Here is a 72089-nt window from a genome sequence, read left to right on the forward strand (position 1 = left end):
GATAAGAGCTGGAAGTATTGTTCTTGAAGAATAGATAGTGAATCAACATGCTCAAGATACAAGGGAATTTATTCTTACAGCTTCCTGGTATGCGCCGCCAGCTTGTGCATGATGAGAAAGTAACTATAAGTTCAATTGCTACAATGTCCAGACAGTTGATACAGTATGATGCTAGCAAACAAATATATCCCAAACTCCCATTCATTAGACATTCTGCATTACTCTTAATAAAGAGGTGGTTTGTTCTAGGGCGCTATATTAATCTCTAAGGCATAGATAAAGCAAGCCAATGAGGTAAACTTCAGTCCCCATTCAACAATCCAAAATCTAAACACCGCAAACTAGACTAAACATCACAACATTAAATGTAGACAGTTGGAATATAGGTTAAAATCTGCAACAAATTCAACAAAGAACTACAACAACCTATATGCATACCACAATCTTCAAAACTAAGCTCAACCTACAAGTAAACTTTTGATGGATACTTGACTCATCCCACAACACAAACAATACATGAAGGAAAAGTATTTCAACATCCCATTATCACTAGACATTGAGGAGGTCTTGGAGAAATCTTAATAAAGAGGTAGATTGTTCTAGGGTGTTGTATTCATATCTAAATTCTAAAGGCACACCCAAAGCAAAGCCAATGTAAACTTCAGTTACCATTATACGAATTAAATTCTCGGTGATATAAACTTACAGTCACATAAAGGCAAACACCATAAAAAACTACCAACCTCAGAAGAAACATTAACTTACGAGCTTATCGAATAAGTCACCCGGCTTATTACTTGAGGCTTCGGAACTATTTATCCTATAACTAATTTATAAGCCTAGAATAAGTTGGGTGGCTTGTCGAATAAGCTAGGGAAGGGCAGGTTATTTTTTAAGCTGACAAAATAACTGGGCCACGACATGTTGTTGATGTTCTTCGTGCTCTTCTTCTGCAGCGCACATTGATCGAAACCCATGAGAAAACCACTGGTCAACCCAAACAAACCAATTCGAAATGGGAGAAGCAGTGCAAGGGGGATCATTCGAGTGGCTGCAGCCCACAACAAGCACTACAAAGGAAAACATTTTTTTTGACAAATCACTTTCGTCATGTTAAGGCCAATTTTCGTCAAGGATTACTTCGCGGTGACAAAATTTGATCGTCATGGGGTTCGTCAAGGAAGCTCCGTCATAAAATATCGGGGGTGACGGTATGCATTTTTTCGTCAACGTCAAATGTTTGATGGTGACGACCTGCAAATTCGTCAACATCAAAGGTTCATTGTTGACAGACAGGTTTATCACGAAAAATTGCAACTTTCGTCAATATCTAAATCTTGGGAAGCTTCTGATTGGTCCAAAAAAAGCATACGTGGCCTTACATGTGGGTCCATTTGGCTTCGACAACATGGGTCCGACGGCGCCGACATGGATATCCGGTGGGACCCACAAAATATTATGACAAGCTGGACCCACAATATTCGACCGGTGGGATCCACAAAATTCAGACAAGTGGGACCAGGTTGTTGCCGACATATGGGTCCCAATAATGTCGATCGGTGGGACCCACAAATTCTGACAAGTGGGACCAGAAATTGGTGCCACGTGGTTTCATTTAATAGTGACGTTGTGACATTTTCCGTCACCTTTTGAATTTGACAAAATTTGAGAGCATTTGAATTATTTGCGAAATTTGGGAAACAAAAAAACTGGCGAAATATCAAAAAGTAGACAATAAATATCATACTTAAATGGTGGCACAAGAAGTATATATGTCTCTCACAGACCGAAAGATTCATAAGAAAATTACAATTGGAACACAAAGAAATTAAAAGACCTATGATTAATAATGTTGTAGGACGGTGGTGCAATAGATTAGTTGCCCTGGGATTGAGACATGGATGGTGGCTGGGATGTCCTCAAGAGCAAATTAAGCACGGCATCCATTTCTCGCCACCTCTTTTCATAAGCCGTAGTCTTTTCTTCTTGGGCTTTCTTCACAGCCTTCAAGTTCTTCCTCCCGCTTCTTCCTGATCTCTTCAAATTTTTCATCTTGTCCTTGTAGTCTTGCTCGCATCTCACCGTGCTACGTTTCGGTCACCGCTCGTATGGAGTTCTCGCTCTTGATCCGCGCCTTTGTTGTAGCTCTCGGATGCGTGTAGCCGAGACGATAAGACTTCCCGGAACTTGTTGCGACGCCCAATCTTGGTAGGAATGTCTGCTGCAGGTGGTGGATGGGCTTTTCTCGCTCAGAACTAGCCGAACAATTTGCAAATCAGTCAAATCAGGTTCATCTTCATTGCGTGGCGCCGCTTTTTTTGCCACCATTTTATCCCGCATAAAGATTACAATCATTGCATGGACAACATACAAAATCGGATTATATTATATTGTGCTAATATGAAATATTTCTTACATATGCACTTTTTGCTTCAAAGACTCATAATGTTATCCTTGTTAGTGTGTGTGATTCTAAAAAATTCAATTGGAGAGGTTTCTTCTTCCCGCCGCTTAGCCTTCTCGCTTGAAAAATGTAGAATGCACATTACCATTGTACACTCGTGTATGACAGAAGTATGAACCGTATTGGGAAATTCGTAACACTTACTAGATGTTCCCGTGAGCAACATAGCTTCGAGATCCAAAGTGGTATGGAACTGCTTTCACGCCTTCTCTGTTCTTTCCATTTATTACACACAAATTCCTATGTTCAAGACATGCATTTTATTTATCCGCATCGTAGAAATGTAAGAATTCAAGAGTCGTTATTGAAAGGAATAACGTTTATGTACCTGGTACTTCTCATCAAACCATCTTTTCACCAGCTTCTTTCCAGCTTTTCTCTTCTACATGATCCGGCTTCTTGAGATATGCTTGCTCCAGTGTGAGATTTTTAATTTTCGGCCAATACTCCTTTTTAAGCCTATATCGGAACCGCCGAATACTAACTTGCAAAGCATATCAGTGCACACATCTTGAGCCACCTCATCATTTTTGTCCATATTAAACTTTCCCTTCAAAATAGTGATGCATTAATCGCAGAATATTAGATAGTTGATCATGTAGCATACTAATTAGGTTAAACCAAGATTGTACAGGACTCACCGCCATCGTACTTATAGCATGAGGAATGACATATTTGAGAGTGTCATCTTTCTTGTACCGTGTCCGTTGTGTTGCAAGCGGCATTTTTTCACGGATGTGAATACCAACCTCATTGCTCGGCTTTGTCGATCGGACATAATCCTTGGGTCTCCCGACACCAAAGCCAGTGAATTCAATTGGCATCTTATTGCCACCATGTCTTCTTGTGTACTCATGTAGTCCATGGCCCATGGTACGTTCCTCGCGTCCACCTCTCTTTCTCTTACTACCGCCGCATGTTGTCGGTGTCTCTCGAAAGAAGATATACGAAATGATTCTCTTTTATATGAAAATATGCGGTACGTTGTTTAGTTTTTACAAATTTTCATACCTTGCCGCTCAAAGTTTACAATTTGATTGTCCTCAGGAGATGAGGTGCTGCCTCCAGATGTCATGATCTCGGTTAGGTGAGGGTGCTCCTTCGGTGTTCGGACAAGAAAGGGCCGTCGGCTCATCGATGACCCACCTCGGTTCAGCTTGTTGCCATTGATCTTGTTGCAATGTTGGATGGTGCAACTTCGTGTATGGATCGCTTCTTCTCGTGCAACTATTGCAGAAGAAGCAACTATCTACAAGCAAAGTAGAGGCTACATTAGTACGAAACATTTAGCATGTACGTATTTCCTATCATAGTTCGTACATAGTTCCACAGCACTGAGCTGAAGTTTTGCCGACCGTGCGCCGATCCTCATCTGAATGAAGATCATCATCAGCAGTAGCTATCTCTTCTCGGATTCGGTTCATACGAAGGGTCCTCTTCGACCTCCATCTCTTCGCAATCTGTGTCCTTTAGATTGTTACTAGTTCCTATTTGTACCCCACCATACACTAATGTACGTGCAAAACCAGAGAAATCTTTCTGAAATTTGTGGGCAGGTCCATATCTTTCAAATAAAATTTTTTCCATGCGTACTACATTTTCTTGCATTTGTTTCTCCTTGGCAAGCTCATATGCCGGCTTGACGGTTTTGTGTCTCCGCTGAAATAATCGGAAGAGCGGAGCGTGAACAAAACATAAGAGGGGGCCAATTCCATAGAAAACAGCAAATAATTGTCTTTGCAAAATATTGTACAGCAGCAAATGATTGAAAACATAAGAGTCTACGTGCTGATTGAAAACATAAGATATGTGCTGATAGAAGTTCAGATATGTGCTGATAGAAGTTCAGATATGTGCTGATAGAAGTTCAGATTTGTGCCGACGAAGTTCAGATATGTGCTGAAATTTGATTTTTGACTTTTGAAAGACATAGATAAACAAAAATTGTGGAAATAAATAGACTGATGAAACAAAGTACATGATTAAAAAAACTTCATTACATTGTTAAGACGTGCATTGCAGGTGCAAACCGACTAGTTACATAGAAAACAAAGAAACAATTGTTCTAGATCAAACTCGCTTCCTCTCAAACCGAGGAATAAAAGTCCGAAGCAATGTCGTTGTTCACCGTAGCTCGTCAGCTGTTTTCGGCAACGGCTGGAATTAGTTCGATTAAGTGTTTCGGCAAACAATTGTCTATGCAAAAGATTGTACAAAGCCGGGATGGCAAAGATTGTATAGCACGGCATGATTGTCTCGCAATAAAAACGATAAACCCTATACGTATGATGTCGGGATTGGATCTATCAAATATGCAAGATCTAGATATAGGTCAAACGGGCGCGGTAGACATGTAAAACCGATCTCTCGATCTAACCATCCGAAAAACACGACAACAAGCCGATCACCGACAGATTTACCTTGGCGTTTCTTCGAGCGGGCGCCTTCTTCGGCGTGTGTGTGCGATTTTCCTTCCCCCGACGTTTCGACGATCGCCGGCCATGGCGACCACCGGCCGGGGAGATAGATGCGAGATGGATGAACGTCCGGCGAAGACACCGGATCGGGGTGAGCACGAGAGGATGAGGTCGGGGGTGGGTAGTTAAGATGCTCGTAAATCATGGGGTAGAGGCACGACGTATATAAGGGAGGGCGAAATATTTGATAGGTGGGGTGCGCGGGAGGAGTGGAGGGAACAAAAAATTTGGGCGTTTTGGCAGCCGGCGTACTACAATTTGGAGGGAACAAGTTTTTGCCGCGAAAGAAAAAATATTACTCGAAAATGGAACTGTACATGTATATTTTAATTAAAAAATGACAAAAACGAGTAAAACTCATAATAAATGCTAAATTCAATGTAAAATCATCGGTAACTAGTGGGACTGAGTAAATGTTGTGACATTCATGTGGAAAATTCAAATTTAAATTTTTCATGAGGTTTGGTGTAGTTTGATGTGTTGAAGTGATGCCTACTTTGGTATAATTGTGCGGTTCGTCCACAAATGAGCATTTGTTTTTTATGTATGTTCAAAAAATGACTAACATGCCATAATTGTTCGACCTAACCTATAGTCCGAACAAAGGCATGTAGTCAACATTTTGTTGTACATTTGAAGTTGTAAATCATATGGTTTTAAATAATTTTGAAGTGCAACGTTATGATTCAATGTATTTTTCAAGCAGTGCCGATGTTTTGCCATTGTGAACTTATTGACAGAGTTTACATAATAGCAGTGGGCTCCATTTTTGCATGACATACTTTGTGTTTGACTTTTGAACTCTTACAGGATAGCAACCACCATCTACCCCACACCTCATTAAATAGCGGTTGTAGGCGGTTAGTACTACTTATTGTATTTATAATGCCCCGGTTGGTTTTGCCTTCTGCCCTCACTTGTTCATGCGGTGAAGCAAGTCTCCTTCATCTTCTTTCTCTCTCTTTTGTGCTGAAAATCTCTTTTCTCTCTGAAGATTTTCGTTTGTTTTGAGAGGTAGGAAAATATGTTTTTACATGTCACTACTTCACCTCACCTCCTTTTTCTCTCGTTTGTTGAAAATCCTTTTTGTCCTCTCGAATAATCTTGTTTGTTCAGATCTATGGATATATGTGTGTATGGTTTCAGATCTATGGATAGATTTCTATGAATATGCCCTACCTACCCGTATTTTGTACTAGCTTTGGTAAAATTGCTAAATATACACAGGATGAACCGTGTTGTTTGTGGTTCGATGGGCAATCATTGTCGCAGAGGCGGGAGACTCTCGCTCATTTCGCCGTTATCTTGGAAGCAGATTTGATGACTTTATGGTATATATCCTTTTTTAGAATGTATCTTTTTTGTTGACAGATTCTAGACTATATCCTTATTTTCTCGCATTTTTGTTCTACTGCTTTTTTCAGATCGTGCCTTGTTTTGTGAGGAGGCAGTTCAACAACCTTGTTGGTAATATCTTTTTTGTCGTTACATCGGATGAAGTGAAGTACAAATTTCATGTTAAGAAAGGCAGTTCGAAGACACGTGTTTTTGGTACCGGATACCAAAAATTTCTTCATGACTACGACCTGAAAGTTGGTGATCGTATCATGTTTGGGTTTGATAGTGCTCCTGAACTGTTTGGGATTTTTGCAAAGAGGTCCCGATGGCACCGAAAGCATCGTGTCGATGGTAATTCTGTTTTTACCTTTTACCATGTGTTGCCTATTTTTTTAATATAACCGATGTTATATCTCCTCTTTTTTATTCTTTTATTAATTTTAAATTTGTATGCAGAAATTCCAACTCAGCTTGTCCACACTAAAGGTGTTATGCTTACTACTGCTCAAACATTGAAGAAGGAACAACTTCTCCGTGAGCGTGGTCTTGGTCTTGGTATTGTTTTTGTGCACACCTTGACGAATACCGATTTGAAGGGCAATGGACTGGTATAATTCTCCTTTTCTTTATGTAATCTTAGTTATCCTTTATATCCTTCCCATATATAATTTAATTTTTATTATTCAGCGTATACCGAAGGAAGTTGTTAGGTCCTTGAATATCTCTCGAAAGCGGGGAGGCATGTTTTTTTGTTGATGACTATGGCTACCACCCTCGTGGTGCATACTACACTACTACCGATGGAAGGATGAAGTTCGATTCCCGCTGGTCGGAGTTTACTAAGGAGTATAACTTTGAATCTCGGGAATGTTGTTCTCATTCTTTTCAACCAGGGCGGCCGTGGTGGTATTGAAGTTTCAGCTTGATATCCTATGATATAATCTTTATCATATGATATAATTGTTTTAGTCTACAATTTGTGTGTGCCCATTGTGTGTTTATGTCATATCGCTACCCGGCCGCTCTTGTGTGAAGGGATTGTATAGTGGGATTATGTAGGGGGTACACTTTACGATTGACTATTTGGTCCTCGCATTTTTTCTACCGCCGTTCAATTTTCACCGATTTTAATTGTTCATTTTTTGCAAATTAATATGTACTTCCCCGGGCCTTGGGAAAAACAGAACAAGCCCACTAGGCCGGTAGTTAAACAATCGGGTATGATTGCCTGTGTTCCAAATAACAAAAGTAGAACATAGTCTTTGAAACATGACATAGTTTAACCATGAACCTACTGTGGGAACAACTAAACAGAAACTAAATTTAGTGGAGAACATGAGGGCCAACACTGGACCGACGAGCGGGATGAGGCCAGTCCCGACGTAGTCCCCGAGGAACTTGCCAAAGGCAGCGTGCTTCGCCTTGCTAGCAGGATTGTGCTTCGCTTGCTACCTTTTCCAACTCCCGTCGCGTGCCGGATCGTACACACGAGATCGTTCGGGAAAACCCCGCCGCAGAATGGGCAATGTGGCTTTCCGTTACGACGGAAAGGGATCTGGCCGCCTTCGCCTTCTTCGTAACGAAGCGGCTCTTCCGGTCCCGGTCCTCCTTGTCGCCGTCAACGTCCTCGTAGTCTTCCTCGCGATTTTGAAAGTAAAGAAGAAGTGAGAGAAGGAAATTAACTGAAATACAATTGAAGCATTAAATATTTTTGTATGAACATTATTAAGAATTAATCATGTAGAATCAACATTTATGATCCAGATCCAACCATACATAATTACTTCACTAATATAAATAACCACCAATTTAAACTGTTGTCACAACCGGTTCATGGGTAGTCCAATCATTATTTCAGTATTATAAGTAAGCACCAATTTAAGAGAAAATGGTGATTATAAATTTCATGGATCAGGGATCAATCATTTGTTCCCTGAAGATGTACCGATTCATAAAACAATATGGATTCATGACGTCAATAAGCAGGAATTGAACAAAAATTATGGTCATAAATTACATGCAACCGATAATTCACTTGTTCCCCAAATTAAAATGATGTACACACTATGGTTTCATCGTATAAGTAAGCACCAGTTTAAAACAAATGGTGATTATAAAATCCATGTATCAGATCAATTAATACTACCTATAATATAATTCTTGTAATCATAATCACTCGGTATGATTCATATTCGGATGAATTTAAGTTTGAAATGCATTGAGCGTTACACTAAGCAGGTATCATTCATCACACAAAAGGAATCATTACAGCTTGAATCAAGATGTGCATCAAATATTACAGATCTAGTAACTACAAACCATAAATCCGATGAGCAAGAACCCTTAATCATCAATTTGTACAAGAAGTCGCAGCATGTGGCAAATCAATCTACCCTATGAGCAAACCCTATGGTGAACAAGAAGATCAAGAAAAACAGGGGATCGATCGGAATAGTAGAGTACCTCGCAGCTTGTCGGAGGCCTCCTATTCGAACTCGTCGCACTCTCTGGGGCCATATAGCTCGCGGTGCATCGCCTGGAGTGGCGGTAGAACGGGTCATTCGGATCGAAGCCCCGGTCATCCGCTTGTGCCGCGGGAGCGAGGACGTCTCCCCGGGCCTCATCGCCGACGGCGACCACGGCCGGTTGGGCGGAGCCCTCCACGGTCACGGCGCGGCGAAGAGCGGCTCCAGTGTCCGGAAGAAGATCCCGCCTCCGCGACGTCGACTACTACCGGACCCTCGCCGTCGCCTCTCGTCGACGTTGACGACCGCACTCGCTCCGGCTCGTCTCCGCGAACACGCTTCATCTTCGGGATCTTCGGTGGAAGGGGAGGTCGGTGTTGCGCCGGTGGAGGTGCAAGGTGGTTTTTCGCCGTAGATTGGGGAATAGAAGTTGCGGGTGGGAGAGACGATGGGGCCGATGGATATACACTAGGTGCCGCCGTTTGGGTTCCTCTCTCGTACGCGTGGGTGTGAAAACGTGGATTGCTGCATGTAGTCAGTCCACTTTCCCATTACTTTGACATGGGTCCCACGCATGACGGATCGGCTGGCACGTAATTTTCAAGATGGGTATTAAAAACTCTAAATTATTTGAAATACGAATTAGTGATCACACATAGCCTCTTCTTGAGTTTAGGGGATGAATTTTTGAAAATTTTCAAACCAAACTGCCAAGATAGCATGCTAGCGTCATTACCCACATGTTGATGCACCCTTATGCCAAATTTTTTTCTAGTTTGTTATTTTCCATGGAAAGTGTTAGCCACACATTGGCCAATACACAAGGTTTGGAAAGATTTCAACAAATTTTCAATTTTATATGAAAGTTTGAGTGTTTGGTGAAACCTAGGTTGACCTAATTGCACTAAGAGGTTGTCAAACCTTTTTCCAAGTGAAACTTCTGTTGTAGGGTAATGTGGTGACGTTAAATGCCCCAAATTCATGGTGGTTTGGTGAGTTTTTGGCGATTTCCCTCTTTTCGTCCGAAAACTCCTCGTTCGACACATGTCCACCATGGGGACACCAAGCCACCAACTCCCAAATATCAAAACCCATAGCAACCAAGGTGTCATATCATAATGTGCACAAGGGTGCCAAATCATGCCCCAAATCCATGGTGGTTTGGTCAGTTTTTGGCGATTTCCTCTTTTCGTCCGAAAACCCCTCGTTCGACACATGTCCACCATGGGGACACCAAGCCACCAACTCCCAAATATCAAAACCCATAGCAACCAAGGTGTCATATCACAATGTGCACAAGGGTGCCAAATCATGCCCCAGATCCATGGTGGTTTGGTGAGTTTTTGGCGATTTCCCCTCTTTTCGTCCGAAAACCCCTCGTTCGACACATGTCCACCATGGGGACACCAAGCCACCAACTCCCAAATATCAAAACCCATAGCAACCAAGGTGTCATATCACAATGTGCACAAGGGTGCCAAATCATGCCCCAGATCCATGGTGGTTTGGTCGCTTTTGGCGATTTCCCTCTTTTCGTCCGAAAACCCCTCGTTCGACACATGTCCACCATGGGGACACCAAGCCACCAACTCCCAAATATCAAAACCCATAGCAACCAAGGTTTCATATCACAATGTGCACAAGGGTGCCAAATCATGCCCCAGATCCATGGTGGTTTGGTGAGTTTTTGGCGATTTCCCCTCTTTTCGTCCGAAAACCCCTCGTTCGACACATGTCCACCATGGGGACACCAAGCCACCAACTCCCAAATATCAAAACCCATAGCAACCAAGGTGTCATATCACAATGTGCACAAGGGTGCCAAATCATGCCCCAGATCCATGGTGGTTTGGTCGCTTTTGGCGATTTCCCCCTCTTTTCGTCCGAAAACCCCTCGTTCGACACATGTCCACCATGGGGACACCAAGCCACCAACTCCCAAATATCAAAACCCATAGCAACCAAGGTTTCATATCACAATGTGCACAAGGGTGCCAAATCATGCCCCAGATCCATGGTGGTTTGGTGAGTTTTTGGCGATTTCCCTCTTTTCGTCCGAAAACCCCTCGTTCGACACATGTCCACCATGGGGACACCAAGCCACCAACTCCCAAATATCAAAACCCATAGCAACCAAGGTGTCATATCACAATGTGCACAAGGGTGCCAAATCATGCCCCAGATCCATGGTGGTTTGGTCGGTTTTGGCGATTTCCCCCTCTTTTCGTCCGAAAACCCCTCGTTCGACACATGTCCACCATGGGGACACCAAGCCACCAACTCCCAAATATCAAAACCCATAGCAACCAAGGTTTCATATCACAATGTGCACAAGGGTGCCAAATCATGCCCCAGATCCATGGTGGTTTGGTGAGTTTTTGGCGATTTCCCCTCTTTTCGTCCGAAACCCCTCGTTCGACACATGTCCACCATGGGGACACCAAGCCACCAACTCCCAAATATCAAAACCCATAGCAACCAAGGTGTCATATCACAATGTGCACAAGGGTGCCAAATCATGCCCCAGATCCATGGTGGTTTGGCCGCTTTGGCTATTTCCCCTCTTTTCGTCCAAAAACCCCTCGTTCGACACATGTCCACCATGGGGACACCAAGCCACCAACTCCCAAATATCAAAACCCATAGCAACCAAGGTGTCATATCACAATGTGCACAAGGGTGCCAAATCATGCCCCAGATCCATGGTGGTTTGGTCGCTTTTGGCGATTTCCTCTTTTCGTCCAAAAACCCCTCGTTCGACACATGTCCACCATGGGGACACCAAGCCACCAACTCCCAAATATCAAAACCCATAGCAACCAAGGTGTCATATCACAATGTGCACAAGGGTGCCAAATCATGCCCCAGATCCATGGTGGTTTGGTTGCTTTTTGGCGATTTCCCCCTCTTTTCGTCCGAAAACCCCTCGTTCGACACATGTCCACCATGGGGACACCATATTATGTTATTGTTCACCACTTTGAGATTTTTTCGATGAAAAATTTCAGATAAATGAGTAAAAGTCATAAAGAAAATTTGAATCACAATTTTTGGTGAAATTTACGTCTGGTATGTTTTGATTTTTGGTGATTTTTACGTTCGAACATTTATTTTACTAGCACTTTCAAGTACTAGGATGTACAAAACATAAAATTGAAACCTCCCAAGACAATTGTTAACATATCATGGCAAAATATTTACGCTTTCAAAAGAACGGACTACTAGCCAAAAGCACCTCACGCAGGAGGGAGACCAAACCAAAAGATCGTGGGGTCATGCAACAGAAGAGATGATCAATCCACCATCGCCAGGACTTTGTCCACCACGATCTTGCGGTAGAGCTCGTACGAGACCCAAGCATCAATGGCTGCATAATCGATGTTCATATTTGGAAGTGGGAAGTCCCCCCACGCCGTGCCGATGGTGGTGGAACTTCTTCTTCATATCACCGAACCATGAATCTATGAGTCTTGTCGCCATGGTAGCCATGCCAGCCCTCGCATGACGGTGTACTTGAAGTACTCGTCCCGGAGATCGACGTAGTACTCGTAAGGAATCTCCATGTGCCATGTCCTCCACAGAACTCTCTTGTCACCACGGATGTCAACACTCGCAAACGTAGCGCCTTCTCGAAAGAAATCGCAGATTGCCGGAGACTCCCACCAGCTTAGCACCGCAAAGAAACAAAATAATGTACTAGTCACGTATCAGTTACAAATATGCAAGAACCTACAGAGGAGACGAAGATGAAACAAATTAATAAATCGGGAACAATGTGTAGCAGATTTAGATCGGGAATGTACCGCTTTTCGGAACAATGTGTAGCAGATTTAGATCGGGAATGTACCGATTTTCGGGAACAATGTCTAACGAAAATCAAAGAGAGACAGAACGGCGGCAAGTAAAAAACCCCAATCGAAAGATTAAAAAAGGGGATTAGTTCTTACGCTGCGTAGTGGAACACCAAAGACATGTCGACGCATGCAGAGTTGAACCACGGCGATCTTCTTCTCGTCCTCGGCTCGATGGTTGGTGTACTCGAAGTCGAGGCCGACGAACTTGTGCGCGTCCTCCATGAGCCACTCCGTGGACATGTCGAGGACGCGGCGCACTTCCCTGGGGTCGTTGGTGTAGACCACCTCCAGGTCCGCCTCGTCGTGGATGTGGATCGCGCGCGTGCTAGTCCAGCTTGTACACTTGCTGCTCATCCATGTCCATGGCGACGCAGCGGCGGGAGACGAAGATAATGAGGGAGAGGAGACGACGAGAAGTGTGCAAAGTGGAAACCAGGATGCGGTGCGAATATTGAGACGGTACGGGAGGGGGAAGGGGATAAATATCATCCCCATTAATTACTCCGTCCCAATATTGACACGGCAGACGAAGAGAAAATCGACGCGGGTCTAGTCCAACCGACGCGTTAGCCGACCGTGTTGTCACGTCCAAACCCAGCACCGCCCATTTGCACTCCTATTGACCTACCGAAATTTACTCCACGATATAACTTGCCATCATATCACGACCTCCTTCAGCCGCCGCCAGATCTCGCCACGTCTCTCGCCGCAGATCTCGCCACGTCTCTCGCCGCCACAGCTCGCCACGTCTCTCGCCGGCGAGACTTGTAAGACTCGCGCTCCGCGTCGAGACCAACGATGGCGCCTACTAGTGGAGTACGTAAATAACATGTACGTCTCGCGATCGATCGTTGTTTCCGATTTGTAATCTTTCTTCATATTTTTTGCAGTGTCCAGTTTGCTTTGACAAGAAGGGGATGTGCGGCGGAGGGGAGTCGCGTTAGGTTTTTTCGTCCAAACACTACAAGAGGGTTTTGAGGAGAAGACGGTACATGCACTTACAAGTTTAAAATTCATTCGTATGTTTTATTAATTCGCCGCCACATCAAAGTTTAACACGTGATCCTAGTAGTTATTGCTAGTTTAGTACTATTATTCAGATGTGTGTAATAATTGTTGGTCACCATATGTATTAACCGCTTATTTATGGTTGAGTTTTACGATAGTTGTGATAACTTTTACGTTCATACCAGTTTTACGATAGTTGTAGCTGTTAGAGATAGAGGTATCGGTAGTTCAGTCCTATACCGATAGAAGTTCAGGATATGTGCTGATAGAAGTTCAGATATGTGCTGATAGAAGTTCAGATATGTGCCGATAGAAGTCCAAGATCCGAGACTCGGTGATTATCCGAGTAGACGCATATTTAACTTACTTTTGTATTAACTCTACTGAATTTAGGTCATCCCTTGCTACTATAGACCGTATTTCCTTAAGAAGTATGGTGTCCAGACCTCCCACAGGACAACTTTTGAAGCTGCACTCAAAACCAAAGATGGCCATGCATTTGTTGTTAATGTTACCAACAGAGCTGCGTAACCTATATCAACGGAAGATTTTGGAACGAATTTGCTAGAGTGTACAATTTTAAGGTTGGCATGGAGTTAATTTTCAGAGTTAACTCATCTCGCTCAGGATACTCTTGTAATAATCGGAACCGAACCACTAATCCATCCAGGTAATTTTCCACCTTTGCACACAATGATTGATCATATTAATTATTCCATCTTATGTCAGCTTATTTTAATTATGCAGCTTACTACCAGCTTGTCCCGCATTTAAGCGTGACATTGTTGACTCGCTCGCAGTACCGATGGAACAATGATAAATTGGAGGATGATGCATACCGTCATTCTTCGTGTGGACAACTTGGACTACCTTGTTGACTACCACAATGCTGGAGATTATGATCAAGGAGCACTAGTTGTCCCAATGCCGCATACTCGAATTGGACAAACAAATAAAATTACAACAAACACGTGGTAAGCAGTAGATCATATCATTTCATTAAGTTTGCGACCTACATTACGTACAAGTGTTAACTAAACTATGTCCCTACTGTTGGAACAGAAAATCCCTAGCCGTTTGGTTCCTAAAGATATGGAACAATATGGTGCAATCGCATTGTGTGCCATCCCAATTTTGGTGCATGCGTCCTACGCAATTTCTTCAGACGATGGTCGTCTGCGTCGCTGGGTGGAAGGAGTTCATGGACAAGGAAAAGCACCTTCAGATGGGTGACAAGATGCTGTTCTTGCTTTACCTCGGGAAATGCAGGGGTTTACTTGTTTGCTACCCATGTGCCCGAAATCGATCCGGAGTAGCTAGTCCGTGATTCATGGTGCCCGTGTGTCCAACTATGCAGCCCCTTTAGGTTTAAATTAAGTTGTAAGACTCTTTATGCGATTGTCGATTTTGCTTGTGTTAAAACAATAGTTAGTCATATCGTCTGCTGGTTGTAATCGTGTCAAGTGTCGATTAATTAAAACCATTGTCAAAGTTATGTTACCGAATCGTTGGCTTTCTTATATTTGTCCATATTTTTGCTTATATTAATTTGCTCTTAAACCCTTCGGATAATTCAATGACAAGTTCGAGATCGTAAACATCTAAATAAGAACATTTAAAATGTTTGGAACAAAACATATAGTTGTATGCATTACATGTTTCTATCAATCTAAATCACTATCTTCTTCTGAATTTTTTCCCTCGTCATCATGTATGTTCTCTTCCAAAATGACACTATCTTCCCGATTCTCTAGTTCATCTTCGCTCATATCCATGTCAACATTGGGACTATCTTCCTCATTCTCTAGTTCGCGGATTGTACGAGCATCATGAATACGTACAACTTCAGCAAAGACGATGATCATCCTCCTCTGCTTCCACCTGCTTTCCTCGTCTAGGTCGACAACATCATGAAATGTATGGTCGATCGAACCTTCATCCTCCTGGTATGCGTCTTCATTCCGTACAAATGCATCATCGTTACCATCTTCTAATTCTGGAACGTCGTACACATGTCTATGGCTGAACTTCGCACCACTTTCCACGGATCACCAAACTTTGTATCCTCCAAATAGAAGCATGTTTCAGCTTGACTGGCCAATATGAATGGTGAATTCTTGAACCATAGGATAGAAGTGTTAACGCTTTTAAAAAAACCATCATCTTTAATCTTGGAACCCTTGCTCGCAAGGTCGAACCGCCGCAACGAAACAAGTACACGGACCGTCACCGTGTTTGTTAGTCCCGCATCGCAGCTTCAAGAACTTCTTGCGTAACACCATAGTAGTCGGTCTCATCTCGCATCACCAAAAGATCCCTTAGTCGCTACGCCCGAATTTTGAGTCTTCGTGTCTTTATCCCGACTAAGCGTGCGAAACCTCGCACCCTTTACGTTGCAACCAGCGTATACTACTACACGCCGGTCCGGCCCAAGAGCCGAGACTTCAAATCTTCGATGCATTGTCCAACTGTCTCACATGGTTTGCAAACCAACTCCGCAAACTCTCTCTCGAACCGTCTCCTCGATGTCACGCACACCCCTACCTCCCAATTCTTGTCGGAATTCACCGAAACATAGAAAAAACACATATGAAATACGGGACAATTATGTCTGCAACATTGAGAAGTAGTTATTAAAGTGAAGCTAACTACTTACTTGATATAACGTTCTACATCGTCACGCTTGTTCAAGACATACCAAACCATGTTGTCAAATTCCTTGTCAAAATGTTTCAAAATGGATTTCCCAAGACCTTTAGCTCCAACTGAAAATACTTCCATCTCGTCAGATCAGGTTTTCTCCGAATGTCTTGGTTCCTATCATCTTTGTTAAATCTTGTTTCGTGCCATCCTTGAAAAATCTAGAGCAAAAAATCAAACACTCATCAACAATGTAGCTCTCTGCGATAGAACCTTCTCGGCCTTGCTTTGTTACGGACCGTAGACTTTAGATAACCTAATCTTCTCTCAACCGGATACATCCAACCATAATGAACAGGACCCCTCGAAAGAGCCTCCTCGTGAAGATGAATAGCTAAGTGCACCATTACATCAAAAAGCTGGGGGAAGAGCTTCTCAAGTTTGCATAGGATCACAACAATTTCAACCTTCAATCGATTCAAAGACATCAACTTTCGTGGTTTTGGCACACAGCTCCCTAAAAATCTTCCTAGCTCTGCAATAGCCACATACATTTCCTTAGATGCAATTCCCTTGAGCCCACTGCAACACTCGCCGCAGAAGTATGTGGCAATCATGCGTCTTCATACCGGTAACCTTACAACCATCAATATTCACACATCTTCCCCGCTTTGCGCAATAACCATCTCTGGGAACCTAGTGTTTGCCAAATACCTACACAAATGTCTCTTCGTTCCTTCGAAAGCGTCCACGGTGCAGGGGCTTCGCATAAGTTACCGCCGCATCATCATCATCCTTCACAATTTTCTTCAACCAATACTTCTTCCACATTTTGAATTTCTTCAAATCAATTCTAGCACTAACGGTGTCCTTATTCCTGCCCTCAAGTTCAAGTAGTGTACCAACAATATTGTCACATATGTTCTTCTCAATATGCATCACATCTAAGTTGTGAGCTATCTTAAGTTCTCGCCAAGCACGGTAGATGATGTAAGCTGACTTTCGTGTGCCATGTTGGTTCACCGGCATGCTTGCACGCTTCCGCTTTCTACATATTGGATTTTTCCCATGTTCAAAATCCTTAACCATTTCTACCTTCGCAGCCTACCTCTTTGGGTGTGTACTTCCTTGGTGGATCTCTAGTCTCGGTTGTACCATTGAAAAGTCTCATTGTTCTCGTATGGGTGATTTTTATCAAGAAATCGCCGATGCCCAATATATCCAATTTTGTTTTTCAAAGGTTCAGCGCAAGGATTCTCATCGCAATGCACACACGCATGAAATCCTCTTGTGCTTCGGCTCGACATAGTGGCATATCCAGGATAATCATGAATAGACCAAAGAAACGCAAAGCATGCAATGGGAAATATTCCTCGTGCATGCATCAAATGTCTCCACACCACTCCATAGCCGCATCATATCTTTTATCGCTGGCTGCATAAATACATGAAAATCTTTCCCCGGGGAATACTTTCCGGGATTAGCAATGCCATCATGTAATTCGATTGATCCATGCACATCCATGGTGGGAAGTTGTAAGGAATCACAAAAACAGGCCACATACCGTAAGGATTACTCATACTTCCAAAAGGATCGAAGCCGTCCGTGGCAAAACCTAGTCTTATGTTACGAGGATCTTTAGCAAACCAATCAAACTTGCCATCAAAGTGCTTCCATGCCTCACCATCAGCAGGGTGCCTCAAGACATTGGGCTCAACAACCCTCTTCTCTTTGTGCCATCTAGTATGTGTCGACATTTCCTTTTTAACAAATAGTCTCTGCAACCTTTTAATTATAGGAAAGTACCTTAACACCTTGTGAGGGATTTTCTTTTTCCAAAGAGGGTCTCTATATCTTGATAATCCACAAACATGGCAGTTCGTATCGTCCTTGTGATCTCCCCAAAATAAAGAACAATCAAACTTGCATGCATGAATTGTCTCATAACCAAGCCCAACATCGTAAAGAACACTCTTAGCATCGCATATGATTTGGGAAAGTCCACATCCGGCAAAGCTGTACGTAAAAGCTGAAGTAAGAGATCAAATCCTCTCGTTTGTTATCCGGCTGTATGATTTGACATGAAGGAGCTTAATGATGAACGACAACCTAGTGAAAGAGGTGCATCCCTCATAAAGTTCTTTTTTCACGACTCAATTAGATTAGCATACTGATTTGGCAGGTCGGGACCTTTATTTCCAGACTCAGGTTCATAGATCATACTAGACGAATCATCAACATAACAATCACCATTGTCTTCCTCTTCATCGTTGTCACTATCATACGCACCATCATCGTTTCTATCCCGCCCTTCGTCATCACTAAAATCTTCCCCATGTCTAGTCCATCTTGTATACGTCATGGACATACCCGAACAATTGCGGTGATCCTCGATCGTTTTTATATCCCGACGTATCGTATTTAGGCAGTCCTTGCAAGGGCACAAGATTGGTTCTTCTGTCTTGGCCAAGTGTTCTCGCGCAAACTTGCTGAAATCCCTCTCACCTGCCCTGTACTGTGCGGTGACCTTCTTGGTGCCATCGGTTATCCAACTTCGATCCATTGCCTACAATTCAGCTTAAGAACATGCCAACGTTCTTCGTAACAGATCTTGACAACCGATTAAAAAATCTAGACCTAACGAACAATCAGAGAACTCACCGATGATGCGTCTCGCCGCCACCACAATGGAGCCTTCACGGAATTCTTCTCACCTCGACGAGAACCCTAGTCGATTCGACTGTTAGCAAGAGCACCTATATAGGCCGTGTCTGCTAGCGGCGCGACTTAAACGAGGCACCCTCGGCCGACATAAATATTAATAAGGGAATTATTATGTCGTAACATCTAGATCACACCATTGAAATAAATATGTAGAATAGACTACTTACGGATCCAGATCAAAATTCCATATCTACCTTAGCGGTAAGACTCCGCGTCGGTCACGCCGAAGCCCTTGTTCGATTCTTCCAAACCACAATTTTTACTTAATTAAATATGTTCCTGACAAGTGGGTCACGCATGATATATAAAACTAATAACATTTAATAAAGTAACTTAGTATTATTTCGTCACCTCGATCTTTGATTTCGTCACCTATTAACAGACACGATGGAAGCCCTTCCCGCTTGGGTAATGGGTGACGATTTTTTCTTGACGAGAAATCATACCGTCAAGCATTACCTTAAATGCTTGACGAAAGATGAATTCGTCACCTATAAGGACACATCCATGACGGTATGCATTTTTGTCACCAGGGTTTTCGTCAACAAATCCCCCATCTCTTGTAGTGAAGCTAGGGGATGCGGGTGGCCTCGGGGTAGGCGGCGGCGTCGTCAATGGAGGGTTCTCCTATTTAGCGATTGTTCCATCGTCGAGCGAGTCAACACACACACACACATCGCTCTCGCGGGCCACAAGCAGAAAACCAAACACCGACAGAACCTGCTGAAACATCGAGATGTCGCCTAGAGGGGGGGGGGTGAATAGGCAATTACAAACTCTTGCGGATTTTGTCTTGTAAGAATGCGGAATTAAACTATCGTTTAGTTTACAAGCACAAACCCTAAATATGCTAAGCTCAACTAAGTGTAACAATAGCAACTAGAGCTAAGCAAGATAGGCACAAGATATATGTAGCACAAGTGATAGCAAGATATATATATACTTCAAGCACGATGGCTATCACAAGGAAAGAGAGCTCGGGTATAGAAATAACCGAGGCACGCGGAGACGAGGATGTATTCCCGTGTTCCCTTGCTTTGCAACAAGGTACGTCACGTTTGGAGGAGTGGAGGTCCCACGAAGGATTCCCCGCGCCACGAAGGCTCACCCTATTCTCCGAACCACACCCACGAAGGATAATGGCCCTTTCCTTATGGTTAGCTTTTCCTCCGCTCCGGAGATGGCAAGCTCCACAACCACTTCACAAGCTCCACGAAGGAGAAGCCCGGGCCCCTTCACAATCTTCCACGAAGAGATCACCGGGACACCAACCAAGCCAACTAGGAGGTCACCCTCCAAGAGTAACAAGCTCACGGTCTCTCACTCGAACAAATCGTGGTGGAGAGCTCAACACTATGCAATGATGCAAAGCAAGAACACCGGAGGTGTTCAAGTCCTTCACACTCAAATCCCACCAAAGCAACGAATGCTAGGATGAGATTGGAGAGGAAGAATAAGGGGGAAAGTCAACCAAAGACTCCAAGATCTAGATCCCAAGAGATTCCCTCACTTAGAGAAGAAACGGTTTGGTGGAAGTGTAGATCTAGATCTCCTCTCTCAAATCCTCAAATATGAGCAAGAACGGTTGGAGGAATCAAGGGGGAGAGCAAGTTCTTCAAATAGCAACAATGGAGGTGAGAGAATGGAAGAACTACTTGGGCTCAAGGTGGAAGAAAGGTATTTATAGCCCAAGTGGAAAAATAACTGTTGGGGGAAAAAGACAGAAAAACGGGCAGCAAATTGGGCAGGAAAAACGGCCCAGCCGGCCACTGTGCCGGCCGATCGGAGCAGCAGCCGGCCAGGCCGGCCAGCCTTGGCCGGACTGCCCAAGAATCGGGCAGGCGGCGAGCGCGCTGAGCGGTGGATAGAGCCGTGGGCGCGCGGGCGAGCGGCCCGGTGGCGCGCCGGGCGGCGGGAAGGCCACAAGCCGCGCGGGAGAGCGGCCCAGCCGCGTGGCGGCGGCGGCCCAGCAGCGCCGGCGGCGCGGATCGCAGAGCCGCGCGGGGGCGCGACGGGGCGCGGGCCGGACGGAGTGGCGGCTGCTAGATTCCCGGTTGGACCGGAGGATGCGCCGGGCAGGCCGGTCACGGACCGGGCCTGCAGCCGGACTTGGGCCAAAAGGCCCCGGGAGGCGGCCCGGATGGCACCAGCGTCGGACCCGGTCGCGGACGGGGTGGGCCGGTTGCTGGGCCGGTCGACCGGCCGGCTCCCTCCCCTTTTTCCCTTTTTCTTTTTATTCTTTTCTCATCTTTCCTATTTCTTTAATAACTATTGCTCCCGAACTCCGATTGACATGAAACCAATTTTGTTTGGAAGATAACAACAAATGCTATCTTATAGAAAGTGAAAACCCAAGAATCTGTAGGAGGGGATTTTATCATGAATATAAAAGGTAGAACCTTATATCATGAATAACCGGTAAAATCACCCAACATCGAAAACGCAATAGAAGATGCATGTGAACTCCGTTTTCGATGAACTTGGGCTTGTTGTAAAGCTAGCAACAAGCTCAAGAACCTCACACCGAGAAATACCAAGAAGCAATAAGAATATGCAACGCATGCAAGGATTGAGCTCCCTAAGACGATGTGATCAAGTTACCCAACCGAAAGCCCCTCTTGATAGTGCGGCTATCTATCCTATAATCCGGTCTCCCAACATCCACCTTGAGACCGGTAAAAGGAAAACCTATCAAGGTTATACCTTTGCCTTGCGCATCCCATCACTTGATCATTGTCGCTTCGTGTATACTCACAAATGCTCCCCCATACACAATGATGGGAAAGCTTCATTGATGCACATCTTCACATGTCCACTATCACCAAATGGACGGCAAGCTTCAAGCATGTGATCCACTCAAGATGCTCATCTTGAACTTGCCCAACTCACCCTTGTATCTTCTCATACTTACTTAAGATAGAGCATGGCTAATATTGAGTTCCACATAAGAACTCCATCTTCATTTCTTCTTCTTGATCATTTCACATATATATATATTCATACCGATGATCTTGATGCCAATACACAAGGTATACCTTTATCTTCATGGCATCCATACTTGAATCCAACACATGGAGAGCAAGTAGTACCTATGGAATATTCCTTCATATAAACTCAATGAAAACATTAGTCCATAGGGGTTGTCATTAATTACCAAAACCACACATAGGGGCAATGTACCCTTACAATCTCCCCCATTTTGGTAATTGATGACAACCACAATAAGAGGGTTTATATAATGAATATTAGTGACAAGTACGCAACTTATCCGAGAATAAGTTGTATACAAGAGGTTGTATTTGATATGGTCAAGTAACACAAAGCAACTAGTCCATATCAAAACCGACTCTACTCACACAACTACAACAAATGCAATGGATGTGAGTAGAACCAATATATATAGAGAAAACTCCCCCACAATGTATGCACGTGTGATGAACATGAATTCATTGCATACATTGTCAAGATTAACCTTTGGGATAGTTTCCACTATATATATACAACCATGCAAGACATATAAATATGGAATGCATGAGAGGCAAAACACTTAAGCACAAACCAAGCTTAAGTATAAAACCATTCCCTTAAACCCTCTAAACTTCTCCCCCATTGGCATCGATTGTCAAAATGGGTGAAAAATTTAGAAGGCCAATATAATGTGAGTTCCTCCCCAAAGTGTGCACTTCTCATAATTTGAGTGGAATCAAGTGCACATATCCAATGATGAATACTTGAAGGAAATCAGACTATATTGAGGATCAAAGATTGCATAAAGATAACCTGGTGAAGTGAGCTTCAACAAATAAAGCAAGCAATCAAAGATCCAATTGGACAAACAAAGATATCATGATAAGAAAGATATAGTGCTCTAAAAATAAGAAAGCTCCCCAAGGTTCGTGCACAATTTATAATGTTTGCATTTGAATACAATATGCACAAACATGGAATCCTCACTCCCTATATATCATTTAGAACACAACTAAGATAAAGAGAGTATGCTTATCAAGAACAACTTGAGTCCAACAATTACGAGATATGAGTGCATGAAGAAAATAAATAAACCAAGCACTCATAAATTTTCTTTACCAACCCACTAAAAACAAAAGGGGTAAAAGATGGTCGGCAAAGAACAAGGATATCAAGATGATGGATTAACGCTCTTATGTATATGAGTTTCTAAAGTGGACAAAGTGATCCATAAAGAAACATGCACACACAAGAGGTTAACAAAATAGATAAGACGAGGTATCCAAGATGAAGTCATAAAATATACCAAAAGATGTTTGCTTAAGAAGCATATATAGCCTATGGCTTCAATTTTCACTTATGGTATATGAATGAACTTCAACCAAGTTAAACCTCAAAAACAACACAACTAACAATAAGGGAAGTAGAGCTAGTTGGAGTGTTTTGAGAAAGGCAACAAGTATCACAAATATGGATTTATTTCACAAATTCATCAATATTGCACACAAGAGCTCTTTGAGGAATTGATATGCAATAAATTGCTAGAGGGCATATTTGTGATAGGTGAATCATAAAATATGATATATATATAACCTATCATATGCATCTTCTCAAATTACTCAAATGTTCAATAAGAAGTTTTACTTTAAAAGGGTTTTTCAAGAACCGCAATATTTTCGAAATGAATAATTTCATGCCAAGATACAACCTACAAGAGGTTGGATGCTATATGAGAGTGCATGAATAAGATACTTGTTACCGAGATAGCAATGACTTGATGTAGTAGATAAGAGTTCATTGATCATCCTAGCTTGACTCCAATTCTCATATGGTGATAACACCTTCCTTATAGATGAGACAAGCCTCCATTGCATCTCCAATGTACCTAAAACATTATTCAAGTACATCTTGGTCCCCAAACTTATTGGGTCCAACATGGTTAGACTAACCACAATATATAGGACACACTCCATATAAACATGTGCATATTTAGATGAAGTTTGAATTTCATGCACATCTTAGCCATTTAGGATTTGATGGAGTATATCCTACATAATGGATCGAAAGAAAGCAAGCATGCTACAAGTATAAACAAATTACATATAAGCATGCACCAAAACTTTTAAAGATCCAAGAAAGATATACTTTGGACAAAACACCAAAGGAATTAAATAAGGCATAGAGGTGTCACAAAACAAATTTGTTGTCCAAATTATATCTAAGAAGCAAATCACAAAAGATTTGTTCAACAAAGTTCAACAAATGAACTAAGAAGAGACCATTGAGCATAAATGATGAAATAAAGCAAACACGCTCAAAGATCTTATCTCATTCAACATATAAATCATAGAAGAAGGAATGAGATAGAAAACTCCCAAAAAGAGCAAGGTTCAAACAAATAAACCAAACCCTCTACACCTTTCACAATGGCACAATGTACCGTAAGGAAAAGGTTTGTCTTCCAAAACAAACACTTGATGTGAATCAAGAGAATTTATCAAAAGATTTTTTCAAAGGGACAAGGAAGACACGTGGGAGAACAAAGATTTCTTGGAAATAATATAAGGAAATAAGAAACAATCCAAGGTGAAGATGATCCAAAAAAAAAAAATTAACCACATACAAGGTTATCAATTGTCAAAGACAATGAGTATATTGGAAATAATTTACGGTGGAGTATTGACAATGTTAGTAAGGATCAACTTCACAATAAAAGGCATAGGATAAGTATATAGAATTGAGCACTATGCATGGATGAAGATTCTTGATAGCTTCAACTAGTCACACAATCACGCACGGCAATGATTAGAATAACTTGAAGCAAACGGTGTCCCAAATAAGATATAGAGATATGTATTTGAGGAAAAACCGCACCAAGAATTTCATATTCAAACAAAAGCCCACAAGATGAGTAATAAAATATTTTTATTAGGAATGGAGCTTGTTTGAGCAAACATGCCACCTAGGAACAAGATAATTAAGAGCATCAACTCTAAGTGGCATAACCTCATATGTTCACATTTTCTATGCTTGTGATATGTACAAAACATATTACTCCCCCATAATGTGATAAAACATTTCTTCTAAATAAGAGGCAACTAAAATTCAACTAGAGATGATTAATGGATATTTAGAATTTGAATTTCTCATGAGTATGGCACACCACATAGTGACTAGATAATCTTGCAATATCAATACTAAGTGGTGGTACCCATGTACACACATTTTAAAGAAAGAGAGATGCACAAAGCATATCACTCCCCCAAAATGGGATGTTCCATTAATCACTTCAAAGAGAGCCAAGTAAGATATCATCAAGATGCATTAGGCTCAAAACAATACACAAGTATATGGTGAGTCAAACAAACATACTTGAACACACAAGATAAGCAAGTAAGACACAACACATACATACACATATTTGGTACAAAACCAAACATGCAAAGGGGCAAGTAACTTACAATAAACATGAAGAGTTGAAGTATAAGTTACCGCAAGGAGGAACATTGGATTATGAGATATAGATGATAATCCATACGACTTGGCTTGGTCAAAATATAATATATGAAGATCCCTTAATTCTTCATGAAGTAGCCAAGTCTCCAATGACCTCCATATACACCTATTGATCAAATTTGAGCTTGTTGGTCCCCAACCAAGTTGGGTCCTAAGAGGTTAGTCACAATAGGCTTGGCAACCCAAATGGTTCTTTTCTTGAAACCACTTTGAGTTCCAACAAACTTGGCAAACACATTGCCATTCTTATCCTTCCCTAGAGAATAATCATCATTAACAATTATAGGGTTAGATAAGGTACCATCTAAGCAAGAAGAAGCAAAGTGCCCCTTCTCGCGGCATAAGTAGCAAGTGTTCCCCTTTCTCTTCTTTATTGATTTCTTCTCTTGGGGAACATTATCTTGATTCTTCTTGGGAAGTGGCCTATCTTCAACTTGAGGTCGAGCATGAGCTTGACCTTGACCTTGCGGCCGTTTCCCTTGTTGTTTCTCACTCAAGTGCTTCTTCTTCTTCAATGGGCATGATCTAACATGATGCCCTTCAACCTTGCACTTGAAGCAAACCAACTTGGCCGGATCATTGACTTTATCTTGGCCCTTCTTCTTGTTGCTCTTGCTCTTGGACTTGTTCTTGTTATTGGAGTTGAATCCAAGTCCACTCTTGTCATTGGGGAATTGTTGCACACTTAGCATCTTGTCAAGTGCGGATTTCCCTTCATGACGCTTTTCCAAGTCTTTCTTCAAAGAAAGGACTTGAGCCTCGAGCTCTTTTATTTCCTCTACATGGTTAGTAGAAATACAAGTACTAGAGGAAGTAGAAGCTTCATTGTTAGAGCAACAAGGCAAAGTGAGTAATCCAACACAAGGTGTATCACTAGTTTGACTAGATGGATTACAAGGACTAGCACATGGCAATATAACATTTGTAGTATAGATTGCGCTAACATCCATATGAGGCTCACAAGATGTTACCTTAGTGATACTTGCCTCATGAGCTAACTTTAGCCCATCATAGGAAATTAGAAGATCATCATGAGAGCTTGAGAGCTTTTTATGACTTTCTTCCAATTCCCTATAATTGCTAGTTAGCAACTCAAGTTGAGCCCTTAACTCAACATTCTCCTTTAAGATAGATGCTTCACAAGAAATAGAGTTAGTAGCACAAGCATCAACAATAGTTTTCTCATTTTCATGCATATAGGATTCAATTTTTTGTGTAAGCATGAAATTAGTATGCTTCTCATCTTTTAGCTCATGCTTGAGGAGAGTAAATCTCATTTCCCCATTTTCAACATGGGACTCCAACTCCACTATGGTTTCCCTATATTTATTCAAGGTATCCATAGAGTGTTCGAGATAAGCACGAGCTTCTTTATTACCACGAAGAGAAGCATATACCATTGCCATATCATGCACCAAGGTATTATGTTCTTCATCATTATCATCATCATCACTCTCATCATTAGAGGATGTGTTAGGAGTCAAAGTAGGAGATACCTTTGATCCATTTGCCATAAGGCACATGTGCATACCGGAGGATGAAGATGAAGGTATTCTTGAATCCTCATTTGAAATCATGTCTTGATCCATAGAGTGTTCGGTTTCCTCTACATTGTTAGTCAACAAGCAACTAGAGGAAATAGAAGCATTTTGATTATGGGAGCAAGACAAGGCAAGCATATCCTCATGAGATCTATGTAAGCAATTTACACATGATATGCAAGAACTATCAACACGAGCATGTAGATTATTTTCAATGCTAGATGTGTTTAAGTCCAAAGAGGAAACATTGCAATGAGATAGAGATGAAGAGTCATCACTATTGAGCACAGTATCAACATTGCAATTTCCCTCACCACTCACCATATCATTACCTTGTGTCTTGCAACACGTTGGTGAAGTGGAAGAAGATGATGACTCATCGCGGCCGGAGGTGGAAGTGTTGGATAACGTTGCATAGAAAACAAAAATTTTCCTACGGCGAACACGCAATCCAAGCCAAGATGCAATCTAGAAGACGGTAGCAACGAGGGGGTATCGAGTCTCACCCTTGAAGAGATTCCAAAGCCTACAAGATGAGGCTCTTGTTGCTGCGGTAGACGATCACTTGCCGCTTGCAAAAGCGCGTAGAAGATCTTGATCACGATCGGTTCCGGCGCCACGAACGGGCAACACCTCCGTACTCGGTCACACGTTCGGTTGTTGATGAAGACGACGTCCACCTCCCCGTTCCAGCGGGCAGCGGAAGTAGTAGCTCCTCTTGAATCCGACAGCACGACGGCGTGGTGTCGGTGGCGGTGTAGAAGTCCGGCGGAGCTTCGCTAAGCTACGCGGGCAATATGGAGTGGAGGAGCAAAGCTAGGGTTTGGGAGGGGGTAGCCGGCCACTCAAGGGGGGTGGCCAGCTTATGGTCTTGGGGTGGCCGGCCCCCTCCCTTGGCCCCTCATTATATAGGTGGATCCCAAGTGTTGGTGTCCAAGTCTTCGAATAAGACCCGAAACCAAAACCTTCCATAGGAGGGGGCAAACCTAGCCCAACTAGGACTCCCACCCAAAGGTGGGATTCCCACCTCCCATGTGGGGGGTGGCCGGCCCCCTATGGTGGAGTCCACTTGGGACTCCACCCCCACTAGGGCTGGCCGGCCATGGAGGTGGAGTCCCTTGTGGACTCCACCTTCCTTGGTGGTTTCTTCCGGACTTTTCTAGAACCTTCCATAGAACCTTCCGCGACATTTTATTTCACATAAAATGACATCCTATATATATGAATCTTATTCTCCGGACCATTCCGGAACTCCTCGTGATGTCCGGGATCTCATCCGGGACTCCGAACAAATATTCGAACTCCATTCCATAATTCAAGAACTACCATTTCAACATCCAACTTTAAGTGTGTCACCCTACGGTTCGAGAACTATGCGGACATGGTTGAGTACTCACTCCGACCAATAACCAATAGCGGGATCTGGAGATCCATAATGGCTCCCACATATTCAACGATGACTTTAGTGATCGAATGAACCATACACATATATTACCAATTCCCTTTGTCTCGCGATATTTTACTTGTCCGAGGTTTGATCTTCGGTATCACTCTATACCTTGTTCAACCTCGTCTCCTGACAAGTACTCTTTACTCGTACCGTGGTATGTGGTCTCTTATGAACTCATTCATATGCTTGCAAGACATTAGACGACATTCCACCGAGAGGGCCCAGAGTATATCTATCCGTCATCGGGATGGACAAATCCCACTGTTGATCCATATGCCTCAACTCATACTTTCCGGATACTTAATCCCACCTTTATAGCCACCCATTTACGCAGTGGTGTTTGGTGTAATCAAAGTACCTTTCCGGTATAAGTGATTTACATGATCTCATGGTCATAAGGACTAGGTAACTATGTATCGAAAGCTTATAGCAAATAACTTAATGACGAGATCTTTATGCTACGCTTAATTGGGTGTGTCCATTATATCATTCACACAATGACATAACCTTGTTATTAATAACATCCAATGTTCATGATTATGAAACTAATCATCCATTAATCAACAAGCTAGTTTAAGAGGCATACTAGGGACTTCTTGTTTGTCTACATATCACACATGTATTAATGTTTCGGTTAATACAATTCTAGCATGATATATAAACATTTATCATAAACATAAAGATATAAATAATAACCACTTTATTATTGCCTCTAGGGCATATCTCCTTCAGTCTCCCACTTGCACTAGAGTCAATAATCTAGATTACATTGTAATATACCTAACACCCATGGCATTCTGGTGTTGGTCATGCTTTGCCCTAGGGAGAGCTTTAGTCAACGGATCTGCTACATTCAGATCAGTGTGTACTTTGCAAATGTTTACTTCTCCATCTTCGATGTACTCGCGAATCGAGTGGTAACGCAGCTTGATATGCTTCAGCCTCTTGTGTGACCTTGGCTCTTGTGCATTGGCGATGGCACCCATGTTATCACAGTAAATGATTAATGGGTCCAATGCACTAGGAACCACACCGAGCTCTACAATGAACCTCTTCATCCATACCGCTTCGATGAAGCCTACGAAGCCGCTATGTACTCGATTCTCGTTGAAGACTTCGCCACCGTGCACCGCTTCGAGCTTGCCCGACTATGCAGCACCATTCAATATAAACACGTACCCAGATTGTGACTTAGAGTCATCAGGATCAGTGTTCCAACTTGCATCGGTGTAACCGTTTACAACGAGCTCTTGGTCACCTCCATAACAAAGAAACATATCCTTAGTTCTTTTCAAGTACTTCAGGATATTCTTGACCGCTGTCCAGTGTTCCATTCCTGGATCACTTTGATATCTGCTAGTCAAACTAACAGCATGTGCTATATCCGGTCTAGTACATAGCATGGCATACATGATAGATCCTATCGCCGAGGCATAGGGGATGTTACACATCCTTTCTCTTTCTTCTCGCGTAGCCGGTCCTTGAGTTTTACTCAATACCTTGCCCGGTAACATAGGTAAGAACCCTTTCTTACTTTCGTCCATTCTAAACTTCTTTAGAATCTTGTCCAGATATGTACTCAGTGATAGCCCTATTAGGCGTCTTGATCTATCTCTATAAATCTTGATGCCTAATATATACGATGCTTCACCAAGGTCTTTCATTGAAAAACTATTATTCAAATAACCCTTAACACTGCTTAATAGTTCTATATCATTCCCGATCAATAATATGTCATCTACATATAATATCAGGAATGCTACGTAGCTCCCACTCACTTTCTTGTAAATACAGCCCACTCCATGACACCGTATAAACCCGAAGTCTTTGATCACCTTATCAAAGCGTCGGTTCCAACTTCTTGATGCTTGCTTCAGTCCATAGATTGAACGCTGAAGTTTGCATACTTTGTCAGCATTTTTAGGATCGACAAAACCTTTGGGTTGTACCATATACAACTCTTCCTCAATGTCTCCATTAAGGAACGCCGTTTTGACATCCATCTGCCAAATCTCATAATCGAAAAATGCAGCTATTGCTAACAAAATCCTTACAGATTTTAGCTTCGCTACAGGTGAGAAAGTCTCATCGTAGTCAACTCCTTGAATTTGCTCGGAAACCCTTTGCGACAAGTCGAGCTTTATAGACGATAATATTACCATCAGCATCTGTTTTTCTCTTGAAGATCCATTTATTCTCAACAGCCTTTCGGCTATCAGGTAAGTCTACCAAAGTCCATACTTTGTTATCATACATGGATCCCATTTCGGATTTCATGGCTTCTTGCCATTTGTTGGAATCTTGGCTCATCATCGCTTCTTCATACGTCGCAGGGTCCTCATCATTGTTATCTACAATCATGACATTTAGACAAGGATCATACCAATCAGGAGTGGCACGTTCCCTTGTCGATCTGCGAGGTTCAGTAGTTTCCTCGTTCGAAGTTTCATGATCATTATCATTAGCTTCCTCTCGTTGCCGGTGTAGGCGGTACAGTACAACTTCCGCATCGCGCTACTCGATCAACGAGTATAGATTCATCAATCTCATTGAGTTCTACTTTTCTTCCAAATCACTTCTTTAGTGAGAAATTCTTTCTCAAGAAAGGTTCCGTTCTTAGCAACAAAGATTTTGCCTTCGGATTTGTGATAGAAAGTGTACCCTATAGTTTCCTTAGGGTATCCTATGAAGACGCATTTCTCCGCTTTGGGTTCTAGCTTGTCCTGGTTGTAACTTCTTTACATAGGCTTCGCAACCCCAAACTTTCAGAACGATACTTAGGTTTCTTATTAAACCATAATTCATACGGTGTCGTTTCTACGGAGTGTGCTGGTGCTCTATTTAAAGTGCATGCGGCTGGCTCTAATGCATCACGCCAAAATGATACCGGCAAATCAGTACGAGACATCATACTACGACCCATATCTAAGAGAGTGCGATTACGACGTTCGGACACACCGTTTCGTTGAGGTGTTCCGGCGGTGTCAATTGTGAAAGTATTCCGCATTTCTTTAAATGCATGCCAAACTCATAACTCAGATATTCACCTCCACGATCAGATCGTAGAAATTTGATCTTCTTGTTACGTTGATTTTCTACTTCACTTTGAAATTCCTTAAACTTCTCGAAAGTTTCGGATTTATGTTTCATGAAATAGATATACCCATATCTACTCAGATCATCTGTGAAGGTTAGAACATAATGATAACCACCGCGCGATGCTACGCTCATTGGTCCACATACATCTGTATGTATGATTTCCAATAAGTCAAGAGCTCGCTCCATCATACCGAAAATGGAGTCTTTGTCATTTTACCCATTAGACATGCTTCGCATCTATCAAGTGACTCAAAGTCAAGTGATTCAAGTAATCCATCAAGATGGAGTTTCTTCATGCGTTTCACTCCAATATGACCAAGACGACAAAGTGCCACATATAAGTAGAATTATCATTAAGTTTAATTCGCTTAGCATCAATGTTATGTATATGCGTATCACTACTATCGAGATCTAATAGAAATAAGCCATTCTTTTGTGGTGCTCGACCATAAAAGATATTATTCATAAAAATAGAACAACCATTATTCTCAGACTTGAATGAATAACCGTCTTGCATTAAACAAGATCCAGATATAATGTTCATGCTCAACGCAGTACATAATAGCAATTATTTAGGCTTAAAACTAATCCCGAAGGTAGATGTAGAGGAAGTGTGCTGATCGCGATCACATTGACCTTGGATCCGTTTCCAACGCGCATCGTCACTTCATCTTTCGGCGGTTGTCGTTTATTCTTTAGTTCCTGTTTCGAGTTACAAATATGAGCAACCGAACCATTATCAAATACCCGTGTACTAGAACGAGAACCAGTGAAATGAACATCTATAACATGTATATCAAATATACCTTCTTTCTTCTTCTTGACAAGGCCGCTTCTTCAGATCAGCCAGATACTTGGAGCAATTACGCTTCCAGTGTCCCTTCTCCTTGCGAATAGCACTCAAGCATCGGGCTTAGGGCCGTTCTTAGGTTTCATAGGAGGCGTGGCAGCTTTCTTGCCACCCTTCTTGAATTTTCCCTTAGACTTGCCCTGTTTCTTGAAATCGGTGGTCTTGTTGACCATCAACACTTGGTGCTCTTTCTTGATCTCAATCTCAGCGACTTTTAGCATGCCAAAAAGTTCGTGTAACTCCTTGTTCATGTTCGCATATTGTAGTTCATCACAAAGTTCTTGTAACTTGGTGGCAGTGATTGAAGGACACGATTAATCCCAGTCTGTTAGGAATCACTATTCCCAAGTCACCGAGTTTCTTCGCATGCCCGGTCATGGCGAGCATGTGCTCACTAACGGAGCTGCCTTCTTCCATCATACACCAAGAAATGTTTCGATGCTTCATAGCATTCCATCGCCGCATGAGTCTCGAATATAGCTTTCAGCTCATTCATCAACTCATGAGGATCATGGTGCTCAAAACGTTTTTGAAGATCGGATTCCAGCATCGCACAGGGATGGCACACCGAACTTGAGAGTACCGAGTTTTCCGAGTCGCGTAAACAGCTTTTACTTCATCGGCTTCATCTTCTGCAGGAGGGTCACCTAGCGGTGCATCAAGCACAAATTGCAAATTTCCGCCAGAGAGGAAGATCCTCACATGACGGAACCAGTCGGTGAAGTTGCTACCGTTGCTCTTAAGTTTCTCTTTCTCTAGGAACTGATTAAAATTGATTGGGGACGCCATCTCTACAACATATATTTGCAATAGTTTAGACTAAGTTTATGACAAATTGAGTTCAAATTTTAATTCAACATAATTAAAAACCTAAGTGAACTCCCACTCAAAACAATATCCCTCGCATTGTCTTAGTGATCACACGAACCAAATCCACCGCACCTAAACCCGATCATCACGAGAAAAGGTGTGATTTCAATGGCGAACACTCAAAGTGTTCATCATATCAACCATATGATTCATGCTCTACCTTTCGGTATCATGTGTTCCGAGACCATGTACGTACATGCTAGGCTCGTCAAGGCCACCTTAGTATCCGCATGTGCAAAACTGTCTTGCACCCGTTATATGTACTTATTGAATCTATCACACCCGATCATCACGAGGTGCTTCAAACGACAAGACTTGGCAACGGTGCTACTAAGGATGAACACTTTATTATCTTGAGATTTTAGTGAGGGATCATCTTATAATGCTACCGTCGCGATCTAAGCAAAATAAGATGCATAAAAAGGATTAACATCACATGCGGTTCATATGTGATATGATATGGCCCTTTTGTTCTTGCGCCTTTGATCTTCATCTCCAAAGCACGGATATGATCTCCATCATCTTCGGGCATGATCTCCATCATCGTCGGCGTAGCGTCAAGGTCAATGGCGCCGTCTTCATGATTGTCCTCCATGTAGCAACTATTACAACTACTTTGAAATACTACTCAACATGAAATTTAAAGACAACCATAAGGCTCCTTGGGTTGCCACAATACAATAATGATCATCTCATACATATTCATCATCACATTATGGCCATATCACATCACCAAACCCTGCAAAAACAAGTTAGACGTCTCTAATTTGGTTTGCATATTTTACGTGGTTTAGGGTTTTCGAGAGAGATCTAATCTACCTACGAACATGAACCACAACGTTGATACTAATGTTTTCAATAGAAGAGTAAATTGAATCTTTACTATAGTAGGAGAGACAGACACCCGCAAAGCCTCTTATGCAATACAAGTTGCATGTCGAACGAGGAACAAGTCTCATGAACGCGGTCATGTAAAGTTAGTCCGAGCCGCTTCATCCCACTATGCCATAAAGATGCAAAGTACTCAAACTAAAGATAACAAGAGCATCAACGCCCACAAACCATTGTGTTCTACTCGTGCAACCATCTATGCATAGACACGGCTCTGATACCACTGTTGGATAACGTTGCATAGAAAACAAAAATTTTCCTACGGCGAACACGCAATCCAAGCCAAGATGCAATCTAGAAGACGGTAGCAACGAGGGGGTATCGAGTCTCACCCTTGAAGAGATTCCAAAGCCTACAAGATGAGGCTCTTGTTGCTGCGGTAGACGATCACTTGCCGCTTGCAAAAGCGCGTAGAAGATCTTGATCACGATCGGTTCCGGCGCCACGAACGGGCAGCACCTCCGTACTCGGTCACACGTTCGGTTGTTGATGAAGACGACGTCCACCTCCCCGTTCCAGCGGGCAGCGGAAGTAGTAGCTCCTCTTGAATCCGACAGCACGACGGCGTGGTGTCGGTGGCGGTGTAGAAGTCCGGCGGAGCTTCGCTAAGCTACGCGGGCAATATGGAGTGGAGGAGCAAAGCTAGGGTTTGGGAGGGGGTAGCCGGCCACTCAAGGGGGGCGGCCAGCTTATGGTCTTGGGGTGGCCGGCCCCCTCCCTTGGCCCCTCATTATATAGGTGGATCCCAAGTGTTGGTGTCCAAGTCTTCGAATAAGACCCGAAACCAAAACCTTCCATAGGAGGGGGGAAACCTAGCCCAACTAGGACTCCCACCCAAAGGTGGGATTCCCACCTCCCATGTGGGGGGTGGCCGGCCCCCTATGGTGGAGTCCACTTGGGACTCCACCCCCACTAGGGCTGGCCGGCCATGGAGGTGGAGTCCCTTGTGGACTCCACCTTCCTTGGTGGTTTCTTCCGGACTTTTCTAGAACCTTCTAGAACCTTCCATAGAACCTTCCGCGACATTTTATTTCACATAAAATGACATCCTATATATATGAATCTTATTCTCCGGACCATTCCGGAACTCCTCGTGATGTCCGGGATCTCATCCGGGACTCCGAACAAATATTCGAACTCCATTCCATAATTCAAGAACTACCATTTCAACATCCAACTTTAAGTGTGTCACCCTACGGTTCGAGAACTATGCGGACATGGTTGAGTACTCACTCCGACCAATAACCAATAGCGGGATCTGGAGATCCATAATGGCTCCCACATATTCAACGATGACTTTAGTGATCGAATGAACCATACACATATATTACCAATTCCCTTTGTCTCGCGATATTTTACTTGTCCGAGGTTTGATCTTCGGTATCACTCTATACCTTGTTCAACCTCGTCTCCTGACAAGTACTCTTTACTCGTACCGTGGTATGTGGTCTCTTATGAACTCATTCATATGCTTGCAAGACATTAGACGACATTCCACCGAGAGGGCCCAGAGTATATCTATCCGTCATCGGGATGGACAAATCCCACTGTTGATCCATATGCCTCAACTCATACTTTCCGGATACTTAATCCCACCTTTATAGCCACCCATTTACGCAGTGGTGTTTGGTGTAATCAAAGTACCTTTCCGGTATAAGTGATTTACATGATCTCATGGTCATAAGGACTAGGTAACTATGTATCGAAAGCTTATAGCAAATAACTTAATGACGAGATCTTTATGCTACGCTTAATTGGGTGTGTCCATTATATCATTCACACAATGACATAACCTTGTTATTAATAACATCCAATGTTCATGATTATGAAACTAATCATCCATTAATCAACAAGCTAGTTTAAGAGGCATACTAGGGACTTCTTGTTTGTCTACATATCACACATGTATTAATGTTTCGGTTAATACAATTCTAGCATGATATATAAACATTTATCATAAACATAAAGATATAAATAATAACCACTTTATTATTGCCTCTAGGGCATATCTCCTTCAGGAAGCAACTTGGAACTCTTCATGATGTGAAGGGGAAGAGAGCTCCTCGGAGTCACCACCGATCAAATAAGAAGTGGATCCACCAAACATTTCTTTAAGCTTGATCCACATCTCATGAGACGACTTTCGCTTTATATATATCAAGAACCTACGAAAATCGGGTCTCAAAGAGAATAAAAGCTCATTAGATACTTGAGCTTCAAGATGTAAGTTTTTCTCATCCTCTAAAAATAGATTTTGAGGATCCATCGGAGGAGAAAAACCTACATCTAGAAATTGCTCAATGTTTGGACACAAGGTCCGGAGTTTATAAAGCAAGTAATTTCGCCACAAATGATAATTTGTGCCATTAAAGACAATTGTGTCATTGTGCACTATACTAGCCGACATCTTTACTCTCAAGGCGGTGAAGCCTAAAACAAGGAGAGACCTTGCTCTGATACCAATTGAAAGATCGAGATGTCGCCTAGAGGGGGGGGGGGGTGAATAGGCAATTACAAACTCTTGCGGATTTTGTCTTGTAAGAATGCGGAATTAAACTATCGTTTAGTTTACAAGCACAAACCCTAAATATGCTAAGCTCAACTAAGTGTAACAATAGCAACTAGAGCTAAGCAAGATAGGCACAAGATATATGTAGCACAAGTGATAGCAAGATATATATATACTTCAAGCACGATGGCTATCACAAGGAAAGAGAGCTCGGGTATAGAAATAACCGAGGCACGCGGAGACGAGGATGTATTCCCGTGTTCCCTTGCTTTGCAACAAGGTACGTCACGTTTGGAGGAGTGGAGGTCCCACGAAGGATTCCCCGCGCCACGAAGGCTCACCCAATTCTCCGAACCACACCCACGAAGGATAATGGCCCTTTCCTTATGGTTAGCTTTTCCTCCGCTCCGGAGATGGCAAGCTCCACAACCACTTCACAAGCTCCACGAAGGAGAAGCCCGGGCCCCTTCACAATCTTCCACGAAGAGATCACCGGGACACCAACCAAGCCAACTAGGAGGTCACCCTCCAAGAGTAACAAGCTCACGGTCTCTCACTCGAACAAATCGTGGTGGAGAGCTCAACACTATGCAATGATGCAAAGCAAGAACACCGGAGGTGTTCAAGTCCTTCACACTCAAATCCCACCAAAGCAACGAATGCTATGATGAGATTGGAGAGGAAGAACAAGGGGGAAAGTCAACCAAAGACTCCAAGATCTAGATCCCAAGAGATTCCCTCACTTAGAGAAGAAACGGTTTGGTGGAAGTGTAGATCTAGATCTCCTCTCTCAAATCCTCAAATATGAGCAAGAACGGTTGGAGGAATCAAGGGGGAGAGCAAGTTCTTCAAATAGCAACAATAGAGGTGAGAGAATGGAAGAACTACTTGGGCTCAAGGTGGAAGAAAGGTATTTATAGCCCAAGTGGAAAAATAACTGTTGGGGGAAAAAGACAGAAAAACGGGCAGCATGGGCAGGAAAAACGGCCCAGCCGGTCACCAGGCCGGCCGACCGGAGCAGCAGCCGGCCAGGCCGGTCAGCAGCCCGGTCGGACCGGCCCAAGAATCGGCAGGGCGGCGAGCGCGCCGAGCGGCGGATAGAGCCGTGGGCGCGCGGGCGAGCGGCTCCGGTGGCGCGCCGGGCGGCGGGAAGGCCACAAAGTCGCGCGGAGAGCGGCCCAGCCGCGTGGGCGGCGGCGGCCCAGCAGCGCCGGGCGGCGCGGATCGCAGGGCCGCGCGGGGGCGCGACGGGGGGCGCGGGCCGGACGGAGTGGCGGCTGGTTAGATTCCCCGGCTGGACCGAGGATGCGCGGCAAAGCCGGTCACGGACCGGGCCTCGCAGCCGACTTGGGCCAAAAGGCCCCGGGAGGCGGCCGGATGGCACCAGCGTCGGACCCGGTCGCGGACCGGGTGGGTTTGTTGTCGGGCCGGTCGACCGGCCGGCTCCCTCCCCTTTTTCCCTTTTTCTTTTTATTCTTTTCTCATCTTTCCTATTTCTTTAATAACTATTGCTCCCGAACTCCGATTGACATGAAACCAATTTTGTTTGGAAGATAACAACAAATGCTATCTTATAGAAAGTGAAAACCCAAGAATCTGTAGGAGGGGATTTTATCATGAATATAAAAGGTAGAACCTTATATCATGAATAACCGGTAAAATCACCCAACATCGAAAACGCAATAGAAGATGCATGTGAACTCTGCTGATGAACTTGGGCTTGTTGTAAAGCTAGCAACAAGCTCAAGAACCTCACACCGAGAAATACCAAGAAGCAATAAGAATATGCAACGCATGCAAGGATTGAGCTCCCTAAGACGATGTGATCAAGTTACCCAACCGAAAGCCCCTCTTGATAGTGCGGCTATCTATCCTATAATCCGGTCTCCCAACATCCACCTTGAGACCGGTAAAAGGAAAACCTATCAAGGTTATACCTTTGCCTTGCGCATCCCATCACTTGATCATTGTCGCTTCGTGTATACTCACAAATGCTCCCCCATACACAATGATGGGAAAGCTTCATTGATGCACATCTTCACATGTCCACTATCACCAAATGGACGGCAAGCTTCAAGCATGTGATCCACTCAAGATGCTCATCTTGAACTTGCCCAACTCACCCTTGTATCTTCTCATACTTACTTAAGATAGAGCATGGCTAATATTGAGTTCCACATAAGAACTCCATCTTCATTTCTTCTTCTTGATCATTTCACATATATATATATATTCATACCGATGATCTTGATGCCAATACACAAGGTATACCTTTATCTTCATGGCATCCATACTTGAATCCAACACATGGAGAGCAAGTAGTACCTATGGAATATTCCTTCATATAAACTCAATGAAAACATTAGTCCATAGGGATTGTCATTAATTACCAAAACCACACATAGGGGCAATGTACCCTTACGCCTGCGAAAACCGAAAGGAAAAAACTAAACCAGAATGTTCTAGAAAGGTACTAAACCGAAAACCCAGAATACATGTACATGGCCCACGGCCCAACTTGGTCTTCCATGCGTGCGCGCATTAATAGGCCTCGCTGCTGGGCGATGTATAGTACTCCGTAATTGGAATTTACTAAATGGAAGGCTCACGAGTCACGGAGGGATCAGCGAGAGGCACTATGGGCCTTAAAGGACTTATTCGAGCTCAACAAGATACCGAATGGGCCGTAGCTAGGGCTGATAAGATGCGTCCCTGTTGTCATTTAAATGCATCATAAATACTACTGTAGAATGCTCCTGGTTGTTCCAAAGTCCTAGCCCATCTATCTCGCCACTGTTTGCAAAAAACCCTAGCACGAGCCGTGCAGCGCCACCGCCGCCGTCGCCCTAGCAGCACAGCAGCAGTGAAGGCGTCGCCGGTCCGGGAAGATGACGGCGGAGGGCAAGGGCAAGGGGAAGGTGCTGGACATCCTCGCGGGCTCCGACGACGACTCCGACGCCCCCGCCGAGGACAACTCCAAGATCCAGATCAACGAGGAGTACGCGCGCCGCTTCGAGCACAACAAGCGGCGCGAGGCGCTGCAGCGCCGCGAGGAGCAGAAGAAGAAGGGCCTCATCGCCGAGTCCGACGACGAGGACTCCGACGACGAGTCCTCGGACGAGGACGTCGCCGCCGCCGCCGCCTCCCGCCGCGTCGACCGCCGCGTGCTTCAGGTCATCCGCCGCATCCGCACCGGCGACAGCGCCATCTTCGACCCGGACGCCAAGGTGTACTCCTCCTCCTCGTCGGAGGACGAGGCCGAGGCCGGCGCGGAGGGGGAGCCCAAGGAGGGGAAGGCCAAGAAGGAGCGGCCGCTGTACCTCAAGGACGTGAACGCGCAGCACCTTCTCGAGGAGGGCCCCGAGTTCGCGGCGCAGACTGGCCGCGGCAACAAGTACGACAGGATTGCGTACGACGAGCGCCAGAGGGAGGGGCTCAAGGAGTTCCTCGAGGCGGAGAAGAAGGAGGTAGGCGATGGTGACGGCGAGGAGGACGATTTGTTCATGGTGAAGAAGGCTGGTGGAGATGGCGGTGAGAGCGAAGAGGATGAAGATGAGAAGCAGACGGAGGAGCTGGCGGGTGAGGTTTTCGGGAAGGATGAGGAGCTGGATGAGAATGAGAAGTTCTTGAAGGATTACATCCTCAACAGGCCGTACCTTGAAACAGGGGCGGGCAAGAACTTCTCTCTGGATGATATCCAGGAGGTGTCGGAGGAAGAGGCTGAGATACAGGAGTGGGAGGATTATGAGGATAAGTATAATGCCCGGGATTATAATTTCCGGCATGAGGAGATGGCAGCTTCAGAGGCGCCAGTGACTGATAGGGTGATGGGGCATCCCCGGGTGATTGAGGGGTCTGTGAGGAAGAAGGAGAGCAGCAGGAAGAAGCAGCGGAAGAGCAAAGAGGAACGGAATGCACTAGCCAAGCAGCAGCAGGCAGAGGAGCTGAAGCATCTCAAGAATCTGAAGAAGAAAGAGATTGCCGAGAAGCTCGAGAAGATCCGGATGATTGCTGGAATCGAAGGGGATGCTGCTTGCAAGCTTGGTGCAGATGACTTGGAGGAGGACTTTGATCCAGAGGATTATGACAGGAAAATGCGCGAGATGTTCAATGAGAACTACTATGGTGCTGATGAGGTTGATCCTGGGTTTGGAGGTGGGGATGATTTTGATTTGGCCAAACCTGATTTTGACAAGGAAGATGATTTGCTTGGGCTACCTAAAGAGTGGGCTCTTGATGATGATAATAAAGAAGGGTCTACTGCTAGTGGTGACAAAGCTATTAGCGAGAAGAAGAAGAAGAAGAAAAATAAGGAGCTAGCAGATGATGATGAGGTTGGTGAGAAAAGGGAAGGGAAGATATCTCGCAAGGACAAAGTGGAGCTTGAGAAGGAGTTTGACGAGTACTATAAGCTAGACTACGAGGACACCATTGGAGACCTGAAGACTCGGTTCAAGTATAGGAAAGTTCAGCCAAACAGTTATGGCCTGAAGACCTATGAGATATTGCAAGCAGATGACAGGGATTTGAACCAATATGTTCCCATAAAGAAGCTAGCACCATATAGGGAGGATGAATGGGAGGTGACTTATCATAAGAAGATGCAGAAAGATTTGATCCTAGGAGGACAGAAGATAGAAGGTAAGAAGGTCAAAGCTCACAAGAAATCAAAGTCTGAGGAAGGTTCTGAAAAGCCAAGGGAAGATAAGCTGATGAGTGAGCACGAAGAAATATATGCCAAGACAAACTCAGAAGGCAAGAAGGTCAAGATTGGCAAGAGATCTAGGTCTGAGGAAGACCCTAGTTCGGCAGAGCCAGAGAAAGACGAACATACAAGTGAACAAGCAGGAACACATGCCAAGGACAAGTCAACTAGAAGTAAACGGAGAAATCGTAGCAGGAAGGAGCTGCGGATATCTGACGCCAGGCGAAGGGCATATGAGTGATAGATCCAAAGCATCACAAGGGCAATTGAGTTTTGGGGATTCAGCAGAGTTCATCTAGAAAATTTAGTTCTTTCAATGCATTTCTGTGTGGGTGTTACGCTAGTGGAAACATCTGTTTGAAGCCATCGATATATTATCTAAGTAGGAATGTAGGATATGTTCTTATATTCTCGGAAGTTACAAACCCAGTGTTATCCTTGAAGAAACTTATTTATCTCTGAAAGTTTTGAAGACAGTTGCATGATATAATATATTACTAGATTTTTGTTACAGTTTGTTTCGTTTGTGTTTTCTGGATGAGTGCTGATACCAATGTTTGTCTTACCATCAGATCTCTCTGATTTTGACAGATTAATTCATATATGCTCTACTTCTGTAGTACCAGAAAATACCATTGTCTGTGGCATAGTTATATGGTAGTCCCTCTGTCTCATAATGTTATTACAACTAATATAGGCTGTAATTGGTTGTAATAACATCTTATATTACGGGATGGAGTGAGTAGTAGCGATACAGTCCTGGTGTTCTTGATCAATTTTCTGTTACTTTCATGCTTGTGAATTTTACTCTTCCAGGAGTAGTTGCTTACCATTTTGATTTGACGGATTTTCTGAATCTGGTAGCAATATTCAGGTGAATAACATCTCTATATGTTCAGTAAAATAGTTGTGGTGATTGCTTTCACGAATTGCCCATTGTTGTTTGCAGTCCAAACTGTGAGTAGTCAGATCAGATCAACTGTGAAGTGGACGCTGTTTTTTGTACTGTAGCTCTCATGTGTAATCAGAACTGAACTTCTTTCACATGCATATATTTACAGGCCTCCAGCTCTAGGGTCCGGCTGAAGAAGAAATTTCCATCAACAATGTAAGACAATGCATTAAACTAAGACTAATATAGGTCTGGCCTCACCGGGTGAAGACCAAATCAAAGTTGCCCTACAGGCTACATCAGTGGCAACCAGGTCAACATGATTGTTTTTTGGCCTTGCGTCTTCCTCTTATCATCTAATTTCTCAATTCTTTGTCATCTTGCCCCCTGCACGAAAAAGAAAGTACTCGGTGAGTTTATTCCCTTTTGTTGGTTGTTGCACATGTCTCTTTCTTGTGGCGTCACAATCTTCAACTCCCCAACGTTGTGCTCTTTGTATATAGTTCTCACAGTGGAGCTGTTTATATAGACGTCCCTGTCTGTTCCCAACTACTGTTTCCAGTTTGTGCTCTGCTGTTCCCCAATCTTTCTTCTCCCCAGAGACCTGTGATCAATTTGTTCTTCCTGTATCAGTGATCACTGTTCTGATTTCTTGTGTGAAACAGGTCGATTTGTACCAGTTTATTGCTGATTTTGGGTGCTCGTGCCCTCTTGGCTTCCTTCTTACCGGTATTTGTTACCTTCAGCTGTTAGGTTCTTGAGTCAAACAACTGGTTGAAGCTACTCTTGCTGCTACGCAATGTCCACGACTGAAAGCAGAAAGCTGTCTGATGACTATGAAGTTGTGGATGTCCTCGGCCGAGGTGGTTTCTCGATAGTGAGAAGAGGAGTCAGCAAGTCTGAAGGAAACACCCAGGTCGCGATAAAGACCCTCCGAAGGCTCGGCCCAGCGATGATGGGGATGCAGCAAGGGTCAAAGGGTGGCGCGCCGAGCTCGGGCCTCCCGATGTGGAAGCAGGTATCCATCTCCGACGCGTTGCTGACTAATGAGATACTCGTCATGAGGAGGATAGTTGAGAATGTTGCGCCCCATCCGAATGTTATCAGCCTGCATGATGTGTATGAGGATGCGAACGGCGTGCACCTTATCCTTGAGCTGTGCTCTGGTGGTGAGCTTTTCGACAGGATAATAGGCCGCGAGCGGTACTCGGAGTTTGATGCGGCTGCTATCATTAGCCAGATCGCCGGTGGGTTGAAAGCTCTTCACAAGGCGAACATCATACACAGAGACTTGAAGCCGGAAAATTGCCTGTTCACGGACAGAAAAGAAGATTCCACGTTGAAGATCATGGATTTTGGGTTGAGTTCTGTAGAAGATTTCAGTGACCCGATTGTGGCGTTGTTTGGGTCGATAGATTATGTTTCACCAGAAGCACTATCGAGGCAAGAGGTTTCAGCTGCAAGTGATATGTGGTCTGTTGGGGTGATTCTGTATATTCTCTTATCTGGGTACGTTGGCCATCCTTTCTTCTGATAATTCTCCTGGCTTGACTCATGTATCATAGTTCACAGGCTTTATTGTACATTGCAGATGCCCGCCATTTCATGCTCCAACTAATCTAGAAAAACATCAAAGGATCCTCCAAGTAAGTATCCATCTGAACTAGCATCTGGGGAAAATTTTCTGCAATGGTTATATTATTGGTTTGGAGTTTTCTTGTGATTCATATCTCCAGTTTTTCACCTATACAGAACTTCTACAACCTAGTATGACAATACCTGTAGTGGAAAAGGGTGTTAAATAAATTTCTTTGAATGCATTTGCTTATGAAACAAGATTGTTGTGCCCATGAATCATCTGATCTCCATAAACTGTATGCCCTATGCTCTTCCAGTATAAATTATGTGCGAGCCATGTAATGTCAGAATGAGTGTCCACCTTGTGTCAGTTGGATTGGAACAATTGACTGTACTTAGTATAGAAACATGCCTGTCAATCATTGCTGAAGTTTCTTCTCTGTTAGTTATTGCCACTTGAATTTTTATTTGTCTTATCTGATGTCTAGTTCCAAACTTCCAATGGGCAAGTTTCTTTGAGATATTTAAGTCAGTAGCTAACTAGAGATTCCTTTAAGGATGCAAACAAATATTGTCTTACATGTAATCCACAAGAATATAACGTGTTCTACTACTCAGAATAACACCCAAAACTGTGAGCCATCATGGATGTGGGGTTAATTGACTTTGTCATAAGACTTTGTCATAAGCCACTCAAAAAGGAATTGGTACCTTTTCTTTGAAGAATTAAGGCCTTATAAATACGGATAATATGGTGTCTTAGAACTTGAGCACTTGAGTGTCTATACAAAATTACAAATACTCCTGCTTACTTGCAGGGTGAATTCAGTTTTGAGGAGCACACATGGAAAACAATAACTTCATCAGCCAAAGAACTGATTTCCAGTCTTCTTTCCGTTGAACCTTACAAAAGGCCCACCGCGAGTGATGTATATCTCCTGCTCCCTTTTGTGCTTCTTCGCACTTGACTTGATATAACTGTACTTAGCTGTGTGCCCATTTATCATGACAACCCAGCTTTTGATGCATCCTTGGGTGATAGGAGACTGTGCCAAGCAAGATCGAATGGATGCAGAGGTTGTCACAAAACTGCAAAGATTCAATGCCAGAAGGAAATTGCGGGCAGCAGCTATAGCAAGCGTCCTGAGCAGCAAAGTGGCACTGAGGACAAAAAGGCTGAGGAGTCTTTTAGGAACCCATGATCTTACCTCGGAAGAGCTAGATAATCTGCGTCTTCATTTCGCACGGATGTGAGTATATGGGTTTATCTATAATATGTTGTCTAGTGCTTGATATATCAGTAACAGCGTTACTCAGTTAGACGAGATGTTCAAAATGTGGATAATCCCAATATGGATAGTTGACCCGATGTATAAGCAGATTAAAGTTTGAATAGTTGCAGTCCCTCGTAAGAAGCTGTGTATTTCTGGAATCTGTAACTTTGCTGAATGAATAGACTTATTTACAAAGTGGTCCTGGTGCAGATGCGCGGACGGAGAGAATGCCACGCTAACAGAGTTCGAGCAGGTGCTGAAAGCAATGAAGATGGACTCCCTGATCCCTCTAGCTCCTCGCGTGTTTGATTTGTTTGACAACAACCGTGATGGAACCGTCGACATGAGGGAGATCCTCTGCGGGCTCTCTAACCTGAGGAACTCACGTGGGGATGGTGCTCTGCGGCTCTGCTTCCAGGTATATACCCAAAATCACACTCCACTAGAGAAAGATTTGATGCTGCAGATTGCAGTAGCAATCAATGCATCATCTCAATGTTTACTTTCAGACTGGTTCCTAAACTGACACGATAGGTTGATTCAACATCTGACAACAATAAACATGGTTTCAGATGTACGATGAGGACCGGTCAGGCTGCATCAGCAAGGAAGAGCTGGCGTCGATGCTCCGGGTAAGAGGGATTGAGACTAGCTCTACCAGACCAAGCGTTCTTCAGATGGTTATGTTGACAAAGCTTCTTGTTCTGAACTTGTGAAAATTGCTAGGCCCTGCCCGAGGAGTGCCTTCCGGGTGACATCGCGGAGCCTGGGAAGCTGGATGAGATGTTCGACCAGATGGACGCCAACGGCGATGGCAAGATCACCTTCGACGAGTTCAAGGCTGCGATGCAGAAGGACAGCTCACTCCAGGACGTGGTCCTCTCGTCGCTGCGGCCCAGCGGGCATTAGCCAGCCTCCTTCAGATTAAATCTGTAGATGATGATCGAAACAAAGCCCCCCTGTCTGTCTGAATTTCATTTTCTTGCCAGTGCCATGTGGCGAACTCAGTGATGTGATCGTTTGTTCAAAACGTATGTTGTGTTGTGACATTTCTTTGGCACGGATTTGGAAGCTGGCACCGCGTCAACTGACGCGTTTTTCCCTCTCTGGAAGTCAGCTATCTTTTCTGGATCAGTTCTTGATGTAGTCTTACCATTTAAAACTTATTTCGGCTAGAATCTGAAGATATCATTTTTTTGCATAACATAAATTTCAAAAAGCTTTGGCACCATCTTCTGAAAATGGTTGTGCAGCACAAGTCATAACCTGCATCATAGCAATTTGTTCCGTGCATTATTTGGTGATTCTTGTAAAGCTGAAAATGTTCATACATTTGCGAAATTTCACAAGGTTAAGTTCTTACCTATCCGTAGCTTACATATTTTTGCACAATTTTCCAATGCTTGAAAATATGGTTATTATAGTATTATTATCAGTTTATCACCATGTGCCGGACAGTATTTTCCTACAGTAGAATATTTGGGAGTGGTGTTTTGGAGCATATGCTCCCTATATTTTAAAATGCATCTTACACATATTTTAAATTTTTAAAAAGTTGAATCAAAAAATTCGCACGTACATCACGTGCTACGCGGTGCTCACAAAGTCGTTTCATAAAAAATAAACTTATCATGTGACGTGTGTAAAAAAGACAAAATTCAGTGCTAAAAACAATGCTTTTCACAGGATAAGTTTTCTCTTTTTTACATAGACCACAAAAAATATTATTTTTTTGTGAAACTTGACACACACACATATATTATGGAGATGTACATGTAAAAATTTTCGTCAAAATTTTTCCACACTTCTAAATATATTTTGTTGGTAGAGGAAACCTGGAAGCCGAATTGAATTTCCGAGAATATTTGTTGTTCCCCACCCACTGATAGTAGGCAAAAACTAACGGCTCATCAGCTGCCAACCAAATCATTCGAAAGCGCCCGGCTGACCGTTCCTCCCACTCAACACACTCGCCGCTACAGTCACACCACGCACGGCACGGCTCGGCGTACCTACACTGCACATCACTGGCCGCCGCCGCGATGGCCCGCACGAAGCACACCGTGGCGAGGATGCCCAGGGAGGCGCCGCCCTGCTTCGAGCGCTCCCGTCCCTGGAGGCCGCCGCCGCCGCTACGGATGGTGTCGCCAGAGCCTCGGCCGGAGCCGGAGAAGAAGAAGAGGGCGCACCGGTCCCGCCCGGGCGCGGTGGCGCTGCGGGAGATCAGGAAATACCAGAGCTTCACCGGTCTGCTCCTCCCCTTCGCGCCATTTGTCCGCCTGGTGCGTGCCTCCGTCGTGTCCTCTGCTCTGTCAGTCAGGGTATCCTTGTCTGACCGTCATCCATATATCGATGAATTTGCAGGTTAAGGAGATCACCAACTCCTTCTCGACCGATGTGAACCGCTGGACTCCTGAAGCGCTCGTCGCGCTGCAAGAGGTCAGTCAGTGCTCAAACTCTCACGTACTACTGTTACATTTAGAGTACTCCTGGTCGCTTTTTACCGAGCATAAATTTAAGGCGAAACCATCAATGTGGGATAGATAGATATATATTCAGGTACCGTCTTGCAGCTTAATTTCGATTCAGGAAGCTGAATGGCGTCGTGGTGATGATTTGTGACTTGTGAGTCATAATGCCGACTGATTATCTGTATCTAGTTCCAAAAAGAAGTACGGAAGAAGTTGTCAAAAGAAAAAAGAGCTTCTGCAAAAACGCCTCTCGGGTCGCCCCCTCCAGGCGACCAGGGAGGCGAAACCCTAGTCGCGCCGCCGCCGCCTCCCCCAGCCATCCTCTTCCTCCTCGTCGCCCCTAGAGGCGCCGCCGGGCTAAGCCCGCGACGCCGGTGAAGGGGGCGGCGGGGATCTGGGCCCTCGCCCCCCGCGCGGAAGATCGGTGGAGGAACTCCGCGCTGGGTTCGCCGTGGCCGGTGGGGCTGCTCGGTGGCTCTTCCGTCGCCGTTGGCTGGCCTCGGGCCTAGCCGGAGGTAAGGGAGGGTGCTGCCGGCGGCGTCCTCGGAGGGGGCTCTGGACCTCAGGGCGGCGGCCCTGATCTGGTGGACGGCGCCGGCTCTGCGGCGAGCGGTGGCTGTGAGTGCTTGCCCTCCTCTCTGGTCGTGCGGACGGCGGAGGGGTGGCGGGCGTCTGGTGTGGCCGGGGAGCTGCCGCCAGCTCTGTGTGCCTGTCCCCGGAAGATCCCCCCTTTTCCGGCCGGTGAAACCTGCATCCCTTGGCCAGATCTGCTTGCTCTGGTTTGCTGGATGGTGGCGGGAGGCTCGGGACCGGGGAAACCTGTGGCCGGCGGTGGCCACGACGCTGGCGACGCTCCTGGCGCCGTGTCCCTCCTTGGAGGCAGCGTTGAGATCCCTTGTTTCTTCCCCACCCTCACCCCTGCCCGGGGTGAAAACCCTTTTTCCTCGTGTGGGCGTTGGCGGCATTGCGATGGCGTTCCCTTCCTGGAGGCTTCGTCTGAGGATTGCAGGGGTGGTTGGCGGGTTCCGGTTGGTCGTGGTGGTGCTTGGCAGTGCGTTCTCTCCTTTGTCAACCTTGTGCTTGGCCAGGTTGATGCTCTTGTTTGCCGGTCTTCGTGGTGCGCCGGCGCCCAGCAGCTTGCGTCCTCCTCATGGTGGTGCCGAGGCGGCTGATGGCGCTCGTCGGGAGCTCTCTGTTGCGGTAGCCGACTTGCCCACTTCCATGCTCTTTGGGTGTTCTTACTCTGGTTTGCTCTTGGGAGAGCTTCTCTGTCTGCCGACGGCGGCGCTCTTCGGACCGGGGCGAGAGGGAAGGGTCCCTCTTCGGAGTCAGAGGCCATGAGTTGGACACTAATCTCTCTTCTGGAAGCTGGCGTGCTCGTTCCTTCCGCTGATGGTGCTCCCTTCTAGCTATGTTTCTTCCTCTGGTGGCTGCTCGGGTAGACGATAGCCTTAGTGATCATAGCATCTGTGCTTTTTCTCTTTGGTTTGTAAGCTGTGTATGCCTTGTTGCACTCTGTATCTGCCGTTTTGGCTTTATTAATTTAAAGCTGGGCCTTTGGCCTTATGTTTAAAAAAAAAAGAAGTACGGAAGAACCACTGAAGTTCAATTTTTCATTTAGACAGGATCGTTACCGCACCTAGTAACTTACTTTAGTATAGGCTCTTGCTAGAAATGCCTTCTTCTGCACCACCAGCAAACTAACAGAGGTCACAATATTTTGCGTGTCCTAGCTGTACTTCCAGACACTGTCCTTCATCATATTTTGCTTTGCATTGAATATGGTTTTCTCTTCTTTTCCATATGCAGGCTGCAGAGTATCGCTTGGTAGACTTATTTGAAAAGGCAAATATCTGCGCCATCCACGCCAAGCGAGTTACCATCAGTAAGTTGTCACTGAATGAGCACTTCTTTTCGTTTGCACTTATCTTATTTTTGGTAATTGCGAAAGAAACATGCCAAATTTATCAAAGCATTTCAATCACAGTATCATCTTTGCTTTTATTTGAGGTGATATTTAGTTTTATGTTATTTGAAGTTGCAAACTAATGGTTAACAATAAGAAGATCGACAAATAGCAGATCCCATCTCAACAGGACCTTCTATTCTTTTTTCTCAACGAACATGTGGAACAAACGGTACATATTCTGGCAGTTATGGCTAGTGTGCTAGAATTGTCAATCCTGCATTTAGACACCAAATCTGGTTGGTTACCATTGCAGAAAACTCTGTGTTTATTTCCTATATTGAGAATACAAACATAGTATCAAAATAAGAATTTTTATTTGTAAAATATGTCTGTATTTTCTACTTGCGTACTGTTTGTCGTAACAAATTGATGTCACTCGTCATCATCATCGTTCTTGTTTCTATCTTAACAAATTGATGGTATCAACTAGCAATTACTTTATATATATAAAGAAAATACATGTATAGATTAGCATGCCCTCATTCACCTGACCTTTTTTGCTACAGTGCAAAAGGACATACATCTTGCCAGGCGCATCGGGGGGCAAAGGCATTGGTAATACTAATGGAAGATGCTTTCTTGGGTCGGGGTGTGCAAATATAGTGGTCATAATAATCGGTTACGTTTGTGAGTGTATCATTAACAAGTGTGGGTGTGTATTGGTTAGCTTGTCGGTTCTGACTTGATGCGTGTTAGGGCTCAGATGAGTTTTCAGCCTTTGCTCCATTTTAATTGTCTAATTCAGAGTTTCTGCGAACAACACTATGATATGGATTCTGAAATTACTAGTAATTGTTGCTCACTATTATTACTGTCATTATTATTATTTTTATTATTATTATTAGGGGAGCACAGGGACAAGGTAGATTCGAATTATTTGCACAAATGTGATTCTAGCATTGCACATGAATATGTACATTCGTAACTGTATAAGTAGATGCACTTTTGGCACTTCCTGTGCTTCTACTATTGTTCATTCTAGGTAGAGGCACTTCAATGTTTACACAAAGATAGTCTGCTAGTATTTCCTTTCTCTTGTTTGCAATAATCTTGTACCTAAGAGAACACTTTTACATGTTCTTTTCTTGATGAAAGTGCCATTGGCTCATCTCTAGTTAGCCAAAATTCAGACATTTGACTTTGTAATTATAGCTGCATCTTTCTCATTACAACTGAATCAGAACTTTCCTTTACCCATTAATGAACTATTGGTATGAACAACTGTACCTACTTCAGAATTAGGGTGCTAAGTGATAGTAGTTCTCATGACATGACTTACATTTTGAAAGAGCTTAGTTGTTCCCTCTGTCTTCTAACAACTATGAGAGCTCTTAGCACAATAGAGCTTGTTCGATCAGTAGTTTCACCCTGAATCTTCTAACAACTATGAGAGCTCTTAGCACAATAGAGCTTGTTCGATCAGTAGTTACCCTTTGTGAGATTTTAATTACATTACCCATTACAAGGTAATGATCAATGGGTGTAGGTGAAAAAATCCAATAATTGTATTTGTGGAATTTGAAAAATCATGTAATTGATTAATGCTAAAATATGATGAAGGACAATTTTCTCCTGGATAAATTTAAATCTAAAATTTTGACTTATAAAACTAACTCCTTATCTCTTGTGGCGAGAGTGGAACTTATTAATTATGTGTTTGACTCCATTCCTGTTTATTACATGTCTAATATCATTTTCTCTAGAAAGTTTCTAGCAAAAATGACCTCTATCATAAGGAACTTCCGGTGGACACGAGTGGATTTAGAGCCTTCTTCTAAACCTCTTTGTCTGGCAGCTTGGAAGAATATTTTCGAACCAAAAAAGAAAGGGATGCTTAGGGATTCGACATCTTCAGGCTGTCAATTATGGGCTTATCCTTTCTCCTTCCTGAGAATTGCATCGAATCCTAGAAGTCAGCTCTCCTGTATCCTTCAATCCAAATATTTCAGTGACTCGTCGATTTAGAGGCCGAAGCCCAAAGTCCCCAAATTAGCTCTCTAGACCTCAACCCTTAATGTTATCCCACTGCTTCAACAAAACTCTTTCTGCCAGATTGCCACAGGGAATTTTTCAATTTGGAGTACGCCTTGGTGCTTGTCCTGGACCAAGATCGACGTTGATCTTATCATTCAGCCTCAGAGCATCCCCACTCGTTGGCGCTCCCCACGCCCAAATCCGGACGAAACAACCGCCGGATTGGACGAAAATAAGTCGTGGGGAGTACCGTATTTCCAGTCGTCCACCCGGAGTTCGGCGGATAGAGTTTAAATTCAAACAAACCGCCGTCCCGCGCTACAAGTACGGCCAGTTGATCGGCAAAAGGAGCAAAAGGATCAGCCACAGATCGGCGATCGGAGGGAAATTACACGGAGACAGGCTCGTCGGCAGTCCCGGCCGGCACGGCGGTGTCCGACGGACCAGTTTCCTCACACGTCGTGGCCGAAGAGGCTGCGGCGGCCGACGATGAAGCAGCGGCAGTGGACGTCGAAGCAGCCGCAGTCGACGAGGTAGATGGTGAGGCAGACGAGGTAGGAGCCGGCGGAGACGACGAAGGACTGGCCGGAGGGGCTCGGAGGATGTCGTTGCGGTGGCCCTGGTACCAATTCCTCGTCTCCTCGTCCATCAGTTCCATGTCGCCGCCGCCCATGAGGAACGCCAAGTCTGTGTTCCTCTTCTTCGCCGCCGCCGTCGTCTTCAGCAGGGCGATCCGGACGCCTTGGTTGGCGAGCATCTCCCGCCACCTGCCGTCGAACTTGTCGTTCCTCCCGTCGGCGTGCGTCCTCAAGTCGGCCCAGCACTTGTCGATCGACGCCTGCATCCTGTCGGCGGGATTGCCCGTCTTTTTGAGCTCTTTGAGCTTCTTCTGGCCGAGTTCAGGGCGCCCTTCCGCCGCGCTTGCCACCGGAGTGTCGGGGTTGTACTGCTCGGTCTTGCTCTTCGAGAGGGTCGTGCGGACTTCCTTCCACTTCTCGCACTTCTCGAGGCGGGCGTAGACATTGAGGAACATCCTCCCGTGTTGGCTCTTCTTCTTCCTCGTCTTCTTCTTCGACGGCTTGGCTTCCGTCGGCAACATCCTCCCGATGCTCGTTGCGCGCCGCCACAGCGGCCGTCACCCTCTGCTCCTCTTGCGTGAAGAACCCCGGGCACGCAGCGGCGGCGGCCATGAAAAACCCCGGGCTCGCAGCGGCGGCGGCGGAGCCGGAGGTGATCATCTCGTGGATCTCCTCTTCGTTCGGCGCCGCCATCGCACCGAACGCGAGCGGCCCTCGTCGCATGGCCGGTGAGGTGTCCTCGAACTGGCCGCCGACGTCAAGCTCGGGCGGCGACGGCGTGGGCCTGGACGGTTGGACGTAGGCGCCCTCTTGGAACACGGCAGTCGGCGACGGCGAGTACAGCGAAGGGGAGAAGGACGACGGGGAACTGGTTGTACCTTGCGTCGGCCATTGGCCGGGGAACATGCTGCCGCCGCCCATGGCCATGCTGACCATCCTCGCTTGTTCATCCTGGGCCGCCGCCGCCACCCTCTTGGCGGCGGCTTTTTTCACCCTCTCCGCCCTGCCGCTTGTTTCCACCTCGCGCCGTTTCTCGTCCGCCGCCCACTCGGCGTTCGACATGCTCGGCGGCTTCGTCTTCTTCGCCCGCATCTTCCTCGCCGGCGCCTTCGGCGGCATTTTGGTGGACGAGAGGACGAGGAGGAGAGTGGTGCTGGACGAGAAGACGCCGCCGGGAACTGGAGCTGGAAGACGAGGAGATTGGGGAATTTCGGCGGGAGAGAATGGGGATATGCAAGCAAATTGGAGGGAATGGTGATATGCAAGCAAATTGGAGGGAATGGTGATATGCAAGCAAATTGGAGGGAAAATCGACAGGATTTGGTTTTCCAGTCGCCGACTACGCGGGTCCACACGACGTTTCGCGCCAAAATCTTTCGTCCGGAGTCCCCGAGCGCGCCCCGGGGGGCCGGGGATGGCGTGGGCTCGCCGGATGGATGAAGGGCCAAATCCGGACGAAAACGAGGAACCGGGGGCGCGACTGGGCCGAATTTCGCCGTCCGGATGGAAAAAACGTCGCTCGGGGGCCTCGTCGGGGGCACGAGTGGAGATGCTCTCAGGGTTATACCTATCCAGCTAAGGTGTCTGGTCTTTGGACCCCTCTCCAAAAGTCTTGGAATGTTCTCCTTATTGATTCTCTCCTCCTCCCTACCACAATGGCCTCAATCAAATCCACTCAAATTTTAAACTCTTAAGAGGAAGATATCATTTGTTGGAATTCACTCCAAATGAGAATTGCTACTCTAAATCTACTCACCGTGCGTGTTTACAGTTTTTGCAAGATGCGGGTATGCCAAGACAGAAGAAATCACAAAAAATATTCTCATGAGGTATAGAAATGTAAGAAAATGATTCATAGGGTCAAAACTTTAGTTTGAAGGATTTTGAGGAAAGTATTGTGAACGGGAGAAAGAGTTGTCAGGTATTCAAAGCATATTGGAAATATTTGTTGTAGGTGCTGATTGGTTGAAGATGATTTACACCTTTTCTTCAACATTCCTTTTGCTAGAGCGGCCTGGCTTCTCAGTCCTTGGTTTATAAGATCAGATTCTTTCGTAGCAAGCTTGAACTAACTCATTTCAAACCTGCTGGCTATTGATCATCCTTGTGCTGACATTCTTAACATATGCACCTTTCTCTGGTGTCTTTGGAAAGCAAGGAACGAGGAACTTTTTTGCAGGAAAAAAGACAACCCTATCAGATTGCAATCACATCACATCTCTTATTGAGGACTTAGGAATGCTTGGTGGAACACACTTGGAGGCTTCTCATGATAAGAGGAAAGAAACTCAACGCTAATTCAAGGTTATATCGCCCGCACACATTTTGTTTTTACATGTCCCAAAATCTACTCTGATGCGGCTTGGATGAAAAGGAACAACTCTTCTTCGACGCCTACAGGGCAGGGGGCAATCTTAATATGAGGGGGGCAGAACTAGCTAAAATCACACAAATAAGGAGCTGCCATGACTTGTGTTCAAAGGAAAATCATGAGCATAGGTGGGGCTAAATCATGAGCATAGGTGGGGCTGCCCCCCCCCCCTTGTCCCCCCTTGTCTCCATCCCTACCTACGGGATTGGGAACCTACTTCCATGAGCAGATCCTGAGCTCTCACACGGATTTGGTCATCAAAGCCAAATTTGTGCTAGTTTCTTCTACTCTGCAAGCTGAAGCCTAAGCGATAAGCACTGCTTCCGGTAGATCACTTTGATGTTGCGATGAATCTTCAGAAACCTATTTTCTTCACAGATAGTTGTAACTCGGACAAGGCAGTGTCGGCTTCTGGAGTACAAAGTCCAACAATGCTTTGGGAGATAAGAAGGCAAACAATTAAATTCCACACAATTTGGTTGTTCCTTTGGACTCCTCGGTCTTTCATGCCAGAAGAGAAACCAATGGAGTAGCTCACTGTTGCTCACAACAGGCTAAACTATCGTTTCGATCACAACCTACAAGTTCATGTAGGAACACAGCTCATACCATTTCTTCTTGCCCAATTATTGTTGCTCTTCAGCAGTCTCAGGTTTTGGACATTGTAATCCTTGATGTAGAATGCTTCTGAGCTGAATGTATGTTTGGGTCGGTGCTCTGCACCATCCCTATTAAAAAAAAGTATCCATTAGTCATCGAAAAATGGTCATGCGAAAAACCTTTCCTCCTATGCACTACATGCGAGCAACAACTACTAGATCAAAGTACCACATTTGCGGGTTCACTAAAACCATAACCTCATAGTCCAAAATCTCGATGCCGCGCAAGAAATCCGCTAATCTAACCCTACCGTACCGGTTACCCTAATAGATCTAGTATGCATGTCATTGGAATCTCTAGCACTATATATGTGTCCGTTCAGATCTACGAAAAAGGAGCATCGAAGAAGATAGTAGTTGTGATTGCTGCCATTGGAGACGGTCGATCGTATCCTAGATCGAGGTTGTGTGCAGGCCGATGAAACCTCGCTCCAAACCGGCCGCGGTGGATGTCACCTTGCGCTTCGAGTCCCGTCCCCACTTTCCCTCGTCGTCTTGCGAAGCAGTGGATTCGTCGGCGGTAGCGCAGCCGCTGTAGCGATGTGACAGGATGGTGGTTAGAGTGAGACGGGGGAGACGGGGGAGAGTGGGCGGTGTGGCGATTTATGATGTGTGTTCGCGAAGAAACGCGGTGTTGTCCTCTCCTTCCCTGCAAGTGCAACTGAGAGATGAGAATAGAGCAGGCTCCAAAGAAACGATCGATTCAACAGTATCTACCAGGCTGAGCATGTCTAACAGGCCCCGTATAACCCGCCCACCCCGTAAAATTCCAGCGACATACGGGGCAGGCGCGGTTTGGGCCGTCTAGCAGGCCCCGTATTCGGGCCGCCCCGTTTCGGCGGAATACGGGGCCCAGGAAATCGGCCCCGTCGCCCCGTACATATAGTGAGCGCAGGTGCGAGTGAGGGGTTAACCCCTCACTCGCAACCCTAGCTCCGCCGTGCGCCGCCGCCTCCTCCTCCTGCTCCGGCGAGCAATTAGCCGCTCCCCCGCGCCGCATTCCACCCCCAAGCCTGCATGGACTCCCGCCGCCGCAGTAGCGCCTCGCCGGCGAGCGGATCGAAGCGATCCCGCTCGCCGGACACCGTAGAGGAAGCGTGGCGGCGGCAATGCAAAAGATCCGCCGCCGGCAGCCGTCGCGCGGCCTGCAAGTACGACGGCGCCTCGTACGTCCCGGAGAAGCTCATCGACTTCGCGCGGGGCGGCCGCTGGTACCACGAGGACCCGCCGCTCAAGCCGATGAGCGGGCGGAAGTTCTCGGCGTGGCTCGCCGAGTGGGAGCGCCAGCGCCAGGTGAGCGAGGCGTGGAGGGCGACCATCGGGAGCACCAGCGGCGGAGGTGCCCCTCTCGCCGGGGAGGAGGAGGAGGAAGACGAGGACGCCGCCTTCGAGAAGGCGATCCAAGACTCCCTCAAGGACGCCGCCGAGAAGGAAGCGGCGGAGGAGGAAGAAAGGGCGGCGGCCATCGCCGCCGTGCAGGAGGCGGAGGCGCGGGAGGCGCAGGCGCAGGCGGCGACCATCGTCTACCTCTCCGACTAGAAGTCGCGATCCATGATCGCGCATTTTGTATGTAGGTACGTCGATTCCTATGTATGATCGACGAACTATGATGAATGAAAGTTTCCCGGGGTTTTAAATTTACAAATATACGGGGTCAAATATGGGTTCTGCTAGACGGAGCGGTGTCTGATCGACCATTTTTTTTATACGGGGCGAAATTCTAGCGTTATACGGGGCAGAAAAGTAAGGGGCCTGTTAGACATGCTCTAAGCCTAGTTATGATCTAAGAACCGCGCTGATACAACGCACACGGCCTACCAGAACAACCGATTGGGCCAAATTATATTCCATTGAGCCTGGCTGGCCGAAATCGTGCACCACTGGGCGCCTGTGCGCGTTGCGAACGAGCCGTCGACCACTTTTGGCCCATCATTTGGTAGCCTGTGCTGCACCGGCCCGAATAGAGTTGCAAATTGTTTGGATGCCTGGAGACAGCGTTCCATCTCTGTTCAGCCACAACACATGTGTTTGGTTGCCATTTTGGGCACCCTGATAAGAGCTTCTCCTCACCACATTCAAATATGGTGACCTTACCATCATATAACGGCACACAAACAGCTCAAACACGATCATAAGCACAACAAACACTTATACACAACGAACATAGTACTTCACATGTCCTAATCTAGCGTCAGAGTGGTAAGTCGCTTGCCTAAACCTGGGGGCAGACTCCCCAGGTCCAAAAGTAGTGTTCAAACGCCTCCTAGAGGCCAGCACAGGTAACATGATCAGACATAAACATAGGCAGCGATGGAGCAGCAACACCTTAATGGTGAGGATTAGCAAAAGGGCCCTCGCGGTGCCTCTTGCAGCCGAAGACGCTGGAGTAGGACGTCTCCTTTCCTAAAGACGGCGAACTTGAAGTCGTCGTCCTAAGGGGTGAAGATGAGCGTGTCGTCGACGTGCAGCAAAATCCTGGTGCAGAACTCGCTCCAGGACTTGATGAACCCGACGCGCTGCCCTGTCCACTGCAGCTGCACCTTCCACTCACAACGGTCGCCCAAGTATAAGCAGACCTTCACATGGGGGTCATTGTTCTTGAGCTTGTACTTCCTGATGAGGGGCTGCTCCATGTACGGCGGGACGGTGAGGGCACAGAGGTGCTGACTCTCCACCTGGACGAAGAATGCCGGAAGACGCGGATTGGCAGCGTGCCCAGGTCAGCAGGACGGCCGGCGTGGTGCCTCGATGCTGTGATCTGCTGGTGGGCTAGGCAATGGCATGGACAAGCACAAGCAAACAATGGCATGGACAAGCACAAGCAGCCAGTGGTGTGGACAAGCACAAGCAGGCAATGACATGGACAAGCACAAGCAGGCAATGGCATGGACAATCACAAGCAGGCAATGTCATGGACTTGACATTGTGCCAGTGCCAAGAACAAGCATTGTGAAGCCAATCATGGTGCTTGAGCTTGGCATTGCCATTGCCTGATTGCCAAGCTGGCAATGCCAAGCTCAAGCAGTGTCATGGACTTGACATTGTCAAGTCCATGATGGTGCTAGAGCTTGGCATGGCAAGCATAAGCACATTGCAATGAATTCTATGTACATTCACATCTACAATGTCATCTAGTCGACGTAAACAAGCGACAAGGAGATTGAGTCAAGGTACTTACGATTGGGTGGATCACCAGCGCCCCACTATGAGGAGGAAGAGGAGCAAATCCGGTGGAGGAGGAGGCGGTGTAGCCGGTAAGTACGTCCTCAGCTCCGGCAGCGGTGCAGCGGTCGGGAAGCCGGGCGTCGATGGTGCTGTTGTCTGGCGCCGAGCACGAGGTCGGGTGAACCCCGGCGGCGGCGGGACGGGAGGCGCGCCATAGGGGGCAGGCAGACGCGGCATGCCCCATGGCATCGCCGCCTGCATCGGGGTGGACGCGAAACCCGGTGGGGGCTCCATCTCCCTGCTGGAGCCCGGTGCACCGCCCTCCATTGTGGCTTGATGTCTACGCACACTTCTATTCCTGTAGACAGTGTTGGGCCTCCAAGAGCAGAGGTTTGTAGAACAGCAGCAAGTTTCCCTTAAGTGAATGACCCAAGGTTTATCGAACTCAGGGAGGTAGAGGTCAAAGATATCCCTCTCAAGCAACCCTGCAATTAAGATACAAGAAGTCTCTTGTGTCCCCAACACATCTAATACACTTGTCAGATGTATAGCTGCACTAGTTCAGCGAAGAGATAGTGAAATACAAGTAATATGGATGATTATAAGTAGTAATTGCAATCTGAAATAAAAATGGCAGCAAGCGAACATGTAGCAGAACTTGTTGGAAACGGTGTTTCAATGCTTAGAAACAAGGCCTACGAACCATACTTTCACTAGTGGACACTCTCAACAATGATCACATAATTGAATAAATAAATGCTACTCTCAAACACTCTCTTGTTGGATAACAAACACCATTCATTGTGTAGGGCTGCAAAAGCACACCTCAAGCCGGAGTAAACAAGCTCCACAACGTCATAAAGGAATCACACACGATGCGCACACTATCACCATCACACCGTGGAGAGTAACTCCGGAGTTCATATTAAAGTAACCTCTAGAGTGCATGATAGACAAGAGTAACATATACATATTCAACTAGATTACAAAGCTCATGATCACATAAAGATCACACCATGGGAGAGAGAGATGAACCACATAGCTACCGGTAGAGCCCTGATGCGCGTGAGACACACGTCCGTTGGGAACCCCAAGAGGAAGGTGTGATGTGCACAGCAGTAAGTTTTCCCTCAGTAAGAAACCAAGGTTATCGAACCAGTAGGAGCCAAGAAGCACGTTGAAGGTTGTTGGTGGCGGAGTGTAGTGCGGCGCAACACCAGGGATTACGGCGCCAACGTGGAACCTGCACAGCACAATCACAGTACTTTGCCCCAACGTAACAGTGAGGTTGTCAATCTCACCGGCTTGCTGTAAACAAAGGATTAGATGTATAGTGTGGATGATGATTGTTTGCGAAGAACAGTAAAGAACAATTGCAGTAGATTGTATTTCAGATGTAAAGAATAGGACCGGGGTCCACAGTTCACTAGTGGTGTCTCTCCCATAAGATAAACAGATGTTGGGTGAACAAATTACAGTTGGGCAATTGACAAATAAAGAAGGCATAACAATGCACATACATATATCATGATGAGTACTATGAGATTTAATCAGGGCATTACGACAAAGTACATAGACCGCTATCCAGCATGCATTTATGCCTAAAAAGTCCACCTTCAGGTTATCATCCGAACCCCTTCCAGTATTAAGTTGCAAACAACAGACAATTGCATTAAGTATGGTGCGTAATGTAATCAACACAAATATCCTTAGACAAAGCATCGATGTTTTATCCCTAGTGGCAACAGCACATCCACAACCTTAGAACTTTCTGTCACTGTCCCAGATTTAATGGAGGCATGAACCCACTATCGAGCATAAATACTCCCTCTTGGAGTCACAAGTATCAACTTGGCCAGAGCCTCTACTAGCAACGGAGAGCATGCAAGAACATAAATAACATATATGATAGATTGATAATCAACTTAACATAGTATTCAATATTCATCGGATCCCAACAAACACAACATGTAGTATTACAAATAGATGATCTTGATCATGATAGGCAGCTCACAAGATCTAACATGATAGCACAATGAGGAGAAGACAACCATCTAGCTACTGCTATGGACCCATAGTCCAGGGGTGGACTACTCACACATCGATACGGAGGTGATCATGGCGATGAAGAGACCTCCGGGAGATGATTCCCCTCTCCGGCAGGGTGCCGGAGGCGATCTCCTGAATCCCCCGAGATGGGATTGGCGGCGGCGGCGTCTCTGGAAGGTTTTCCGTATCGTGGCTCTCGGTACTGGGGTTTTCGCGACGAAGGCTTTAAGTAGGCGGAAGGGCAGGTCAAGGGGCGTCACGAGGGGCCCACACAGTAGGCCGGCGCGGCCAGGGCTTGGGCCGCGCCGCCCTGTTGTGTGGCCACCTCGTGGCCCCACTTTGTTACTTCTCCGGTCTTCTGGAAGCTTCGTGGAAAAATAGGCCCCTGGGCGTTGATTTCGTCCAATTCCGAGAATATTTCCTTACCAGGATTTCTGAAACCAAAAACAGCAGAAAACAACAACTGGCTCTTCGGCATCTCGTCAATAGGTTAGTGCCGGAAAATGCATAATAATGACATATAATGTGTATAAAACATGTGAGTATCATCAATAAAGTAGCATGGAACATAAGAAATTATAGATACGTTTGAGACGTATCAAGCCCTCAGCCTCGGGGGAGAACTACTCCCTCCTCACTATGGGAGATAGAAACGGCGATGAAGATGGCGTTGGTGTCGATGGAGATGACTCCGGGGGCAATTCCCCGTCCCGGCGGCGTGCCGGAACAGAGACTTCTGTCCCCCGAAACTTGTCTTCGCGATGGCGGCGGCTACGGAACTCTTCGTGGAATATGACTTCTTAAACTAGGGTTTTCCGATACGAAGGAATATATAGGCGAAGAGGCAGCGTCGGGGGAGCCAGGAGGCTCCCTCCCCACATCTGGGCGCGGCAGGGGGCCAGACCGCGCTGCCCTATGGGGTGGGCCCCCTGCTGGCCACCTCCGACTCTTCTTCGATGTTCTGGAACCCTCCGTGGAAAATAGGGCCGTGGGCTTTTGTTTCGTCCAATTCCGAGAATATTTCCTGTGTAGGATTTCTGAAACCAAAAAGCAGAAACAAACAGAGGCGGCGCTTCGGCATCTTATTAATAGGTTAGTACCGGAAAATACATCAAAATGATATAAAGTATGAATAAAACATGTAGGTATTGTCATAAAACTAGCATGGAACATAAGAAATTATAGATACGTTGGAGACGTATCAAGCATCCCCAAGCTTAGTTCCTACTCGCCCTCAAGTAGGTAAACAATAAAAAAAGATAATTTCTGGAGTGACATGCTACCAACATAATCTTGATCAATACTATTGTAAAGCATATGAGATGAATGAAGTGACTCAAAGCAATGGTCTATAGTTTACTAACAAATAGATAATGACTAAATAACTGAATCATATAGCAAAAACTTTTCATGAATAGTACTTTCAAGACAAGCATCAAAAAGTCTTGCATAAGAGTTAACTCATAAAGCACTAGATTCTTAATAGAAGGTTTTGAAGCAACACAAAGGAAGATTTAAGTTTCAGCAGTTGCTTTCAACTTTCAACATGTATATCTCATGGATAATTGTCAGCACAAAGTAATATGATGAGTGCAATAAGCAAGCATGTAAGAATCAATGCACACGGTTGACACAAGTGTTTGCTTCTAAGATAGAAAGAAGTAGGTAAACTGACTCAACATAAAGTAAAATAAAGGCCCTTCGCAGAGGGAAGCAGGGATTACTCATGTGCTAGAGCTTTTTATTTTGAAAGCATGGAAACAATTGTGTCAACGGTAATAATAATTCATATGTGTTATGTATAAAACCTCCTATAAGTTGCAAGCCTCATGCATCGAATACTAATAGTGCCCGCACCTTGTCCTAATTAGCTCGGACTTCCATGGATTATCATTGCATTACATATGTTTCAACCAAGTGTCAAAGGGGTACCTCTATGCCACCTGTACAAAGGTCCAAGGAGATAAATCGCATTTGATTTCTCGATTTTGATAGATCTCAACTTGAGGACATCCATACCGGGACAACATAGAAAACAAATCATGGACTCCTCTTTAATGCTTTAAGCATTCAACAACAGATAATATTCTCATAAGAGATTTGCGGATTAATGTCCAAGCTGAAACTTCCACCATGATACATGGCTTTGGTTGGCGGCCCAATGTTCTTCTCTAATAATATGCATACTCAAACCATTTAACTCATGGAAAATCTCCCTTACTTCAGACAAGACGAACATGCATAGCAACTCACATGATATTCAACAAAGGTGTAACAGGTTGATGGCGTCCCCAGATAACATGGTTACCGCTCAACAAGCAACTTATAAGAACTAAGATACATAAGCGACATATTCTTTACTACAATAGTTTTTAGGCTACTTTCCCATGAGCTATGTATTGCAAAGACAAGGAATGAATTTTTTTAAAGGTAGCACACAAGCAATTTACTTTGGAATGGCAGAAAAATGCCACATAGTAGGTAGTTATGGTGGACACAAATGGCATAGGTTTTGGCTCAAGTTTTTGGATGCACGAGAAGCATTCCCTCTCAGTACAAGGCTTTGGCTAGCAAGGTTGTTTGAAGCAAACACAAGTATAAACCGGTACAACAAAACTTACACAAGAACATATTGCAAGCATTATAAGACTCTACACTGTCTTCCTTGTTGTTCAAACACTTTACCAGAAAATATCTACACCTTAGAGAGATCAATCATGCAAACCAAATTTCAACAAGCTCTACGGTAGTTCTCCATTAATAGATTTAAACTACATGATGCAAGAGCTTAAACATGATCTACTTGAGAGCTCAAAACAATTGCCAAGTATCAAATTATTCAAGACAATATCAAGCATTTTCTGTTTCCAACCAAATAACAATAAGTATAAGTGCTGCGGCTTTCAGCTTTCGCCATGAATATGAAAAACGAAGAACACAAGTGTTCATATGAAAAAGCGGAGCGTGTCTCTCTCCAACACAAGGATTGCTAGGATCCGATTTTATTCAAACATAAACAAAAACACACAGACGCTCCAAGTAAAGTACATAAGATGTGACGGAATTAAAATATAGTTTCACTAGAGGTGACCTGATAAGTTGTTGATGAAGAAGGGGATGCCTTGGGCATCCCCAAGCTTAGATGCTTGAGTCTTCTTGAAATATGCAGGGATGAATGATACGTCTCCGACGTATCGATAATTTCTTATGTTCCATGACACATTATTGATGATATCTACATGTTTTATGCATACTTTATGTCATATTTATGCGTTTTCCGGAACTAACCTATTGACGAGATGCCGAAGGGCCAGTTGCTGTTTTCTGCTGTTTTTGGTTCCAGAAATCCTAGTAAGGAAATATTCTCGGAATTGGACGAAATCAACGCCCAGGGTCCTATTTTTCCACGAAGCTTCCAGAAGTCCGAAGAGAAAACGAAGTGGGGACACAGTAGGGCGGCGCGGCCCAAGCCCTGGCCGCGCCGGCCTAGTGTGTGGTCCCACCAGGACTCCACCGACCTTGCCCTTCCGCCTACTTAAAGCCTCCGTCGCGAAAACCCTAGACGAAAAAAGCCACGGTACGAGAAACCTTCCAGAGCCGCCGCCATCGCGAAGCCAAGATCTGGGGGACAGGAGTCTCTGTTCCGGCACACCGCCGGGACGGGGAAGTGCCCCCGGAAGGCTCCTCCATCGACACCACCGCCATCTTCATCAACGCTGCTGTCTCCCATGAGGAGGGAGTAGTTCTCCATCGAGGCTCGGGGCTGTACCGGTAGCTATATGGTTAATTCCTCTCCTATGTGCTTCAATACAATAATCTCATGAGCTGCCTTACATGATTGAGATTCATATGATGATGCTTGTAATCTAGATGTCATTATGCTAGTCAAGTGGGTTTTACTTATGTGATCTCCGGAGACTCCTTGTCCCACGTGTGTAAAGGTGACAGTGTGTGCACCGTGTGGGTCTCTTAGGCTATATTTCACAGAATACTTATTCGCTGTTATGAATGGCATAGTGAAGTGCTTATTTATATCTCTTTATGATTGCAATGTGTTTTGTATCACAATTTATCTGTGTGCTACTCTAGTGATGTTATTAAAGTAGTTTATTCCTCCTGCACGGTGTAATGGTGACAGTGTGTGCATCGTGTAGTACTTGGCGTAGGCTATGATTGTGATCTCTTGTAGATTATGAAGTTAACTATTGCTATGATAGTATTGATGTGATCTATTCCTCCTTTCGTAGTGTGAAGGTGACAGTGTGCATGCTATGTTAGTACTTGGTTTGGTTATGTTGATCTGTTATGCACTCTAAGGTTATTTAAATATGAACATTGAATATTGTGGAGCTTGTTAACTCCGGCATTGAGGGTTCGTGTAATCCTACACAGTTAGTGGTGTTCATCATCCAACAAGAGGGTGTAGAGTCTAGCATCTATCTATTTATTCTGTTATGTGATCAATGTTGAGAGTGTCCACTAGTGAAAGTATGATCCCTAGGCCTTGTTCCTAAATACTGCTATCGCTGTTTGTTTACTGTTTTACTGCATCTATACTTCCTGCAATTTTACTACCATCAACTGCACGCCAGCAAGCACTTTTCTGGCGCCGTTACTACTGCTCATATTCATTCATACCACTTGTATTTCACTATCTCTTCGCCGAACTAGTGCACCTATTAGGTGTGTTGGGGACACAAGAGACTTCTTGCTTTGTGGTTGCAGGGTTGCATGAGAGGGATACCTTTGACCTCTTCCTCCCTGAGTTCGATAAACCTTGGGTGATCCACTTAAGGGAAACTTGCTGCTGTTCTACAAACCTCTGCTCTTGGAGGCCCAACACTGTCTACAAGAATAGAAGCACCCGTAGACATCAATGAACCACGGGGGCATCCCAAGCTTAGACTTTTCACTCTTCTTGATCATATTATATCATCCTCCTCTCTTGATCCTTGAAAACTTCCTTCACACCAAACTCAAAACAATCTCATTAGAGGGTTAGTGCATAATCAAAAATTCACATGTTCAGCAAGGACACAATCATTCCCAACACTTCTGGACATTACCCAAGGTTACTGAAATTTAATGGAGCAAAGAAACCCGCTCAAACACAGTAAAAGAGGCAATGCGAAATAAAAGGCAGAATCTGTCAAAACAGAACAGTCCGTAAAGACGAATTTTTTCGAGGCACTTAACGTGCTCAGATGAAGAAGCTCAAATTGAATTAAAGTTGCGTACATATCTGAGGATTACTCATGATTTTTTTCAGAATTTTTAGATTCTCCTACAGAGAGAACAGCTCAAATTCGTGACAGCTAAAAATCTGTTTCTGCGCAGTAATCCAAATCTTGTATCAACCGTCTATCAAGGACTTTACTTGGCACAAAAACGAAATAAAGATGATAAGGAGAGGTTGCTACAGTAGTAACAACTTCCAAGACACAACAAAACAGTAGCAAAATAAAAACATGAGTTATCTCCCAAGAAGTGCTTTCTTTATAGCCATTAAGATGGGCTCAGTAATTTTAATGATGCTCTCGCAAGAAATAAGAGTTGAAGCAAAAGAGAGCATCAAAAGCAAATAAGAAACACTTTTAAGTCTAACCCACTTCCTATGAAAAGGAATCTTGTAAGAGAACAAGTACTGAAAGCACAAAGCAACAAGCATAGAAAGGCAACACAATCGCAACTTCAAGATTCTCAACATAAAGAGGGGAAAATTAATATTATTAAGATTCATATAACCATGTTTCCCTCTCTCATAATAACTTTCAGTAGCATCATTGATGAAATCCACAATATAACCATCACTTAAAACATTCTTATCATGGTTCATATGCATAAAAGTATCATTCTCCACATAAGCATAGTCATTACTATTAATTGTAGTGGGAGCAAATTCAATAAAATAGCTATCATTATTATTCTCATCACCATAATCATCATATATAGGAGGCATATTGTAATCATAATTAATTTTATCCTCAATAGTAGATGGACTGAAAATATCACAATCACCATAATGAACTTGAATATGATAGACAAGTTGTATATTAGAGAGATGGTTTTGGGTAATCCCTCCATAACTATGACAAGTTTCATGAGGATGACTGTAATTATAACCTATGTCATAGTATTCTTTATAATAATTGTCAAAGACTGGAGGCATAGTGTCATCATAAGAAATAGAATAGTTATCTTTCACAGTGTGTTCATCTGTAAACATACCATCATTGTTACTAGAAGGAGCTGTATCAAACATATAATCATCAGTAGCAAAAGGATTTTCAAACACCTCATCCCCAAGCTTAGAGATTTCTATATCATTATGGGAAGAAACATGGATAGTACTAATACTATGGCAATTATTAACATCATCATTTTCAGAATTAGTGTCCCAGAGATCTTCAATATCAAAAGTAGTGTGCTCTTCCAAATCATGATCATTAATGTAGGTAAAGGGCATAGGAAGATAATTGTACTCAGATTCATTATCATAATAATCATTAGGAGCAACATACTTACGGTTACCTATCGTTATCTCGTACACGCGGGGATATGCCGTTACCTCTTTCTTTTTATCCCCCCTCTTCTTCTTCGTTCCCTTCTTCTTCTACTTTTCCCCTTTAGGAGGGAGAGGCTTGAAAGGAAGCTTCTCCACATAACCTGGTTTATTATTAGAAACAATAGAAGAAACTTGGGAGGATTCCTCTCTTTCATTAATTAGAACAAAACACATATTAGTCCTGTCATATTTTGGTAAAGTCCCATCCTTTATAACACTTTGTATGTAGGTGTTGGCATGGCAATTATTAACACAATAGAGATAACATCCATGCAACACACTATTCATATCAAGATCACTCATATCTAACAAAGAAATTTTTCTTGATAACTCTTCACACCCCAAAAATAAAGTAAGTTCATCATGCTGATTAGGAGTAATTTCATCATCACAATACAAATTTGCAGCACTCATGAGGTTCGAATTATCTTTGGAGGAGCATTGAAAATTAAAATGATCCACTCTATGGCAAAGTTCACAAATAAAACGATAGAGGGCACAAACTTTTTCACCAAGATCATCTAGAGCCCTAGACCACTTTCTAGTTTTTTCATTCCTGTGATGGATACAATATTCTTCTTCAATTTTATTCTTTTCACAAGGTCTATGAATTCCAAAAAAAATTAACATGCTTATAGGAAATAGCATTTTCAGAAGTTTGAGCATGTTCATTGCAATCATTAATAACAGTTTCATCCTTCATGCTGATGTCTTTAAAAGGTTCATGATACATGTACCAATTTTCTTTAGGAACATTAATATGAGAAGCAAAGGTTCTACAACAATCAACAATAATTTGAGAATCAATACCATAATTATCACTAAGCTTTTGAAAACCAACAGTTTCAATGAAAGACTTAATGCATTAATATTCATAGTTTATACCTGATTCTTTACCTTTGTCATTCTCCCAATCTTCAGTATTGCTTTGAATTCTTTCAAGAAGATCCCATCTAGTTTCAACCTCCTTGCTTGTGAAAGATCCCTCCAAACAGGCATCTAGATAGTCCTTGTGGTGTCCTGAAAGCCTTGCATAAAAATTATTAATAATAACATTACGGGGGAGCTCATGAATGGGACATTTGAGCATTAGTGACCTCAATCTCCCCCATGCTTGGGAAATACTCTCTCCATCACGAGGATAATAGTTATAAATGTAATTCCTATCAACATGCACTTCATGAGGAGGATAAAATTTAGAATAAAAGAGAGGTGCAATTTCCTCCCAACCAATAGATCGACCATTCGATCTTCAGCATCTTATACCATTCCGCAGCTCTGCCCTTCAGAGATATAGAGAATAGCTTCCTCTTAACTTGGTCCTTTGAAATACCTGCACTCTCGAACAATTCGCATAATTCATGTATAAAGAGTAAATGATCACTAGGATGGACGGTCCCATCTCCAAAATAGCAATTGTTCATATCAAGTTCAACAATTTTCATAGGTATCTTAAAAGGAATACTTTCAGTAGGTGGATTTAAAATATCACAAGCATCATTAGAGTTATCGCATATGGGAGATAAAGTATTATCAGAGCAAATTTTCTCCCCTACAGCTGAGAAGCTAAAAAGATCATAAAAACTAGCTTCCCCAAGGTTAGACTTTTCCATAGCACTAGCGGTAATTGTGTTCATACTAATAACATTGCTACTAGCATGCAAATAAGGTTCCATAGGTTTTTTTAATTTTCGCATCAAACAATTCATGTCTTAACTCAGGAAAAAGATTAAAAAGCTCACTAAATTTTTTGTTGTTTTCCATTATGCCTAACTAGTGAAAAATAAAAACAAGAAACAAAAAGATGTAATTGCAGAATCTAAAGGAAATACTTCGAGCACTCACACACCGGTAACAGTGCTAGGAAATAGCTTAGTAGTCGGAGGATGTGAATACCTTTTACCTTACCTCCCGGCAAGAATTCAGCGCTTAAAAATAGCTTGATGTCTACGCACGCTTCTATTCTTGTAGACAGTGTTGGGCCTCCAAGAGCAGAGGTTTGTAGAACAGCAGCAAGTTTCCGTTAAGTGAATCACCCAAGGTTTATCAAACTTAGGGAGGTAGAGGTCAAAGATATCCCTCTCAAGCAACCCTGCAATTAAGATACAAGAAGTCTCTTGTGTCCCCAACACACCTAATACACTTGTCAGATGTATAGGTGCACTAGTTCGGCGAAGAGATAGTGAAATACAAGTAATATGGATGATTATAAGTAGTAATTGCAATCTGAAATAAAAATGGCAGCAATCGAACATGTAGCAGAACTTGTTGGAAACGGTGTTTCAATGCTTAGAAACAAGGCCTAGGGATCATACTTTCACTAGTGGATACTCTCAACAATGATCACATAATTGAATAAATAAATGCTACTCTCAAACACTCTCTTGCTGGATAACAAACACCATTCATTGTGTAGGGCTGCAAAAGCACACCTCAAGCCGGAGTAAACAAGCTCCACAACGTCATAAAGGAATCACACACGATGCGCACACTGTCACCATCACACTGTGGAGAGTAACTCCGGAGTTCATATTAAAGTAACCTCTAGAGTGCATGATAGACAAGAGTAACATCTACATATTCAACTAGATTACAAAGCTCATGATCACATAAAGATCTGACCATGGGAGAGAGAGATGAACCACATAGCTACCGGTAGAGCCCTCACCCTCGGGGGAGAACTACTCCCTCCTCATCATGGGAGATAGCAACGGCGATGAAGATGGCAGTGGTGTCGATGGAGATGACTCCGGGGGCAATTCCCCGTCCCGGCGGCGTGCCGGAACAGAGACTTCTGTCCCCCGAAAACTTGTCTTCGCGATGGCGGCGGCTACGGAACTCTTCGTGGAATATGACTTCTTGTACTAGGGTTTTCCGATACGAAGGAATATATAGGCGAAGAGGCAGCGTCGGGGGAGCCAGGAGGCTCCCTCCCCACATCTGGGCGCGGCAGGGGGCCAGGCCGCGCCGCCCTATGGGGTGGCCCCCTGCTGGCCGCCTCCGACTCTTCTTCGATGTTCTGGAACCCTCCGTGGAAAATAGGGCCGTGGGCTTTTGTTTCGTCCAATTCCGAGAATATTTCCTGTGTAGGATTTCTGAAACCAAAAACAAAGTAAAACAGAACTGGCGCTTCGGCATCTTGTTAATAGGTTAGTACCGGAAAATGCATCAAAATGATATAAAGTATGAATAAAACATGTAGGTATTGTCATAAAACTAGCATGTAACATAAGAAATTATAGATACGTTGGAGACGTATCATGGCCGCCCTCGCCATCGGAAACCCTAGTGGGGACGGGGAAAACCCCCCGTCCCTGACGGATCCGCCGGTCGAATCCCGGCGGCTCGAAGAGCCAGGACGGCGGCGCTCCTGGTTGCGACGCCGATGGGCCTCGTGCTCGCGAATGGCGATGGTCGATTCATCACCGGCACGCGGTCGACATCGATCTTCGTCACCGAGTCGCCGCCTCCGGCCTCGTACTCGCGAACCGGGTGGCCGACGGCCGTACGGCTGGATCCGTCGGCGGTGGAGAGGATGGCGGAGGTGGAGGAGGCCATGCCGGCGGTTGATGGGACAGGACGATGCTGTCTGTGCCAGGAGTGAATGGGGAGAGAGAAGAGCGAAGCGGTGAAGGGAAGTGGAGAGCGAGGACCAAAGACAACGCGCTGTCTCCCGCGCTTCTCCAAGCGTGCAACCGTTGCACACGGGCGTGCAAAATGACACGGCAATGGGCCTAACCCCGGAGAAACTGCTGATTGGAGCGTTCCTTCATGGCCTGTCCCAGGGGTGCTTTGAGAACCGGTTGGGCCACAACGTGAACCTCTTATAGGCAACCAAATGGGCTGGTTTTTGCTGGCCGATGCGAGCCAAAGGGCTCACAGCCTACCAAACGCGTCCCAACAACTCTAGCGAGTCAGAGTCTAGGGAGCATTCGTATACGTACTACTACGCTGTTTCCTCATTAATGTATTTTTTTTGCCTTGCCGGAACCGTATACCATGAAGATCTCAGGTGGAATGCACTGTTCCAACGGTAACTCTGATATGAATGAACCAATTTGGCAAGTTCCACTCCAGAACCCTTCCCGAACCGCTCCTCTGCCACCTACCTCCCACTGCCAAGCGGGCCCACTCGCCCAACGTTCGACTCGCGCTAGTAACCGTTACTTCCTCAGCCTACAAAGCGCTCTTACCACGCACGACTCCTCTCGCTGATCTCAGGGACTCGTTCGAAGAAAAAAAAAAAAAAGACAAGCCTTCTTCCTCGCCGCCGTCGAGAGCCCAGCCCCGCCGCGATGGCTCGCACGAAGCACCCGGCCGCGAGGAACACGAGGCAGCACCCGAAGAAGCAGCTCCAGTTCGACCGCCACCCGGGCCGGACGGCGGCCGAGCAGGAGACTGGTGAGCACGCGCGAGCCCCTCCCGCGCCCGCGCGCCCTTCCACCCAATGCCGTCGCCGTGATTCCTAACCTCTTCCTCTCCTTTTGCAGCCGCCGGCCCGAGCACGTCGGCGACACCGGTGCGTGACCCTGCCTATCTGCAACAGGGTCGCTTCGCTTCGATTCGTTTTGTGTCTTTTCTTTCGTCTAACTGACTTACCCTGTTCGACGGAATGCAGAGGCGAGGTGGGCGGAGGGCGGCCGCAGCGGCGGCTCCAGGTGCGGTGTCCTTGCGTGGTTCTCTGGTTTCCCTGCACGCGTTTACGGATCTAGGCCGATTTCTAGCGTTATTTCCGATGATTCCCCTTCTTGATTGCCACGATTCGGTGGGATTGCCACTGAAGCTGTAACTTTTACGCCCCCTCCCGTTGCTGTTCTCTGCTCCTACGGGGGTGGATCGACACTTCTCCGTCCCCTACCCTCGTCCAGTGTTTAGTAATCTCTACAAATCTTATAGCGACAGATTTGAATATCAAGGGCCCCCCTCCCGGGCAGTTGTTATGATGTGGGTTCGGAACTGACTCTGGCACGTCTATGTTCTTGGGCAAACAGGGGCGCCTGCGCAGCAGAGGGTGAAGAAGCCGCACCGATTCAAGCCAGGCACGGTCGCGCTGCGGGAGATCAGGAGGTACCAGAAGTCCACCGAGCTGCTCATCCCCTTCGCGCCCTTCGTCCGTCTGGTGGGTGCCTGCCTCTGCCAACTCCCACCCTCTCCCGGCCTGTCAACGATTTAGAGT

At 44.9% G+C, this 72089-nt stretch overlaps 4 protein-coding genes across 5 annotated transcripts in view; all 4 read left to right on the top strand.

Moving 5' to 3' along the window:
• Window positions 1-39431: 39431 nt before the first annotated feature.
• On the top strand, window positions 39432-41889 carry LOC139832187 (protein kri1). Its single transcript, XM_071821831.1, has one exon. The coding sequence runs from the start codon at window positions 39552-39554 to the stop codon at window positions 41607-41609; it is 2058 nt and encodes a 685-aa protein (XP_071677932.1). The 5' UTR covers window positions 39432-39551; the 3' UTR covers window positions 41610-41889.
• An 834-nt stretch (window positions 41890-42723) lies between these two features.
• Window positions 42724-46217, top strand: LOC127318366 (calcium and calcium/calmodulin-dependent serine/threonine-protein kinase). 2 transcript variants are annotated; one of them, XM_071821832.1, is made up of 8 exons: window positions 42724-42925; window positions 43007-43769; window positions 43852-43906; window positions 44657-44767; window positions 44856-45088; window positions 45323-45530; window positions 45685-45744; window positions 45839-46217. In XM_071821832.1, exons 2-8 carry the CDS (start codon window positions 43060-43062, stop codon window positions 46019-46021), a joined length of 1560 nt encoding a protein of 519 aa, XP_071677933.1. In that variant the 5' UTR covers window positions 42724-42925; window positions 43007-43059; the 3' UTR covers window positions 46022-46217. The 2 variants fall into 2 exon arrangements, with proteins under 2 accessions (XP_071677933.1, XP_051204809.2); XM_051348849.2 differs by having other exon boundaries at window positions 42724-43769.
• An 837-nt stretch (window positions 46218-47054) lies between these two features.
• On the top strand, window positions 47055-50357 carry LOC127318358 (histone H3-like centromeric protein CENH3). Its single transcript, XM_051348840.2, has 4 exons — window positions 47055-47394; window positions 47477-47551; window positions 49393-49468; window positions 50059-50357. The coding sequence occupies exons 1-4, from the start codon at window positions 47155-47157 to the stop codon at window positions 50109-50111; spliced, it is 444 nt and encodes a 147-aa protein (XP_051204800.1). The 5' UTR covers window positions 47055-47154; the 3' UTR covers window positions 50112-50357.
• A 20752-nt stretch (window positions 50358-71109) lies between these two features.
• LOC127318347 (histone H3-like centromeric protein CENH3) overlaps window positions 71110-72089 on the top strand; it is a 3093-nt gene continuing 2113 nt past the window's right edge. Inside the window, exons 1-4 of the mRNA XM_051348827.2 lie at window positions 71110-71314; window positions 71404-71432; window positions 71532-71571; window positions 71905-72032. Coding sequence (XP_051204787.1) covers window positions 71209-71314; window positions 71404-71432; window positions 71532-71571; window positions 71905-72032 — 303 coding nt within the window. The 5' untranslated portion in view covers window positions 71110-71208. The remainder of the gene's footprint in view (window positions 71315-71403; window positions 71433-71531; window positions 71572-71904; window positions 72033-72089) is intronic.

This window comes from Lolium perenne, chromosome 1 (genome assembly GCF_019359855.2).
Source record: "Lolium perenne isolate Kyuss_39 chromosome 1, Kyuss_2.0, whole genome shotgun sequence".
Classification (NCBI taxonomy): domain Eukaryota; kingdom Viridiplantae; phylum Streptophyta; class Magnoliopsida; order Poales; family Poaceae; genus Lolium; species Lolium perenne.

What these genes read in the sequence shown, in the direction of transcription:
- LOC139832187 (XM_071821831.1), top strand. Translation starts at nt 39,552, where the DNA reads ATGACGGCGGAGGGCAAGGGCAAGGGGAAGGTGCTGGACATCCTCGCG.
- LOC127318366 (XM_051348849.2), top strand. Translation starts at nt 43,060, where the DNA reads ATGTCCACGACTGAAAGCAGAAAGCTGTCTGATGACTATGAAGTTGTG. An exon ending in CTGTATATTCTCTTATCTGG is followed by an intron (nt 43,770 to 43,851) that starts GTACGTTGGCCA and finishes TGTACATTGCAG; the next exon opens with ATGCCCGCCATTTCATGCTC. An exon ending in AAAGGCCCACCGCGAGTGAT is followed by an intron (nt 44,768 to 44,855) that starts GTATATCTCCTG and finishes ATGACAACCCAG; the next exon opens with CTTTTGATGCATCCTTGGGT.
- LOC127318358 (XM_051348840.2), top strand. Translation starts at nt 47,155, where the DNA reads ATGGCCCGCACGAAGCACACCGTGGCGAGGATGCCCAGGGAGGCGCCG. An exon ending in CGCTCGTCGCGCTGCAAGAG is followed by an intron (nt 47,552 to 49,392) that starts GTCAGTCAGTGC and finishes TTCCATATGCAG; the next exon opens with GCTGCAGAGTATCGCTTGGT. An exon ending in CGCCAAGCGAGTTACCATCA is followed by an intron (nt 49,469 to 50,058) that starts GTAAGTTGTCAC and finishes TTTTTGCTACAG; the next exon opens with TGCAAAAGGACATACATCTT.